At 38.6% G+C, this 69,486-nt stretch overlaps 7 protein-coding genes and 2 long non-coding RNA genes across 17 annotated transcripts in view; 5 read left to right on the top strand and 4 right to left on the bottom strand.

Annotated features, from left to right (window-relative positions):
• LOC120107537 overlaps positions 1-13,918 on the bottom strand; it is a 16,175-nt gene extending 2,257 nt beyond the window's left edge. The window contains exons 1-2 of the long non-coding RNA XR_005509282.1: positions 13,860-13,918; positions 2,875-2,880 (exon numbers count right to left, since the gene is read on the bottom strand). This is a non-coding gene — a long non-coding RNA (uncharacterized LOC120107537). The remainder of the gene's footprint in view (positions 1-2,874; positions 2,881-13,859) is intronic.
• Positions 918-3,844, top strand: LOC120107536 (probable amidase At4g34880). Its single transcript, XM_039120848.1, has 5 exons — positions 918-1,479; positions 1,573-1,787; positions 2,192-2,434; positions 3,023-3,218; positions 3,305-3,844. The coding sequence occupies exons 1-5, from the start codon at positions 961-963 to the stop codon at positions 3,671-3,673; spliced, it is 1,542 nt and encodes a 513-aa protein (XP_038976776.1). The 5' UTR covers positions 918-960; the 3' UTR covers positions 3,674-3,844.
• LOC103703864 (stAR-related lipid transfer protein 7, mitochondrial-like) lies at positions 7,299-11,632 on the top strand. Its single transcript, XM_008786884.4, has 6 exons — positions 7,299-8,113; positions 8,213-8,372; positions 8,525-8,707; positions 8,807-8,890; positions 10,758-10,839; positions 10,952-11,632. Exons 1-6 carry the CDS (start codon positions 7,803-7,805, stop codon positions 11,389-11,391), a joined length of 1,260 nt encoding a protein of 419 aa, XP_008785106.2. The 5' UTR covers positions 7,299-7,802; the 3' UTR covers positions 11,392-11,632.
• A 1,736-nt stretch (positions 13,919-15,654) lies between the features above and the next one.
• On the top strand, positions 15,655-19,939 carry LOC120107540 (60S ribosomal protein L8). The gene is made up of 2 exons (XM_039120852.1): positions 15,655-16,182; positions 19,354-19,939. Exons 1-2 carry the CDS (start codon positions 15,743-15,745, stop codon positions 19,697-19,699), a joined length of 786 nt encoding a protein of 261 aa, XP_038976780.1. The 5' UTR covers positions 15,655-15,742; the 3' UTR covers positions 19,700-19,939.
• A 3,465-nt stretch (positions 19,940-23,404) lies between these two features.
• Positions 23,405-29,282, bottom strand: LOC120103805 (MAR-binding filament-like protein 1). Of its 7 annotated transcripts, XR_005509280.1 has the most exons (7): positions 28,909-29,282; positions 28,710-28,812; positions 28,296-28,369; positions 27,438-28,178; positions 25,999-26,058; positions 25,578-25,625; positions 23,582-23,673 (listed from the first exon to the last, which is right to left on the bottom strand). XR_005509280.1 is itself a non-coding variant. In XM_039120837.1 (6 exons), exons 1-5 carry the CDS (start codon positions 29,113-29,115, stop codon positions 25,596-25,598), a joined length of 1,155 nt encoding a protein of 384 aa, XP_038976765.1. In that variant the 5' UTR covers positions 29,116-29,282; the 3' UTR covers positions 23,537-23,673; positions 25,578-25,595. The 7 variants fall into 7 exon arrangements, 5 of the variants coding, with proteins under 5 accessions (XP_038976762.1, XP_038976763.1, XP_038976765.1 ...); XR_005509281.1 differs by lacking the exon at positions 25,578-25,625 and having other exon boundaries at positions 23,405-23,673; positions 25,999-26,124; XM_039120837.1 differs by lacking the exon at positions 25,999-26,058 and having other exon boundaries at positions 23,537-23,673.
• A 5,611-nt stretch (positions 29,283-34,893) lies between these two features.
• On the top strand, positions 34,894-42,004 carry LOC103703868 (protein IQ-DOMAIN 32-like). Its single transcript, XM_008786888.4, has 6 exons — positions 34,894-35,320; positions 37,553-37,960; positions 38,049-38,249; positions 38,815-38,889; positions 38,994-40,881; positions 41,634-42,004. The coding sequence occupies exons 1-6, from the start codon at positions 35,234-35,236 to the stop codon at positions 41,651-41,653; spliced, it is 2,679 nt and encodes an 892-aa protein (XP_008785110.2). The 5' UTR covers positions 34,894-35,233; the 3' UTR covers positions 41,654-42,004.
• Positions 42,005-43,844: 1,840 nt separating this feature from the next.
• LOC103703870 (peptidyl-prolyl cis-trans isomerase Pin1-like) lies at positions 43,845-47,275 on the bottom strand. Its single transcript, XM_008786892.3, has 2 exons — positions 46,929-47,275; positions 43,845-44,451 (listed from the first exon to the last, which is right to left on the bottom strand). Exons 1-2 carry the CDS (start codon positions 47,161-47,163, stop codon positions 44,327-44,329), a joined length of 360 nt encoding a protein of 119 aa, XP_008785114.2. The 5' UTR covers positions 47,164-47,275; the 3' UTR covers positions 43,845-44,326.
• A 6,873-nt stretch (positions 47,276-54,148) lies between these two features.
• Positions 54,149-56,290, top strand: LOC120107529. 3 transcript variants are annotated; one of them, XR_005509277.1, is made up of 4 exons: positions 54,451-55,580; positions 55,692-55,791; positions 55,891-55,995; positions 56,143-56,290. It is a non-coding gene; the product is annotated as an uncharacterized LOC120107529 (long non-coding RNA). The 3 variants fall into 3 exon arrangements; XR_005509275.1 differs by lacking the exon at positions 56,143-56,290 and adding an exon at positions 54,149-54,444 and having other exon boundaries at positions 55,297-55,580; positions 55,692-55,995; XR_005509276.1 differs by having other exon boundaries at positions 55,692-55,995.
• Positions 56,291-66,543: 10,253 nt separating this feature from the next.
• LOC120107533 lies at positions 66,544-67,260 on the bottom strand. The gene has a single exon (XM_039120833.1). The coding sequence runs from the start codon at positions 67,228-67,230 to the stop codon at positions 66,817-66,819; it is 414 nt and encodes a 137-aa protein (XP_038976761.1). The 5' UTR covers positions 67,231-67,260; the 3' UTR covers positions 66,544-66,816.
• Between the last annotated feature and the right edge of the window lie 2,226 nt (positions 67,261-69,486).

Below are 69,486 nucleotides of genomic sequence, written 5' to 3'. Positions count from 1 at the left end.
ATTTCATTACAATATATTATTTATTTATTTATTCGTTCATTCATATATATATATATATATATATATATATATATATATATATATATATATATATATATATATATATATATATATATATATATATATATATACACATACACACATATTTATTTACCTATTTATTTTTCTTTTCTTTCTTTTTTTCTTTTCTTTTCTTTTTTTTTCTTCCCTTCTACTTTCTTCCCCTCCCGCGAGCTGGCGGCGCCGGGAGGGGGCCGGGCCGTGGCGGCCGAAGGAGATGGCCGCAAGAGGGGGGCCAGGCTGCTGCCATCGCGGCCGCAGCTGGCCAGCGGAAAACTCTTCTCCTCCTTCGAGGCCGGCAGCGACGGAAAAAGGTCGGGCTGCGGTGGGCGTAGGAGGAGGGCGGGCCTTGACCGGCGACGGCCGCAGAATGCGGGAAGGTGCCTTTCTTCCTTTTCTTCAGCACCTCCCCACTGTGGGGGCATGTGGCATTTCCGACGGCGCGGCCGCAGGAGGGGATGGTCAGGGTCGGTGGCTACCGCAGCTGGTCGTTAGCTTTTTTTCTTCTTCTTCGAGGAATGAGAAATTAGGATGGGCAGAAGTATTTTCGGTATTTTTATTTAAAATAAAAAAAGGCTCAAGGATCGGAAATTAAACTTGGTGAAATTATTGGGCCGAAGGTTTTAGGACGGATCAATGGAGACTTTTTATTGTACCAAGATCTTTGGAAGGGATGGGAAATTAATTATTCTTTTTTTTTTTGTTTGGAATCAGATTATAAATGTATACCATATCCGATTTGAAAGGTCCATTGGAATAGAAATTTTAGCTGTGGTTAAGATCATGTATGATCGAGAAATACTAATATCTAAGACATAAAAAAACAAAAAATACTACTACCAAAGATAAAAGCACTCGACATCCCGACGTCGGTCACCGAGAAGCGAGCAGCAGCCGCAGATGGTGAGGCCCCTTGCTTTTCCCTTTCTCTCCACGCTCTTCGTGGTGCTCATGGTCGGTACCGACTGCCGTGGCTTCGAGATCAAAGAGGCCACCATCGATGGCATTCAGCAGGCTTTCAAGGAGGGCAGTCTCACCTCCAGACAGCTGGTGGAGTACTACCTGGACCGGATCCGGGCCCTCAACCCGCTGCTCCACGCCGTGATCGAGGTGAACCCCGACGCGGTCCGGCAGGCGGACCGTGCCGACCAGGAGCGGCGGAGCGGGTGTCACCCGGGCGGGGGCCTCCACGGGATCCCCGTCCTCCTCAAGGACAACATCGCCACGCGGGACCGGCTCAACACCACCGCCGGCTCGTTCGCCCTCCTCGGGTCCGTGGTGCCGCGCGACGCCGGGGTGGTCCGGCGGCTGAGGCGGGCAGGAGCGGTGATATTGGGGAAGGCCAGCCTCAGCGAGTGGGCCCACTTCCGGTCCTTCGACGCCCGCAGCGGGTGGTGCGCGCGCGGCGGCCAGGGCCGGGTGAGTCCGTAGACTCCACCTCCCGCTTCTTTTTTTTTTTGTTTTTTTTTTAAATTTGGTTCGGGGCTTGAGGAAAAATATTGTTGGGTGCAGAATCCATACGTGCTATCGGCGGATCCGTGCGGGTCGAGCAGCGGATCGGCAATAGCGGCGGCGGCGAACATGGCGGCGGTGACGCTGGGGACGGAGACGGACGGGTCCATCATCTGCCCCGCGGCGTCGAATTCGGTGGCGGGGATCAAGCCCACGGTGGGGCTCACCAGCCGGGCCGGGGTCATCCCCATCTCCCCTAGACAGGACACCATCGGGTAAGCACGGATGACGATAAAATATCGCAATTAGCCCGGAACAAGTCAAGAAAATTGCTAGGGTTTAACAAATGCAAGACTTGCTTCCTGATTAAACTTGTGCATGGAAACATAGCCGGTATGTACTTTGGGTCAAGTTGGGAATTTGGTTAAGAAGGTTGGGTTGGAAAAAGCTAATGCGGCATTTAATCTAACCTAATCCAAGTGCTTATGAAGCAAAACAATAGCATAGATTTAATTCAAGTTTTGCAGGGGCCACGGACTATTTCATCAAATCAAGAAAACCGTTCATTTTAAGTAATCTTCCTTCTCTAAGAAACTAAATGGTAAATGTATGGTTAATTATATTTTCTTTTTCTTTTTATCCTGGTTAATTATTATTCATGTCACCCATTTGAATGCAGACCTCTTTGTCGGTCGGTCTCAGATGCTGTCCATGTGTTGGAGGCAATTGCGGGTTATGACCCGAGAGATGAGGAAGCAACCCTTGCGGCATCAAAGTATATACCTCAGGGTGGTTACAAACAGTTCTTAAAGGCGGAGGGGTTGAAGGGCAAAAGATTGGGAATTCTAAGAGCCAGCTTCTTTGAATTTTCTAAAGGATCTGTCCGTCGGAAGACTTTTGAGGAGCATTTCAACACAATGAGGTGACTTCATCACAGAAACACCTAGAACTACTGCATCAACCTAGGCTGCTAACTAAATTGATCTGGAAATAGTCAATTAACTAAGTCTACATTTTTTTGTTCTTTTTCTTTTCGGTAAGAATGATGAGAGCTCCATCGATCATTTCAAAAATATCATACATAGCTACTTGTGCCAAACACTTGGAGAAATATTCTCATGAGATACAATAAGAATACCAATTTTCACAACTTTCGTTAGCACGGGCTTCATTAAAAGGAGAGGAGATTCACAAGGTTATTTCGATATTATGCATGATCCAAACATTTTTGGATTTTTTTAAATACAAAAAGCTAGGTCCGATCAAATTTAGTCAAGAACTATTTGATATAGAGGCAATTTACTATGTATTCGGTTTAGATCCAAACTAGAGGTGGTGTTGTGAACCGGAGCTAATCCGAACTTTGACCTGGTTTACTTGGTCTCCAAACTATACAAAAACCTATGACGTTGCCTTTTCTTTCATTGTTTTTGAAGAATGATTTTCTTTATTACTATCATATATATGGATATATATATGCTTTTCTAACATCTTACAAAACATTTGGTAGAGAAAAGGGAGCTATATTGATTGACAACCTTGAAATAACAAATTCGAGCATCATCCTTGACCAGCAAAGTGGCGAGGAGGTCGCACTATTGGCTGAGTTTAAGTTATCCTTGAACGCTTACTTGTCAGAGTTGTCCTATTCGCCTGTTAGGTCTCTTGCAGATGTAATAACCTTCAACAATGAACATAGTGCTGAGGTAATGCAAACTATATATATTTATATATATATTTTATTTCCTATTTCAGATAACAAAACTTAGGTTTTACTACTTTTTAAATGTAGGAAAAGATGGAAGAATTTGGCCAACTTGTTTTCTTGGCGGCTCAAAACACAAGTGGGATTGGTCCTGCTGAGAGAAGTGCAATTGCTAAAATGACTCAACTCTCCAGGGAAGGTTTGGAAAGATTGATGATAGAGAAGCAATTAGATGCAATTGTGACACCTGATGCAAGAATATCCTCCGTACTTGCCATTGGTGGCTACCCAGGCATTAGTGTTCCTGCAGGATATGAATTAGATGGAACTCCTTTTGGTATCTGTTTTGGTGGTTTAAAGGGTTCCGAACCAAATTTAATCGAGATTGCTTATGCTTTTGAACAAACAACAAAGGTCCGCAAACCTCCATCATATAAGCCAGGAAAAGGACATTAATTGTTTGGGCTGTGTTTGATTCATGAATAAGAAAAGTGGAAGTAGACACTATGCTTATCGGCTCCACAAATTATGTTTATTTATGTATGGCAATAATTTCTTATTTCTGTGTGGCATAATTGAAGTGCTGTCTGGTTGATATTTTTACAGTAAGATTGCTATTTGAAGTAAGATGGATAAATGATGTGTTTACTTTTATCATCTATGACTCTACTTGGTATCTTTTCTTATGTATTTTATTTAAATAAAAATCGAAGCAGCCAATTACTATGCTAATAATGTACATATGGCTGTATGAAAAATTATTATTGCTCGTAGTCCAACTGGAAATCATATTATTCCTAAATATATCTAGTAACTTGTTCTTCAAAAATAAAATGGATTATGATATATTTGCCTTTGTCACTTGTCTTTTTTTTATTGAAGAAAATATTCGGAGGCTTCAATCATATTCACGTTTGTCGTAAGGATGGGTATTCGTTGCTTATAGTCTAAGTAGAAATAACAGAATTATCTTTTACATTCTCAGTAGAGCTTCCAGGTTGCAGTACTGCTGGCTAGTGACTGTAGATTCGGAAACATTCTACTAAGAGGATCATCGCAGTCCCATACATCCATCAATATTCCAGGAGGTCCATTGTCCATTACTCGGCAAGAACCAAACTTTCTGGGGCGGGCGGCATATGAGCACCTGAAAATGACTTCCCATACATTGATCTTGGCCCCTCCATAAGAAAGCTCTTTGGAGCATGCCAATTTTGCAAATGACCCATTTGCCAAGAACAGGGTCTAAAATCCACCAACTTCGAATGGAGCTCAAGACTGCATTAACAAGGGTTAAATAGCCTTCAATAGATAGAATTATCCTTTTTCTACATATCAATTTGTTAATTTGCTCTTCTTAAAGTTAATTTGGAATCCGGTCATTAGGTCAAAGGAATATAGAATGAACTTCAACTTAGAGACGAAGATCCTCAACTTTTCGGGAAAAAAAAAATGTGTCAGAAGATGCTAATATCCAGTGATGTGGCTGGGGCCACTGCCAGAGATTCAGAAGCATCCTGTTGGAGTCTAATACATCAGCAATGATGATGAATAACAAGAACAACATTTAACCCCAAAACCTGTAGCTTCAAGCCGATTGTTGAGGAAACTCCGGTTAACTTTATTGAATGATTTTGGGGTTATACTCTTCAAGCCGATAATTACATTTTTTTTTTTTTTTATCTAGTACGCTGAGATTGCACCGAGCTATAATCATTTGTACTATTCACTGGAGGTTTTTTTTTTTTGTTGAATTTTGACCCATATAACTAAACGTGGGTGGTTATTAGTTGGTTATAGTAATCACTTACGAAAAAGTTTTCGCTGCGTTATTCTTGATGCTTATAAGGATAACACAAAATCAGTCGCCATCGCCGTGTATTTTAACAGGAAGAAAAAAATAAGATTTGATTGTTTAGATTATCCATGGATCCAGATGCGCTACTCTTTTCATTATTGTTCATAATCTTATTTACAGCTTTTACACGTTCTACTGTTGATTCGGTGCGCCATATGTCCCCCATCCATTGATCGGCCGAGCTGGCACGCATGATTTTAGTGGGGCGTCGAATCCGGGCAGATAAGGTGATGAGGAATGTGGTTGTATTATTGGATGCGGAGGCATATCTCACCAGAGATTGAGAAAATTTAGTGGAAGTGTAAATCAATCATTGACACTTTCAGAGACAATGTACAACAAGTTCAGTGTGATTGGCATCAATCACGTGTGTATGTGTCAAGGTTTTAGATACGTGCCAATATGTAAGACTAGAGTGAGAGCGATTTGCAAATGCCCATCCTTCTTTCAGTATACAATATTTTGGGAAAACCAGAAAAGCGCTGCTTCAACATGAAGAGATATGCTGAAAGTAAAATTTATGTAATATAAAATTTTGGCACGATTATTCCTTGACAAATAATTTGAGCTAAGTGTCTAAATAACTTTACAGTATCACTACAAGCTCTTATGCCTGAGATTTTAAATACTAGCAGGGCCATGAGGCATCCCCCCATACATCGTCCAAAGTACTGATTGGTATACGAGAAGCACTGCTCCAAGAAGAAACCAATACGACCGTATTCGGCAGTATTTAAATTTAATGCTTCTAACAGTCATCCATCCTGTATGGTGTTTTTCATCCGGGAGCATCCACCTCCGAACTTCCTCAAGGTCAACTTCGATGGTTGTCAGCTATTCGACATCTCGGTTCTCGGTGCGAAGCTGAGGGTTGCTTAAGCGGGCCTTCGTCATGCCCAACGCGAGTTACGAGCTAGCTCTATCATCCTGGAAGGTGACTCGGCCACAGCTATCAATTAAATCCGGGAGGTCCAAGGGGCAACAGATGCGAGCACCCTTTGCTCCGAGATATTTGGACAATGTTGAAGGAGGGAGGGGCCTTACAAGTCAAGCATGTCTTCCGAAAAGCCAACGGAGCTGCAGATTGGATGGCTATTTATGTAGCCAGTCATTCCGGTGGTACCTTATGGGTTGGAGATGAAGAGTTGCTCTGGGCACTCCGAGGCATTTTGTTTTCTGACTTTATTGGGTGCATCCGTACTCGCTAGGTATAACCTATCCGCTTTAGCAAAAAAAAAAAGAAAAGAAAAGAAAAGAAAAGAACAGTCATCCATCCAAAATTGAATCATATGCACTCTAATTCAAGTTAAATCATAAGTGGTTCCAATTGAAGATTGGCACTTTTGACTTCATCTTTCTAGTATTCAATTTATCTATGAACTGAAGACAATTATTTAGAAGATGCGATACAAGTAGGTATATATGTTGGCATAATTAGAAAGTTATGTTGCTATACGCTATCTAGAAGCATGCAAATTAACTAAAATTTCATCTCCACATGTTTTAAGATGCAAATACATGATTGTGATTAAGATATTCTAAGGAAGCAATGTTTGAGAAAGAGTGCATCTCAAGTCTCAACCCTCTGACAAACATTTTAAGCCTCTTATTGGATGAATTCTCTATTAACATGTGACCCTCGTTTCCATCGAAGGACTCTTTTTAGGTGTCCATATCATTAACCCCGTTCTCCATTTCAAGATACTTTATTTATTTCCTGGTAACCTCTTTTATACTAACACATTAGGCTTCTTTTGTCATTAAAATATCCCATGATTCCCTGCGAAAGAAACCCATGTCCAAATCTCCCAATAATAATAAAAAAAAGCAAGGAGTATGTTTCAGTGCCAACAAGAGATCCACTTTGCAAGATGACATTGGAACCCCCAATATAAATAAAAATTAAATCTAAAAAAAAATCTAATCAAATGATTCTAAATTCTATTAAGATCACGCTTCCCAAATCACAATATCCACATCCACATCTCCCTTCCGGAGACCATCACCCGCGGTCCAATTTGGACTTCCTCGCTCCCACCGTCAAACAACGCGTGAATGCAGTACACACCAAACGCGGCCACGTTCAACCGATCCCCACCGTCTATTTTGGAGTCGGGGTTCCGGGTCCGCGCCCACTGTCTCCCGAGTCCGCGCGCGTGACAAACGAGGATCCAAAAACCAACTCCCTCCCATATAAAAGTTAAAACTCTCCTCTCCTCTTTACTTCCCCTCCTCCAGGCCACGAACCGAAAGGGTCGTTACCGTTCCCCTCCTTCGGATTGAGAGATTTCATCCGCTAACGTCCCAACTAGAAGTTGAGGCTCCGTTCCTTATCTATCTTCGAACAAATTATTTCTATCTGCTCTCTCTAGGGCTTCTCTTCCGCTTACTTATCCTCTCGGACCCTGCGGAAATCCAATCAGAGGCCTCCCGGCGCATCTCTTCAAAATCCTTATCCGAACTCTCGACCTCTCTTAGAGAGAGCCACCCCCCTTCGTCTTCTATCTTCCTCTCTCTTTCTCCATTCCTCCGCCTCTCTCCTCCACAAGCTGCTCTTTTTCTTATAATTCCAAAAGTGGCCCATTGAACCCTTGAATCGCTCGGAAGCGCTGCTGCCGTGCGATTCCAGCCCGACCGAGGATTTCATTTGGGTTCTTGCAGCTGTTTGTTGTCTTGGAATTATCAATCCCTGATAGGTGGATAGGTAGATATATTATAGATAGATAGATGACGTTGACTCTGGACGCGCTGATTGGGATCTTGGGGAAGCCCGCCGTCGGAGACGGCGTCGCCGAGCTCGCCTTGGTCGCCGCCCCTCTCTGGATCGCGGTTCTTGTAGGGCTTTTTGTCGGTTGGGCGTGGAGGCCGAGATGGGCCGCGAGTCTGGTTGGCGGGGAGAAGGCCAGCCTGGGTGGTCGCCGTCTGCCCCCCTCGAAGACATCGAGCGTCGATTCTTTGAAGGCTCAGCTACCAAGTAGCATCAGTTCTCCGGTTTCCGGCAAGAGTTTTGGAAAGGAGGAGAACATGGCTGTGGTGAGGTAAGTTGGTTAATCAAGGGTTTTGATCTGTCTCGAGCTTATGAGATTGCTGGAATTATGGTTTGCGATTGGGGCGTTTGATGGTCGTGCATTACGCAGTCCTGCAGATGGAGAAAGTGAGAAATTGGCGGTCACGGAGGAGGATTTAGAGCACCTCTGCCAGCTCGTCGAGGTGACTGATGGGGGGCCGGTGTGGCACAAAATGATGGACCGGTCCTTGCCGAGCATGAGCTATCAAGCATGGCGGAGAGATCCTAAGGTATGCCCCCTCACCTAAGCAGGTTTCTCATTAAGAGCAGTTTCAATTGCAAAAGTGGAACTGTCTACTTCTGCTTTAAAGATTTTATATGCTATGTCTCTCGTCTTAGTATGATGACTCTGGTATTGAAGCATTTGTTCAATTCATGCTAGGTGGGTCCTTCGCAATATCGCAGTAGAACTGTCTTTGAGGATGCAACGCCAGAGATTGTGAGGGACTTCTTTTGGGATGATGAGTTCCGGATCAAGAATGGATGGGATGACATGCTTCTCTACCATGAAATACTAAAGGAATGTCCGAAAACAGGGACGGCGGTAGTTCACTGGATTCGAAAGGTGCGACCTCTTTCATGAGACTTCTTTGGATGCTATGAATCAGGGCTGCTCATTGTGTTTGCTTACGTTTTTTTCTCTTTTCGCTCTCCTGTTATGCAGTTCCCCTTCTTCTGCAGTGATAGAGAGTACACTATTGGCCGCCGAATATGGGACTTGGGAAGAACATATTACTGTGTGACAAAGGTAAGGAGGGTAATGGATAGTAAAGTGCATCTGCTTTAGTTGTTTTCTACAGATTCATCATGTTCAGATGCTTTTATCTTTTTCTGATGGAAATGTTCAGATGCCTTTGTCTTTCTTATGGAATTCATTTCTTAAAACATGAGATGAACCGTAGGGTAGTTTATCAATGGAAATGAAGAAAACTTGGTTATCTGATGAGAGTATGTAATGGTGCTTGAACATAAAAGTTCGATTAAATAGAGTATGTATAGTTTGTGGTGCTTACAGTAGGATGCAAAAGATGAATATGATCTAAACTCTGAAGGAAATTGCTTAATTGCATATTCTATACTCAGCAATTCTAGAATTACTGCTATATAATTTTGTTGTTCCAAATGGTTTTGTGTTCATATCGTCTTTAGATGGATAACATGCAAAAAATTTTCTCGAGGCACATTTAGGAGTTGTTGAGTTTCCTAATTTTGGTACAGCTGTTTAACATGTAGCTAAAATTGAGTTAGTTTCAATGAAAGTATTGCTTAACTGCTCTAAAAGTCCTTTTTAAAAAATGGTTCCACTTCATCATACCTGGGAATTTAGGTTAAGATTAAAAGAAGGAATACAAGGAAGTGTTGTGAAAATTTCCTGCATGTATATCTGAGAACGAAAATCTCTTTCATTTTTTTCTTTGGAAAAAGAAGATCTTATGTAGTTTAAAGTACAGCCATTGAATTATTTGCTTGCTCCCTAAAAATTGTTCTGTTGAAACTTGCATCTCCATTCTAAACTGAGTGCACTAAAGCAACTGCTTTCACTTTGGCAAGTCCTTGCCAAGTTACTGCAAGTGCAAATCTGCAAACTTCCACAGTTTATTTTATTGTTTCACTCACAGTCGGTTAATCAAACCTTGAACATCTAAGAAATTCAGTCACCATATTCTGTTTGGCTTCCCCGTGCTTACTGCAATATTAATATAGATCATAGAGAGAATTAACCTTGTTAGAGGAAATTTTTAATCTTTGCATCCGTTAGATCATTGTTATTATGATTCAAAACATTATCCTATCCTTAAGTATGCCACCAACCGTGCCTTCTCAATCTGCTGTGTCAGTCTCTCTTTTATCAGCATGATCCTTTTTTTGGCTTTGAGAATTTAAAAGCTTGCTTCAATGGACTAAAATTCCTATGCCTTCTGGACATCTTCTTTTCATGAATGCTATATAATTCTCTCTTGATCCTCCATAGGCATGTTTAGATTTTCCTCCCCTTCTCCTTATCCATTCTAAACCAATAATACTTGATATGAAAGTTGCTTCCTGCTCAATGAGTTGCACTGCTTTAATTTTGCTGTGCTTTTGACTCGCTGACAATATTATAGATTTGAGACAGGCATTGCCATATATTCTGCTGCTTAAAACTTCTATAATTTTGGTCAAATATGTTTCTAGGGCCCGCTTCTTGTCTGACCAACAAAGTTTACGGAATCATTTTATTTCAAAGTTCTAGCGTCATCTGGCTGGTATATCTTTGATGCTTGTCCAACCATATGCTCTCTTCCCTCTAACATTTTGTTGTGTAGAGGTGCTATCAGAGATTGAATCTTCATTTGCACTGGACTTTGTTTGCATTGTCCTGCTAGAGACGATCACCATCATTTTGTCGTCTAATTTACTAGAAGGTATAAAAACCAAAGAACTTATGTGTAAATGAAAATAACAAAATGAAGCAATGTGTTATCTATTGCAAACATGAATTGGGCATGTCTGGCATTTGAATTTGCTACTAGCAACAACAGATCTCACTTTATCTTCACAAGTTTTATATACTTTTTGACCATTCTATTGTTTATTATCTTTAGAAATGTCTAATATCTGGTCTCATGTTTCAGGGAGTGCCATGCCACTCTATACCTAGACGCAACAAACCCAGGCGTGTTGACTTATACTATTCCAGCTGGTGCATTCGTGCAGGTTTGAAGTCCATTCTTGTACTGTTGTTTTTCTTCTTCCATAAATATATGAACCGACAAATGCCTCATAAACTTCTCTAGAGCCTTCTGAACAACTAGTGTATTGTTAACAGTTGAGTCAAGGAGAGGGGATGGCCAGTTGACTGCCTGTGAGGTGTTACTGTTCCATCACGAGGACATGGGCATCCCAAGGGAGATAGCAAAACTGGGTGTCCGGCAGGGGATGTGGGGTTGTGTTAAAAGGATTGAACCTGGCCTGCGCGCCTACCAGATCGCCAGGAGGTCTGACGAGCCACTATCGCAGAGTGCTGTTATGGCACAAATCAACACCAAGCTCAATGCTGATGATCTAAGGTCATCAGAAGTGGGCACCTGTTCATCCCTGGAAATAGTAGAAGCAGAGAAACAGAAGCATTGGGCAGGGAACATACCCAAGTTCCTTGTAATTGGGGGTGCTGTGGCCCTCGCATGTACTCTCGACCATGGCCTGTTGACCAAGGCAGTCATTTTTGGAGTGGCCAGGAGGTTTGCGAAGCAAGGAAGGAGATTGTGAGATGGAAATAAAGTAATGAGGGATCCATCCAGGCATCTGTGTCAGCCAGGTGCTTGGTGTTTCCAGCTTCACCAAGCTACCCATGTCATCCAACGGGGATCACAACAACTAGATTTGATAAGTTCTTTCAAATTGTTCCCGGCAAAGTTGACATGATTGTATTATTTATCTAATTGAAAAAGGAATCTCAAATATACGCCTTCCTTTCTATAATCCAATCATTTTCTTATTTCCTATTTACTATGTCACATTTGCAGTCACTTGTGTATGAAACGGAACCAGGTCAGGGTTGTTTAGGTCATTATGGGTCGCCTTCTTTCTGACCAGTGCTGCAAGAACAGGCTTTGACATGCATGGTTTGTAAATAAAGATATCTAGGCCTGCATCAAGTATCTGCTATTTGGAGGCCAGTATTCTATTTGTTATAGTATGTTGCTTTTCCTGATTCTCGGGACAACCTTCTCCTTGCAAGTTGGTTCAAAGCCTTGGCGCCGCATCCTACAGGGTATCCAACTCCTAGTAAATAAGCATTCTTCTTTGTTTATATATGTTAAATTGCAACAGGCTCTGATGTCGAAAACAATTTCTTCCTTTCTTTTATACAGCCTGGTTTGCCTTGTGCAATTATATTGATACCAATAAATAAGCTGGATGAAAAGATAAAAAAAAGCATGCATAATTCAGTAATTTTTGTTTGTTCCTCTAATAGATTGCAATTGAACTCAGCTGGATCTTTTTCTAAAGAAAATGGAACAAAAATTGCAGCTTGTGCAGTCCAGAGAACCTGATATCGTATGAATTGGTACAGGCATAAAGTAGCGGCTTGGAAGCTTTCTGGTTTTTGTTATAAGCTGGAGAGTTCAACTTGATAATTCATCATGGATGCATCAACAGTTTGTACCTGTCCTATTTATTCAGATAATTCAGGAATGATAGCGTGCATTTCAACTGCACCTCGCATGCTGGAGGGGATCCAATCACCATAAAATAGTAATGCCAATGAATTTATGATATAAATTAAAATGTTTGGCAGGTCATGTTCCATCTTTTTTTCTAGACCAAGCAAGTTGTCTTTCCTGAGACTTTGAGATATGCATCTGTCATTCCAAAGCTAATTTTTAGTTTTGCAGGTTTTCGTTGGAGATTGAAGTTGTTCTTTTTTGTCTATAATGCTTAAAAATTTGACTTAAAAGACTCATTTGGTCCACCAAATTTTTTAAATCAAAATATTTTTTTAAAAAAATATTATGTATAAAAAAATAATTTTAGTATATTTGATTATGGTAGCACGTTCTATAATAACTTATATTTGCTTGAACATTTACATTTCTTGAAAAATTATATAAAATATCTAAAAACTCATTTTTTTAGAGGAAATCCACGCTTCAAAAAGGGAGTGCTTTCCAAGCACGACTGGTATAAGGCTTCGCCGTACCTCTCGTACTAATCCAATATAAAGGATTAGTAAATCAAATAATAGATAGTAAATGGATCGGTTTGAAAATAAATGAGTTGTTAGTCGTAGAATATTATTCCCGCCAGACTTGAACCTAACGAAAATAACAAAGAAAGATTCAGAGAATTTTGCCCTCTTTTCGACGAAGTAAATAGATCTAAGGGCCTTGATCCGCATTTTTCTCATTCGACTCGGATTCCTAGACCATTCTGGTAGTTCGACCGTGAGATTTATTTGTTTCGGTATTTCCGGAATATGAGTGTGTGACTTGTTATAATTGATCCTATTGATAATACAGAAAATGGGTCTGTCATCTCTATCAAGATGACATTACTTCTTCGGTCCGAACCAAGGAATCAGTTAGATATGATGCAAAATGGATCTTGTTCTATCGTTGATCAGAGATTTCTATATGAAAAATACGAATCGGAGTTTGAAGAAGGGGAAGGAGCCGTCGACCCGCAACAGATAGAGGCGTAGGTGCGATGATTTACTTCACGGGCGAGGTCTCTGGTTCAAGTCCAGGATGGCCCAGCTGCGCCAGGGAAAAGAATAGAAGAAGCATCTGACTCTTTCATGCATACTCCACTTGGCTCGGGGGATATAGCTCGCTTTGCAGGTATTCATATTACAAATCTCACTAGAACTGCTCGTTTTTTATCAGAAACCTGTGATTTAGTTTTTGATGCAGCAAGTAGGGGAAAAAACTTCTTAATCGTAGGTACAAAAAATAAAGCAGCGGATTCAGTAGCATCAGCTGCAATAAGGGCTCGGTGTCATTATGTTAATAAAAAATGGCTTGGTGGTATGTTAACGAATTGGTCCACTACGGAAACGAGACTTCACAAGTTCAGGGACTTAAGAGCAGAACAAAAGATGGGGAAACTCAACTGTCTCTCCAAAAGAGATGCTGCAATGTTGAAGAGAAAATTATCTACCTTGCAAACATATCTCGGTGGGATCAAATATATGGCGGGGTTGCCTGATATTGTGATCATCGTTGATCTCTGACCGCGTGCCTGTTGAAGAATGAGCCGGCGACTCATAGGCAGTGGCTTGGTTAAGGAACCCTAGATGCTGTCGGAGTAAAGGATCGTCAACAAGGGCGTTCTAGTGCGTTGTAGATTCTTATCCAAGACTTGTATCATTTGATGATGCCATGTGAATCGCTAGAAACATGTGAAGTGTATGGCTAACCCAATAACGAAAGTTTCGTAAGGGGACTGGAGCAGGCTACCATGAGACAAAAGATCCTCTTTAGAAAGTAGCACATGAATAATAGTAAATCAAATAATAGATAGTAAATGGATCTATCATATCTATATTTAGATCTCATATCTAGCATAGATTAGATCTCATGAGACCCGCCCACTATTACTACGAAAAAAGCCCTGCCCTGGCACCTTCGCTAGACGGAGAGTAAGCGACTTCTATTAGCGTATATCTATCATATCTGAAAGATAATTTTAGAAAACAATTGCAATTTTCAACCAGGAGAAAAGTAGCTTTTTCATATCTTTCATAATTTTTTATAAAATATGAAAATTTTATTTTTCATAAAAAATATTATTTTTTATTTTTGAAAAAATTAATTATATATATATTATATTTTTTTTGTTGGCCATTTTCTTTTAATGCGCACAAACGAGTCTAAAGTTGGAGCGTGGCGGCAGAGCCTGTGGTGGGTCGGGTCATCTTTGGATGTCGAATTGTTCGAGAAGTAATCAATTTCTTCCACGTATGCCGCGAATGGACAGCCAGAGCCAATAAAAATGTGATGGTTTTTTCATCTCGCAATACACATTTATGGGAGAAGTAGTAGTTTTTATTCTAGTACCATGGTGCTTATGGCCACTCACTTGGCTGCCAGCTGGAAGCACTCTTAGATGTTAGAAGCTAATTATTCCAATAACTTGATTAACTTCTTACAACAATGACGACCCAAGCGGCTGGGACTCGGGCAGGCATGGACAAATAAAAGCCATTATCGCATTCTGACCGCTAATAACAGCCTTTCCAGGGGCCATGATAACATAAATGATTACATTATTGAAACAATGCTATTTGATTACCATCATTTCCCAAACCCATGCATCTTCCTCTCTTATTCTCTAAATCTCTAAATTTTTACGATATACTTAGTTGAAGAGAGTTGGGTGGTGAGAAAAAAAATGAAAATGAGCTGTTCTCGCTCTGATTGTAAATCACATTTTTATAGTGATTCTAGAGAAATAAGAATGCTTCCATCCTCATAAAATCTAATCCGAACTTTTTTCTATTATTCAAATTTCATCCCTAGTTTGATTCCAATTTCAGCCATGAATGAAACACATCAGAGGCTACTTCGATTTTATATTCGATCCATTTTGATTCCGATTCCGATTCCGATTGCAAATCAAATACATTCTTATTGCCAAGGTGTGGGCAATAATATTTATTTTGAAGAGAAGAACAAATTTAGAGATATTGAAACACTTTCTTATGATCCATAATTAGATTGATAAAGCAGGATTTAAGCATCAGATATCAAATAAATCAGGATTTACTTTCAAAAAAAAAAAAATCAGGATTTAAGGATCGGATATCAAATTAGATGCGCCCCTAATTTGCGTGCCTCATGAGCCCAGTCGGGCGACCGAATCCGAATCTAGGTCAACTCCCCTGGATCCGAGCCGATCACGAGTCCAGGTCTCGATCTGACATCGACCGAACTGGATGTGAATCACGGGCACAGATGTCATCTGACGGTGGAGATAGCAGCTAGGGCAACCCGTGCATCCTTTCTGGTTCCCATTTCTTCCTCGCCCGCCGCTATATATTCCTTCGTGAAAACCCTAGTCCTGTCTCCTTTCGCTCACCCGCCTCCCCTCGCAGCTGCCGCTCGTCACAGCCGCCATGGGTAGAGTGATCAGGGCTCAGAGGAAGGGTGCGGGTTCGGTCTTCCGCTCCCACACACACCACCGGAAAGGCCCGGCCCGCTTCCGGAGCCTCGACTACGGGGAGCGCAATGGCTATCTTAAGGGCGTTGTTACGGACATCATCCACGACCCCGGGCGCGGCGCCCCGCTGGCCCGCGTCACCTTCCGCCACCCCTTCCGCTACAAGCATCAGAAGGAGCTATTCATCGCCGCCGAGGGCATATACACGGGCCAGTTCATCTACTGCGGCCGCAAGGCCTCCCTCATGGTCGGCAACGTCCTACCCCTCCGCTCCATCCCCGAGGGTGCCGTCGTCTGCAACGTCGAGCACCACGTCGGCGACCGCGGCGTCCTCGCCCGCGCCTCCGGCGATTACGCCATCGTTATAAGCCACAATCCCGACAACGGCACCACCAGGTATCCACACCCGCCAACCATCCCTTTTCTTCCTTACTTAATTGCTTCTGTTTTGGTACAGGGTTTCTTGATCTAGGCTTAAGGTTTTGAGATTTGGTTCCAGAGGTTGGCGATCTGGTCCCTTCTTTGGGTCCAAGAGGATAGATCCTTGATTAGGAAAAACAAAAAAGACCCGGGGGGGGGGGAGTTTCCGGATTTTTGTTACCGATCTGTGCTGAAGAGTTATTTTAGGTAGTTTAGCGTGCATCTTGTTCCTGACTAATGATTTGCATCGAATGTGAATCTTTTGCTGTTTTTGTAACGGCGATAAGTAGTGATTTACATATGAATTTCTATATGAATTTTGGAAGAATGTTTCGGTAGTTGAAATCACGTCTGTAAGCTGGTTTATGTAAATTGCTGCTATTCCGGTGTCAGATATGCTTTATAATTTATATGTTTGCCATATTAGATTCTAGGGTGATATTATTTACTGAGTCCAGTTATTCTTGAATAACCAATAGTAGGATGGTTTGTTATGATGGAAGTGCAAATTAGAAATTTCAGATTAGAAATATATGATTACATTTGATATCAAGAACTATTCAGTCATTCATATAGATTCATAAGCTTGGCGAGCTGGAAGGCCGAAGATGACATTACAGCAGTTGCACATGTTGACTTGAATAGCTCTAAGGGCTGGTGCCGGAAATGCATGTTTGTCTTGTTAATTTTCCTGTGAAGATTTCCAATCTTTCCTGTCATACTTCATACAATACAAGCATGTTTGAGGGACTTGTATGGATTTCATTTCTTCATTTGATAAGTTCTGAATGCTTCTCTATTTTTTTTATACAAAGTTTCTTGCTGTTAATTGATTTCTGTAGATCATTATTCTGACGAATTGTTACTTATGCCACCATGTATTTCTAGCCTGCTAGGGAACTTGGATTCATCCATTTACTGGTGTATTTCAAATATTTGTGTAGCTAGATATCCATGTATTGATTGTGAGGCAAATACATGGACTTGATGAAACAATTTTAAAGCTTCCATTGAGTCTTAAGCTCCAGTTGATTGTTATTGCTCAGTTTCTTGAGCTTGGTCCTGCCTTACTAGGAAACAGAACCTACAAGTATCTTCTATAATATTCAAGTTAGGAGTCACATGATCATGATTTGGGTTTAGTGCAGCGTCGGTAAAAATACATTACTAGGGAATGTCATAGAGAACATCTGGATGTAGTTAGAGAGTAATTAATTAACAAAGGAACATTGGGTTGAAAAAGATTGGGCAGACAGAATTGTTAATGAAACGTTTCACAAAAAGGGTGTACATGCATAACTATTCATGATTCATTCATGGAATGGAGGAATACAGTGAGATGTTAAGACTTCTAAAAAAAGAAAGAATCTTATTGCATCATATCATGATCAAGAGAGGCTCAGTCATACGGGTGATGTGATAGTTGGAGTGGGGAACCCTGTTGTGTCTTTGGGGTTGGTGGTGGTGGGGGGGATGTCGAATAATGTGATTTCACTTTTTCCCTAATTCTTTGTGGAATGGTATTGAAACTTTAAATTTTTTGGTAGTGTATCTATTTGGATGAAGGTTACTTTGTCAGGCTGTTGAAAGTGAATCATTATCATGGTAGCTGTTTCCTTGGTAAAAGAAAGCTTTAAGAATAATTAAGACAACTATTTAGAACCAGACCCCTTTTTTCCTGGTAACTTTCCACTTTCATTTGGTATCTCCAGTCAGAGAAGATGGTGAAAAACCCTACCAAGTGGCTCAAAAGAAATTCTGTTTTTACAGTTGATTTGTTTTTTAGGACATATAATATTTATGTATGTGACTTGTTGGGCCTCAACATGTTTTTTTTAACTTTATGATGGATGGCATGGAGTAAATAAAGAGGATGTTCATACATAGTAGCTTTCATTCTGCAAACTGCATGTAATTGTCATTTAGGATAGTCTGCGTTATGGAGTCATGATGCTGCATCCATTTTAGTGCATGCATATTTTAGTTTTATGTATTGTCGATCATTGTTCCTGTCATAGTGTCTTTATGCCCTTCTTTCTGTTTTCCAATTATCTTTGTCAGAGTGTTAAAATATGGTAATTTTTGTCAAATTGAAGTTTGACCTAGTTTCATCACAATCTGGTCAGAATAAACCCATGCACAATCGATATGATCCATTGATGCACATGGTTATACATTGGTAGCTCCTAACAATTGGCATCTGTGAAACATGGAAATTGTCAAATTTTATGCTTTGGTGGCTTCTTGTTATAAAGTTCCGCATCATGAAGTTTTGTGAAAATGATTCTTTAATGGGGCTATACAAGAACTGGAGGGTGTTGTGGTTGTCAGAATAACGAAATGAAATGGGACTGAATTTGATTTTGGTACTCATCACATTCACTGCAGTTTGGAGAAACATTATGAGTTGCCATTTGAGAGGATGTATGTAATTTGCTTTTTGATGATTCTATCATTCTGCTGGTATTAGTCATCGTTCTATTGGTATTAGTGATCACCGCAGTTCCGGCGACAATGAAACCCATTAGAGCAAAGTAGGCTGTTTTTCTGTCAGATGTGTCTGTGTATGTTAATTTATATTTTTATACCAAGTTGTTGGTTGACTCTTAACATTTCAGATTCTGTATGTTACATTTTATCTTTTTATCATTTGCTGTCATATTGAAGAAGTAAGTTTCGCTTGCTATGCAGCATGATGTACGCAATCTGCTAGCTAATGTAGCTTCATGATGTTTGGCTAATATCAGTGCTTATTCTGCAAGTGTTAGATTTTTACGTGTATGAAATCCTGCTCAGATAAAGACACTCACTTTGGCGATATATTGTGAGTTGCTAGCACATAGTGCTGCCAGATGTTTTGCTGAATCATGGTTGGGCCCCTCTAATTGGGATGCTGCTGCTAAATGTGAGAGAGTGCAAATTTTTCTTTTCCTTTAGTCATGTAACTAAGTCCTGCTGGCGTACGTTAGGAATTTCGTTGTAATATTCTGGGTGTTATACTTCTTTTATGGTAAAGAAACTTTGGAATTCTTACAGCAGCTCTGTTATCCAACCTGCTAGCATGAACCTATGTGTAATTTTTCTTTAGTCCCACATACTTTACAAGTATTAAATGACTGATTTTATTGCTTGCCGTTGTCCTTGCAGGATCAAGCTTCCCTCTGGTTCTAAGAAGATTGTTCCCAGTGGCTGTCGAGCAATGATTGGGCAGGTCGCTGGTGGTGGCAGAACTGAGAAGCCCATGCTCAAGGCTGGCAATGCCTACCATAAATTCCGTGTGAAGAGAAACTGCTGGCCAAAGGTTCGTGGTGTGGCTATGAACCCCGTGGAGCACCCCCACGGAGGAGGAAACCACCAGCACATTGGGCATGCATCCACCGTTCGTCGCGATGCCCCACCTGGACAGAAGGTGGGTCTCATTGCAGCAAGGAGGACAGGTCGGCTCCGGGGGCAGGCTGCAGCAACTGCTGCCAAAGCAGAGAAGACCTCTTAGGTTGCAAATCCTCTTTCCAATTGCTTGTTATATTTTTGGTTTTCTCAAGGAGTATTTAGTTAGACTACAGACTTAATCCGGCAGTTTTTTCAGTAGTTTATTGTGTCATTTGATGCAATTATGAAGACCTTATCTTATTTTGGTCTGTATTTGGATTTGGATTATTTTTGGGTGAAACTCAAGAATTTGTGCTGGCTTTTCTTTGATTTCAATATATTTATCATCAGTTTTTTCTCTCTATTGTAAGTCTGATCGCTGGGTCAGTTTCATGCTTCGTTTAGTAAATACGCTTGTCTTGCCCAGCCTTGGGCTGGAGACGAAACAGGGAAAAGAAAATGGGACTTAATATCTATAATACACGTAAGAAATTGATAACAATATGCAAAACCTTTACCGTGTGGTTTGTAGCATAACACCAAATTGAGTAGCAAACAGGGAAAATTTGATAATTCTATTCTATACTGAAGTGCATCACACTTGCAGTTTCACGACTCTGGGTTCTGTTAATTTTCCCTTTTATTTTATTTTTTTATTAGCAGCTGTGTTTTTACTGCATTTATGACAGAGGAGCCATTTCTTCTCTACTTGGTGATATACCATTTTATTCCCTTTAGCAAATACCGTGATATTCCTTATCTCCCTAATACTTTATGTAGTTCCTGTGCAAATTAGTCGTGAAAATTGTAGATGAAAGTACGTGTTACATTCCTCAAAGGTTTTATGAATTCATGTTTGCAGTCATATCAGCGTCTGAGGTTTTCTTTTTTCTTTTTTTTGGGAGATAAGGGAAGAAAAAGGGACCTTCCCACAATGGAGTGTGGTTGATGCAAGCCCATACTTAAATAGGCAGTCTAATCTATAAATTCTAAAGAATTAAGTCTAATCCTATAGAAATAGCCGAACAGGTATGTTTATATCTAGGTGTGGGACACGTTTCTGCAGACAAACTGAATAAGTGCCAAGGGAGGTTTGGTTTCAGTGGGTTCAGTCACCTGGCTTTCCCCTCCCATGGGTTTCATAAATTTTGATGGGGCAGATAGAAGAACTAAGAGCGATGGTGCTGGATTTGTTGTTGGAGTTGTTTTTTTTTTTTTTTTTATAATATTGTTTGCTGTCTTTTTTACCGGGCATGCTGCTTGTGAAGGATTGCTGTTTGCATGGTCTTGGACTACGGGTTCCCTCAGAGTGCGAGATCTACAGTATTGATGAGACGATACCATGCGGTGTTTCAGTGTGCATGGACGAGAGTGACTTGGCGACTGGCATGGATTTCGAGGGAGGCTTAGAGCCAGAGAAACCTGTTCTTGCAGGCCATTTGTCAATGGGCGGGTACGCCACCGTTACGACTAAAGGCGATTAGAGTGATTTGTGCAGCTTACTAGATTTGGCTGGCAAGAAATGTTCGAACTTTCGGTGAGTATTGCATGTTGCCGAAGCTCGTGGTGGAGAGCGCTTGGGCACAGGTGGCGGAGATCAGTCATATTATATCAGCAGAAGGGCCTTCGATAGCTCGGGATATCTGAAGTTCCCATCTTCCTCCGGCAGTATCCCGTACGGTGTTTTTCACCTGGGAGTTCCTACCCCTGAGCTTCCTCAAGGTCAATTTTGATTGGTCTGTCTTGGATGGAGATACGCGGGGTGGTGCGGGGTTTGTTATCAGGAATCCGAACGTCAGGGTGATGGCAGCAGATGGCTGTCAACTATTTGATGTTTTAGTTCCTGGTGCAAAGTTGAGGGCCGCATGGGCAGGCCTTCGACATGCCCGGCTAGGTTTGCGAGCTCAGTCGGTCATCCTAGAGGGCAACTCGGCCACAGTTATCCGATGGATCCAGGGGGTCCGAGGGGTGCGGGTGACGACCACCCTCTATTTCGTGACATCTGAGCCATGACGAGAGATGGAGTGGCCTTTCAAGCTAAGCATGTCTTCTATGAAGCTAATGGGGCTGCGGATTGGGTGTCCACCTATGTGGCCGGCCATACGGATAGTACCGTGGGGACTGGAGATGGGGAGTTGCCTAGGGCATTCCGAAATATTCTGTTTTTTAACTTTATTGGGTGTATTCATACTCGTTAAATGTGAATCGTCCGTCCTATAAAAAAAATAAAAATAAAAATTTAAAAAAAAAGGATTGCTGTTTGCATGAAAAGGTCAGGAGCTGGCCGTGTTTATTTAAAAGAGGATCCTAAGATTTGTGATTAGCCGGATTTAGAAGCGATAGCTTTGCTTTGTTTGCTCTACGGTATGGTAATGACATGGCATTGGTATGGTAACCTATATATACTGCAACTCATAGCATCAAAGAGAAAAAACAAAAATTATCAGTATTGATCGATATAGGTCGGTATAGTATTGCTATGGCCATTACATTCCAGTATCAATGATTTCTGTATTGATGCTGATTTCATGTCAGAACGTTATAATACGTACTAACCTGTGTGGTTTTAAAACCTTGTTCTCTGGTACTATATTCTGGATTTTCTACGCTAGAACACCAAAAGAGAAGATTTCATGTCCGAGCTCTGAAATAATCTCTTGTTCACTTATATATAATGACCAGGAGACAAGGACCACATCCACATCTAGGTATTGTTTGGGTGCAAAATGGAAAAACAGCTTCTAGTCTATGTAGTCTTTAGAATTGAACTGCAAATTTGCAATCAAAACAACGCCAAACAATCTATCATTTATAAGATGAATGGAAATACCATCAAACTTTTTATAATTCAAAGGAAAAAGAACATAAACTCATTAAGTCATAACTCATAGAGGAAAACATGTGTGGGATGAATTTAGAAACAACATCTAGCTGTAGAAGACCCATCCATCCAAAGATTTTTCAAAACGATTGTTCTTTTGCATCCACAGCTTTGACGTTTTTGTTGTTAAGGGGGTCCGGAATTTCTTCCTCTCCCATTTTAGAAAAGTATTATTGGCTTTCCAGGCTCTTCAAAGCACTTGAATGTTTGTTGTTCTGCTTATGGATCTCCACTATGCTCATTGAACTGGGGCTTGCCTTGATCGTCATATCATTTTCTTTAACAATCAAAGGTTCTGGATTCTAGTTTTGTATGGTGCATCTCTAAAAATTTGGTTCTGAATAATTATTATACAGGGTGGATCACACTTTCTTTCTTTTAAAAGAATACGACATTTTTGAGGAGAGGGACAGAGAGAAAGGTGCGTATAGATCCCTTGTCCAAGCTGCTTCTTTGGACTAATGTGTTCTAAGCAATTAAGGTTTTGTCCTTAAATTAAATAGATAGAACAGTAATAAGATTTTTTTCCCCATTGATTATTTGCAGTAAGATTTTTTTACATGTTCTTGAGCAAAATGCTTTTCACAAAATGTATGAAGAAAGAGAACTTCTTAAAAATACCAAAAAGTATAGAAGAAATTCAAAGTTGAAAAGGCCTCCATGCCCTAAATCAACATACGAAAAGACCAAGATAAATCATAATTCTTGATCACAATCCAGAGGAAGAAAAGGCTGAATTCAGAGCTAAGATGAAAAAAGTGACTGCCCACAATTAAATCATCTATAAAAGGGAAAGGGTCTAAAGTGATAGAATCACTGGCAGTGAGAAAGGAGGAAATGTGGAGAAGAAAAATATATAATTCTGTGTATTGTATAAAGGTGAAGTATATACAAACAAGACAGAACATCAACGTCAAAAAGAAAAGAAAAGAAAAGAAAAGCTATAACTAGCTACCGGACACAAGGCTTCAAATATATTTAAGACACTAAATATATGTAGTTTACAAAAAAATGTCATAAAACATCAAACTATGCAATGAATTGATAAAATACAGATAAAAAACAAGAAAAATACATAAAGTATTGTTATTAAATTACAGAACTGCAGTAGAGAAGCTCTTCAATTTTGGAACCTTGAAATTAGCAGAGAACAGCCTTGGGCTGTCTACTGGTGAAAATGTCCTTGTTTGTCGCCCTATTGAACATTGCCGAACTCCCTGGTGATAATTGTAATCTTGTTAGGTCAGCCTCTAACATAAATAACATTGTCATCTCCATCTAAAATTGGATAAAGAAATTTGAATAAATAACATAATTCGCAGAGTCCATCTCCATAATCTAACACTATAACGATTTAAATAATGTGCCAGTATTCACAATCCATATTAAATTAGATGAGAGATCGTATGTGGTACATAAATGCAAGCATCTATGCCCTAGTTGGAGGGGCATACTGTCAAACAGAATAATTGCAAGTCAATTAAATTAAAAGTGATAAATTTAAATGCCGAATGAGGCATACATGATGACAAAGAACAAGCATAGCGTTAAGGTTTTTCTGGTAATATAGTAATATAAAAAGGAAGCTGATAAAAAACTAACCTAATAATGATAATCTATGGAGCTCAGTCACCATGAGAGAAGCAGTGAATTACAACAAATTGGAATAATTAATGTTTTGCGTCACGTGTGAGGTTCAGCTGATTGATTGGCTGATATATGTAGAGCGCCTGAAAATGTCTGTAGATCTATAATAAGAAACGGTATGAGTCACCTTGGCATCTACCGAGGAAGCTTCATTATGAGAATTTATTCCTCACAGACTAAAAAACCATAATTAACCTAGGACAATGTGACCCTATTGTACCCTCTATACAAAGACAATGCTCTCAAACTAGAAACAAAAAAAATGCAGACTCTCTAAGCAGATTTAGAGAAATAACTCGGAAAGAGTTGCTTCCATGAATTTCATACATGATCTAGTTAGACAGGCTTCATTAAACCCAAATTTAAGTTCTGAATACTTTCCATAATCTGAATTGTTAGGTGCAGCAAATGCAAATACTGATTATTGCAACCTCAAAGGATCTTTCCCATAGATTCAGGTTTGATAAGGCCAACATCTGTAATGGTCTGGCAGTTTAGGTGGCCAATTTTGCAGGGGACCATGATTGCTTGGGGGCATGGATCATTACTCTGCTAGATAAGCTTAAAGACTTGGTATCTGCTGATAGATGTGAGTGAACCGAGGAAAGAATGGAATACATTTGACACTTAATTACAGTAAAAGAAGGTCAACATTTTGCAAAAGTGAGAGGGAGCAATTTCAACCCAATCGGAGAAAATGAAAAAGAATGAGTCAAACCACGGAAAGCTGTGTATATGCCAATCAACTGAATGCTCTGGAAAAGGATAAATAAACCAGAAGACTGAAATTCCAAATGATGAAATCTTTGCAGAGTTTCCATATAATCTAATTGGAAGATATATAATTTTTTCCTCAACAGCAATCGACATGAGAAATTCATCTAGGTCATAGAAACAATGATCTTGTGGCAGTTTACAGAAGATGGATGAGAGAAAATTCTGATATGTGTAATGATACAGAAGATGGACGAGATAAAGTTTTCATATGCATTTTGTTGTTCCAATAAATATTAATTGTTAATGTTTCATATCTTGCTGTCTGGAAATTTTGTAGTCTAAACTATAAATTATAAAGTATTTAAATGTGCAATAAATCATACCATTTTAACTCGGAGCATCTCCTGGTCACTTAGGCTATGTGTAACACCTAGGCCATCCTAGTGCTTAAAATCACTTAGGCAGATTGAAAATATAAAAGCATGTTTTGTATCTTGTATTAAGTAATATGTAGAAAATATTCATACTAAAATAAAAAAGGTGGCAAGGCAAGTATATAGAAAGATAAAAGAATATATCAACTATAAATTTCTAAACGGTACTTTATGTATCAAATCCCTCCACAAACTATTCTTCATGGACAAAAATAAGAAATAGCTCTCATGACAAGGAAGCCAAAATGCATAATATGATGTATTGAAAGTTACATGCTTCTAATCATTAACAGACTATCAGATTAACTTATTATGCGACATACCAAATCCTTGACACAAAATCATGAAGTCCTAGGAATCATTTGATGGCTCTGCAGCAGTTTAGAGAGAATAAATTCATAATTTTGATAAAAATGATGCTGTAAGAATAAACAAGTCTTAGTCCATTAATTCCGGGTCAGCTATAAATATAGATTAAAAGTATATGAAAGACAGGGAAGAGGATCCATAAAATGCAAGGACATATGATAGGCATTGTTTAAAGGTAGGTTAATCTCACTATGATGCATCAAGATATCAAAAAACACTTAATACCAATTTCTTTCACTGAATAATCATAAATTAATAAGTAAAAAAAACTAGTCTCTGCGAAATTAGATGCTAAGCTCCATGTCCCAGTAGCACAAAAGACAAGTCAGCTTGTGACTAGGTATCCCATTAATGGTGTTCAAGGACATGGCGTACCTTTTATACAAATTGTGCTCCTGGTGAATATGGTGAAACCCAAAGCCAACTTTGAGATTCCTGACCACCATATTATATCAAATTAATCTCCAAGCTACAAAAGGACCGCAAGCTTCCAAATTTAGACTGTTGAATACCATTAGACTCTTATCAGCATGTCTTTTATACACTAACTTCTCTATTTAAGGATTGTATAATGCATCTCAAAGGCCCTGCATGATATTGGTAATATTGGCATGTCTGCCAGAGTAGCAATACTTTGCATCAACAAACTAGATCATCTAAGAGGATCGCCATATGACACAGCTACAACAGGTGGCAAGATAAATAGAGCCAAGTTAATGGACAATAGGACAAATATTATATGCAACATATGACAACATACGAATTTAAGATTAAGGCTCACAAGTGACCAACATACAGAAGATGACATGACAAAAAGGAGTCAAGTTCATAGGTAAAAGTGGTGAGTGATAGCAGGGCAAAATATATCAATTATAGAAGCAAGGGCAAAGCATGGAGACAATGTGCCATGGGATGAAAAATCACACAATCTCTTCGCTTTGCTAATTCTCTATCTGGTTATTGTTGTGGGTGTTCATTGTCATCAAAAAAAAAAAAAATTGAATGTCGTCATGATACAAAATTTGCAATCAGATGATGTATGAAAAGAAGTTCACTGTACAAAGACAAATTGATGTAGATTTAAGCTTGACTAGATAGAGAACATGACCAGTGCACAGCCATAAAAGAAAACAGTCTACTGCACTAACAGCTCTTTCTTAAGCATCAAACGTTCGTCTACAGTAACTGTTTTAACTTCATGCCAAAAGCAATCAACCATGCCTAGATACTATTATAAAGTTGTTAGCCGCATGGTACACTATACCGGCCCAAACCGGACGGTACAGTATGTACCGTACTGGTTTGATACTAGTATCCAATACGGGAGGCGGTATGCTAAAAAAATTCCATACCGACACTGTGCTAGTGTGGCGCTGGTATGGAGTCCGGTACCAAGACGACGAACCTCGGTTGGCCGGTTCCCATAATTCCATAGATAGAAGACCAGACAAATGAGCCAGCGTCTTCTACAATGATTATGTAAATTTATTATGTCATCTTTTCTTTGTGAAGTGGGAAAGTAGCTTCTGCTGCTTATACAGGACAACTGATTGGGTGGATTGAAATGCCATTGATACCTAATGGCTTCAGAAAAAAACCAGGGATGATTACACAAACATTAAATTCTGTGACATGGCTTGCAATTACGGTCTAACTTACAATGAATTTCATATTTGATGAGAAGCATAACATGTATAATCAGATAACTGATCGGATATTCAGGTAGGAATGTCAGCTTACATGCACATGTAAAAGTGTAGAAAAGGAAAAAGGGGGAGAATCCAAAGTAACTAGCTAGTTTGTGTTGCGCTTACGTTAACTGTACTGGAGATCCGTGATCCAGCAGAATCTTCAGTAGCACGTTTATGCTTTTGACTTACAACACCTCTTGCACTTTCCAATTTACGTTTCCGAGAACTCCTTACACAACTCTCTACGGGTGTGATTGATGCATTTCTTGAGTTCCTCCAAGAATCCAAATCCTTAAAGAATACAGATTTTGTGTTAGTGCCTTTTGTGGCATCCATCTCAATCTTTGCAAGGTCGCTTCTTAACTTTGCAATTGTTTCATCCCTCTCCTTGGCCAAAGTTCTCAGCTGCTCCATATCAAGCTGAATCTGTTCTAGCTTTGCAATAGCTTCTTTGGCTTCTTGTGTTTGCCGTCTCAGATCCAATTCTAGCCTAGCCCGCTCAGCCTCTAATCCAGATATGGTCTCATCCTTCTCACTGGCTGATGACTGCAACTTCTCTAGATTACGGACAAGCTTCTCCATGGCTTCCTCAGCCTGTTCAACTTCTATTCTTTTGCTCTTAAGGAGATCAGTGTAGTCCTTTTCCATATCCTTGAACTTGTTCCACACAAATTCCTTCTCTGCCAACAAGGCAGAGACCTCAGACTCCTTTTCTGAGCTAAGCCTTTTGTAAGCATGTTTTAGCTTCCGAATTTCATCTTCCAAGGCAGTGTTGCAACGATCATCTTTCTTGGGATTTCCTACAGGGTCTGCCTCGCTAAACCCAGCCCTTCCATTATGAACTTCTCTGCCTTTCATTTTTTCCTATGGAAGAGATGACCCAATGGTCGAAGAAAAAATTACTACGATTTGAACTGCAAGGACCTAAAAGCACTTTGACACCCTAAATTGAGGAAAGAGCATGTGAAATCGTAATAATACCTTCAGCTCTGAGATTTCGGCACTCAGAGTCTCAGCACAAGCGTGGAAGTCCTCTGAATCGCTCTCGGCAAGTTCTGTTACATTTAACATAAATTAGAACAAAAAAGAATAAAAAAAACAGAACAATTACAAAGAGATTTGACAATTATATTAGCAATTCAAGAAAATTAAAACAAATAAATTTTTGTTACGTTCTGAAGAACACACTGGGAGTTTCTTCTCTACTTTCTCAAAAAAGAAAAGGAAAAAAAAAAAAAAACAAAGCACTCATTCATCCACAAATAGGCTCAACAGGTGGGAGAAAATCTTTAAAAAAGAAAATTTATGCCAACAAGAAGGGAAAAAATACGTCAATGCTGAAAAGAAGGAAAAGGGGGGAAAAGAAAACAAGAAAAAGAAAGAAGGCTATCCAACCGTGTTGAATTTTGTAGCACAAAGCTTCTCTCTCCTTGATCCCGACCATGAGATCCAACTTGGCCGCCTGGACCCGACGACCCTTCCTCTCCTCCTCCTTCATCTGTGAACCCCAAAAAAAGAACAAGTTTTTAAGGAAACCTTGGAAAGATCGCAGTCAGGACTGGCTCTAGGGTTTCGATCCGGGGTTATTTTGTACCTGGGCGATGTGGGATTCGAGGAAGCGGGCCTTGGAGGCCCAGCGGTCGTTCTGTATGCGGATGTAGCGCTCCAGGAACTTGCGGTCGTCAGCTAGGGTTTCGATCTGCGACTGCCGGGACTGCAGCATCTCCACCAGGGTCCCAAATATCCGCTGCCATTGGCGGCGGTCGGAGGATGAAGACCGCGAATTCTCGTGGCCGCCCATCGATTCCCACGGCCAGGGAGAGGGAGAGATTTCGAGCAAGCGAGCGAGCGAGCGAAGAGAGAACAGAGAGGGGAGGAGGGAAAGATTACCGTTGCCCTTAAACGCTCGGGTCTCCTTTTCCAATTTTGGAGGAGGGGCTACAGTTGTACAACCGAATTACAAAAGCTCTGTAAGGTTAGAACTAGTCTCGGCAACTCAATCGCCGACTCTGTTTAAAAACCACAACGTTCTTGTGGCTTGCTCTGTCCAACATGCTCTGTCCAACAAGTTTAACACTCGGTTTGCCTTGCCAAAAAAAACTTTTCAAGAACTGTGCAATTGCATCCTTGTGGTATCTTTATCTCAGCCCTATATCATCTATGATTCTAGAAATTCTAAATTTTAATTTTCTAATTTCAAAATTTTAAATTTTGAATTTTGAATTTTGAATTTCAAATAATATAAATTTAGGATTGGTTCTAGAGATCTATTTATTATTTTTTTCTATTTTTGTATCATCTTAATTATAATCTCTTGTACATTCTCAACTAAACTATTTGATGAGATAGGCACAAAAAGTTTTCTATAATATTTTTTTTCCATATATTCTTCTTTCCTACTGCTATAATGGCGTGATAGGTTGTTGCATCTATGGCTAAGGGAATCTTTCTCTTCTTTCTTGCAACCAGCTATTTTGATGTTGCTTGTGGCTTTTAATTAGAGCTGTTGGACTGAGAGGAATGCCCGCATTTTTCTCCACAAGAACTCTTCTCTGTTGGCCATTGTGAAAAAAGCTATCAAGCTTTTCTATGACCGGTCTATCTTCTGCTCTGATAGAGAACTCTTGGGCTGCTCCTTGTGGGATAATTAAGCTCCTTTCTGTTCATTTTGGTTTTTTGATGCTTCTGTTCTAGGCTTTTTTCCGTTTTAAAATGCCAGTTCTTCTCAGGTTGTTTTGGTTGGAACTGTAACTCCTCTATATCTCTGTAACCTATTCCCTTCCCTTCTGTAATTCTTTCTTCCCCAATTTAATAAAGTCTGGTGGTCTTTTGACCTCCATTTTCCCTCAAAAAAACCATATCAATAGATCAAACGCATGTGTGGCTACAAGAAAATGATAGTGCTTTGTGCAACCAATATAAAATTGAGGGAAAAGAAAACAACTGCTCGCCACCAGTGACATTGGAACCTTTTGCCCATCAACAGTAATATACTGGACTTCGTTTCAAAAGTAGTTGTTCTGAATCCTAACCTATTCATTCAGGCACAATTAGAAACGAAGAATATAGGGCTCGTTTGGTTCGCGGGAAGCATTTTCCCTCCTAAAGATATGATTCTTGGAAAGCAGATTCCTAGGAAGAGGATGCCTAGAAAAGTATTTTTGGCATGTTTGGTTGATCATGAGAAGTGACAGATTTTCAAAATGCTTATGTTTGGTTGACCATCCACTTTCCTGAAAAATTATGTGCAATTCCTATTATACCCTTAATAAAAATTAGGTTTTTAATGCCTCTTTAATGCTGAAGAGACTTTTTGGAAAAAAAAAAAAATGGAATGATTTCCGGCTCATGGAAAAGTAACTTTCTTATATTTCTCATGGAAATGTGGGAGTCATATTCCCATGGGAATACAACTTTTCCATCTCTCTCATTTGAAAACTCTAACCAAATAAGAAGCATCTCATTACTTTTCTGTTGACCACACTTTCCTCCCTACTTTTCCCTCGAACCAAACAAGCCCATAGAAAGGGAAAAAAATCAACATAGAAAGAAAAATAATCTTTTTAAGCAGTCAAAATGTCTCCATGTTTGAAGGTCTTGGGTCCGAATTATGCGAGGATGCTCTAAGATTTCTAACGTGGTGTCTGAGCGGCTCAACTTCTATATATGATGGAAACTCCATGCAATATGCTCGGGGGATGTTTAATGAATCTCACATATGATTATATAAGAGAGAAACTAGATGGCATGAAAATAAATTAAAATGATTTGAGTATTTTTTTTTTTTTTGATTGGGAGTAAAGAAAAAAAAATCTCTTGAAAATGGACAAAAAACATCAGAGGGGGAAAAAATAGTTGGGATTAAAGTCGCCGTCCCAATTCTGATAATAGTTCAACTAGCACATTAACAGGAGAAAGATTATTTAAAACAGATCGTCCAACTAATAGTATAATGTTTTGTTCTCTTAATTGACTTTCCCTATCCAAATTTTCAATTCGATATTTTTGATGGTCTCAATTGAACGTAGGATGGCCAGATGAGATGAGTGATCTCGCAAGCTAGCTTGCACTCTGATCAAAATCCAGCTCGAGTTCAGCTTGCTCAGTTAATTAGCGCATCAAGATAGAGCGGGATCTACTTTGCTTGAATTTGACTCAATTTAGTTCAAAATATAAAAAATAAATATTTTATATATTATATTTTATTGTATTTATTATTCATAATGTAAAAATTAAAATATAATAAAAATACTCCAAAAACGATAAATGAAAGCTTTGAAGGACCTTCAGCTCTAATTAGATCTCTTAATTAAATAAGCTATTTTTCAATAGCTTAAGTTTAGCCTGGAAATAAATGGGTTATCTCAATCTTAATTCAACTATAAAAACAAGCCAAGTTTGATATAAGCCTAATTCACTTGTTTTCCACTCGTTCACAACTCTGGTTCAACTAGTAGCCCTTTTGTGAAGGCAATACCAAGTTACAAAGAACTTCTACCCTATTTCTATAATATTTTCTGCAGAAAAAAAAGAAGCCATGATGCTATCTTGCAGCTATGGTTTGTTAGGTTGTGAGTTCCAGTTGACGATTCTGCTAGCTCAACCTCCTCCAAAAGCAGCACTGCCAAGAAGTAAACCCGGGTGTGAGCTCTACCTTAACCTTTGAGTGACTTCAGTCATCCATGATCATTGCTTTTTCCTACAAATGCCATCTTGCCAAAGGTTGGTTGAAGGGTACAATTCATGGCAAACCAATCAGCAGCCTACTTTTTCCATGTGGTATGTGGGTTCTACAAGCTCAAATATGCCGGAGAACGATGACAAGTCGTCATCATACTCTCTGGATTATTTTTTAGAATCTCTCTTCTGTACTCCGACCTCATTAGAAAAGAGGTAGCAGTTGCCTACAGCCAAAAGGTATAATTGAACAAGAGAGTGTTTATCTTTGTTTCAGGGTCATCCAAAAGTAGGTTATGGATTGTTTTCAGGTTGACACAGGAAAAAAATTTTCAGACAGGTTAACTAATAAAAACTGCTGGAAGATGCTGACAGATCAACTGATAAGAAATGCGGCAATAGTTTGACATGCGCGCATAAGCAAGCATCTAATCATGAAGAAATAAGTATGTCAATTGGCCTACAGTTAGTTTAAAAAAAGGGGCGGAGTTAGAGACAGATTGTAACAAGTAAACCGTTAGAAGGTCCGATCTCTCCTTCCTTATGGTTGGCAGGATGGATTCAAGTGGCAATCTCCAAAATTTGGGCACTGGATAAGTTTCGAGAATTCGATAGAAGAAATGTTCTTTCCTTGTTCTTAGCATCAAAGATAACAAATAATACACATTGTTTTTTGAATCTCAAACACCTGATTTTCTCAGTAGGGTAATTTACTCTAGTTTTATTCTGCGCCATGCTCCTGCCTTAAGGTTACAGACATTGGTATGTACATGATTGAGTCCACCAGAAGCCAAATATAAGTTTCAATCCAAGGCATACGATGCAGGTAGATTAGGTTTAGAATTTTTCCTATTTCTTGCTCTAAAGAGAATCTGGGTGCTGCTTTCAAGGTTTGAATTCTCCAAGGTGTTCGGTGGAGGTTGGTAGCCTGATAACCTGTCACACAATTCAGCTATTGGGTTAGATTTGGATGAGATGCATGCATCAGCTAACATCTACACTCATGAAGAACATAAAGATGTTAATTGGCCTGCTTGGGAAACTAGTACTAATAATAAAGGAAAGCAGTGAAACAATTAACCTTTTGAAAGTCCATCTCCCTTTGTTATGTTATGTTGGGCATATGCCTTGCATACATTTGTCCAAAGGAAGTGCTCGAAAAGTTTAAGTTTATCTTGACTCTCTAGTCCATGATTTATTTTTTAGATTCTTTTAGATCAACATAACAAATTATAAATCCAGTTGACCTTCTTTTCATAATTAACAGACCTCCTTTTCTCTACCTCTCTCTAGACAGCTCTTGTAGCTTGTTTATCCAAAGAACATGAAGCATGTTTAGCATAATATCTTTAAGCAAATTATGGTTCTCTCTCTTCATAATGCATTAGAAAGGAGGACAGCAAGAGCTTCTGTATTAAACAAAGAAAACGAAGCACATATTTCAGTTTTTCACTAAATTAGTATGACGAAGTTAAGTGTCGCATTATGCTTCCATGAACATAGCATAAGTTGTTCATATTATGCAAAACAATTGATGACAGGTTGAAAACATCCATGCTACAACCAACATCATGGCTTTAAATTGTGATTGATCGTTCTTACGGTTTTCAGAAAGAAGGAAAAAAAAGGATTTTCAGAAAGAAAACAAAAGGAAAAAAAAAAATCCTTGTACACCCTCAGCTAACATCATAAATCTACGTGGAAACACGGGGGCTTGGAGGATAACCTTGGTGCGCCGCATGTCACTATTAATTAGTCAAATGACAAGAACACCACACACGATGAGAGAGAACTGTTCTAGAGAGGGTATGCAACCAAAAGGACCATCTTCATGATCCCTTTTCTTTATTCTTCTTGCTTATCTTGTGACCAGCTACCTTTGGCTGGCAAATTAGGACCCTCCACCTTGAAAGATTTTTTCTTTTTTCTTTCTTTTTTTCTTTGACTAGCCCCTTTAGTGACTTTACAGTTGTCCTCATGGTGAGCAAATGAGGAGAAGGTTGAGATGCTAAAAGACAAAGCGACGTCTGCTAAAAAGATTAACCAATGGAAAACTGTGTTCTGGAGTCTGGGTTGGAAGAACAAAACAGACTTAAGAGCCTACTAGATGTCTATCTGGAGAACTATGTGAGTGGTATTGAGAATGAAGTATAAACTATAGATAGACATATATATATATATATATATATATATATATATATATATATATATATATATATATATATATATATATATAGGTAAAATGAATAACTAGCCTGTTCACAAAGATAATCTTGAAGATACCACAACTATATTTTTCATTAACTAATATATAAATTCATTAGCTGAGTAGAAGTGGTGCTGTTGGCGGGATGTCTTTTTCTTTCCTATTGCTCACAGTATCTTAACTAACATAAGTAACGAAGGACTCGGTCGCAGCCAATTCAGCAATTTTTTTGCTTTTTTTTGTTCGGAGATCAGCATCTTTCTAGCAGCAGCAGCAGATTAATCAGCACTCTTCTCGTCTCCATTGCTTCTCGAGGCCTCTGTTATTATTATCGAGATATATACAGATTTTTTTTTGCTAAAATGGATAATTCATACAGTATGGATATATCTAATAAAACCAAAAAATAATAAGTTCCGAGGTACTATATAATTTTCTTTTTTCAATCTATAGAGTATCACCAGAGTAACTAAACGCATATAAAACTACCTAATCTATGATTTTATTAGCCTCTCTAAATACGTGTTTGGTCTAAAAGGCTACAATCAGTATGTCTCGGTATATATGGAGTTTTAATGGGAGCCTCCTCCAAGTAATTTTTTTTTAGTGCCATACATCCGACGCACATTGTACCAGCACAATGAGACAACAAGAAAGGAAACTTTAAGGCAAATGCATACGGACGGCACCGTTGGTGGGTGCCGCGCGCATGCAGGCGATACGGCCACCGCGCGCGTATCCCCATGGTCCAGGGGGGAAACCGCCCAGATGTATGACTGCCGGGCGGTTGACGAAATTGTGAATCCGATTATTACGGCGGAGGAGCTTTAAGATCCCGACATCCGACATCGACGCATGCAACGCCAATAAACAATAAATACACAGAGGGAGCGGAGCCGTTTGCGTTTCTTAAGGAAGATACCCCTTAATTATTTAACGTGCGATCATCATACAAAAAAAAGATCCATCAGACGAGGGGAAGAAAAAGATCTCACAGAGAGGGAGAGAGGGAGAGAGAGAACGGAAGATAGCAAAGATGGGGAGATCTTCGACGATCTCGTGCTTCAAGTTTATGACGTGCAGCGGCGATGTAGCTGGCGGCGACAATCCCGCATCGGTGGAGGTAGCGCTTGCTTTCCTTTTCTTCTTTATTTTCCTTTTTTTTTAAATTCTTTTAGTTTCGGTTCGTTCTCAAGTGTTCCTTAGGAAACTAGGCTATGTTTCGTTTCCTCCAGTGTAGCTGAGAGCAGAGTCATGTAATTTAAGGTGATATCTAATTCTTGAGCCGGATTAATTTGGATTTGAACTAGATTCTTTCCTCCATTAGCAGGTCCGGGCCGTGCAAGTGTTTGATGAACTCCATTTTTGCTGGATAGTCCGCATGTTTGGGGGTGAAAAGGGCGATTTGTTTGGATCTAAGTATTTCTAGGTAAAGTAATAGAAATAAAAAAAAGGTTTTACTTGCAACAATATATGGATAAAAGATCGAAATGAGAAACGTCGTTAAAGCAATGTCTCCTTGCAGATGATTGGTATAGCTTGTTCGCTTTGTTTGAACAGAATAACACGAGGTAGAATCTGGTGGGTAGGTGTGTGTGAGTGGTATATAGACACTGTTGATGACGTTCTGCTGAAGAAAAGATATTGTTGACAACATTCATAGGGATTTCGAATAGGAGATAGCCTTAAATAGGAATTACTGGCAAACAAGAATCCATGAAGCCAATCCATATAATTGTGAGAAGACTTGAAATCTATGGTTATGCCTTTTTGCTTAATTATTCTTAAAGTGAATAAGAACTGTTTGAGATATTCCATATTGCTTTTGCCCCAAGTTTATGGTTTCATTAACGGTAAGTAACGACTCATATGCTTACACAAACATGCCTTCTTCTAGATTTTTCATGAAATGATAAAATCTACTTTTACTAATATACTTCTACTAATATGTTAAATTTGGGGATTCATGCAAGCCAGAGAAGGCTGAATGCTCGGTCTTTGTAAGGAAAAAGCTTTCATGTACTGGTGCCGGTGAAGTGCTGGTCACCGGTTGGCACAGGTCATGCAGTGTTATGCCATAGTGACACCAAAAAAAAAAAGGGCCTAAAAAATTATTTTGCAGTTCAAAATACAAAAATGATTCTGTAAGTGTCATCCTGAACTTAGTGCTAGTATTCGCATGTCGGCTGGCATGGAGAGGCAAGAGCCAGCATTTAAGACTTTGATGGAGATATTGCAATTTTATGAAAAATAGAGGTGCCGGATCCAAGTCTGCTTTTAAGGACCAAAATCTTGTAGAATTTGAATTCAATCATGCAAGATCTCAAGATCGGTAACCAGATCTGGGTTTTCTTACTTCAAGTGGAAAAACAAGAGCATTTGAAGGATATGTACCAAAACAATGGAACCCCTTTTTATATGTGGTTTTGGCTGGTTGGTTAGCTGTTGTCAAAACCCGAACCTTTGATAAGTTGTATCTGAGATATATCTTTGTCAGCCAAAAGTCATAAATATGGCATAGAAATATGTGTTCAAAGATGCGACTATAAGATTATCATAACATGGCAGATAGAAGACCACAAGTGAAAATACATAATGCAGATATATTCATCTAAGAGTGCCAGGCTACCATGTACAACATAGCAAGCCTGCCAAATTGAACTAGAAACTTCAGATCAGAATGTAAGATGTGTCATGCTCCTTCACCATCACCACCATAGAGTTATGATCCTGAAAATAGTTCTTTTCTTTGGAGATGATCATGTTTTAAGACCTTACAAAAAAAAAGGATCGGTTCCAATTTCGTTTTTGATCACAACTATTGAGTTTTGACTCGAACAGTTTAAATGAATTTGGAAATTTAATGTGAAATAATAACGTAATCCAAATGATTAGATACCATTCAGGTAAATTGTATAGTTTGGTACCCTTGGGTGACTTAGGTACAGGATGCCCACCTTTAAGGGGAGCTACGAGAAATCTCCTATAATTTTTCCACCCTCTTCTGACTATAAATATGCCAAACAAAACATTCCTTCCCTTTCAAAATCCTATAAAATATGATAAGGAAACAATTTCATTTATTTTCCTTCTCTCAAAAAATCATTTTTTCTTCCTTTCATGCCTTTGTTTTGTTAAGTTTATTCCTTCACTAATCCTCTTTTTATGGCTTTAGTAGGATTTGTTTGTGTAAAACATGTTTCGAGGGCTCTTCTAAAATCTACTGAATGTCATATATACTTTTAACTCTTTTACTAAGTTAAGTTAATCTTAATATGTTTTTTTTTCCTAGGCATTTTGTCCTCATTTTTAGCTGCTGAATGTAATTTTTTGATCTTGTGTTCAATCTTTTTAGAGCAAAGCATCGCTGGATAAAGGGAGGTGGAGTTTCCGAAAGAGATCCTCTAGGCACTCTGTGATCTCAGAACCTGGTTTGAACACGAATATACCAGAAACCATGACTAATAACTTCGACTCTGGAAAGGATTCACCTCTTCCGGAAAGCCCGCCCATACTAGAAGAGATAAATGAAAAACCCCTATTATCAGCTGCAGTTAATTCAGAAGTAGCTGACACAGTATATTTGTCTGTGCCACAAAGCCCCCCTGGGCTAGAACAGACAAATGAAACACCTCCAATACCAGCTGTAATTGTTCCAGAAGTATCTGATGTGCTGCTTGCTGCTGAAGTTACAACCACCATTGATAACAATTTCCAGGAAGATGTTGTTACCGTCATCCAGGCTGCTATCAGGAGATACTTGGTACTATGCTTATTTAGATTTTAATTTTCCATGCTGCCCAATGGTGGGTTGAAATCATATTTTTTCTTGACTTTTAAACTACTTACAGGCTCAAAAAGAACTTGAAAGACGTAAGAATCTTGTCAAGTTGCAAGCTGCTGTACGTGGTCATCTTGTCAGGAGACAAGCTGTGGGAACTTTGCGATGTGTACAAGCCATTATCAAAATGCAAGCACTTGTGCGGGCTCGCCATGCACATCGGCTAGAGGAGAAGTTTGCTGCAGGAGAGAAGCTTGATGAGAAAATCCAGGTAGATTCCTTGATGTAGAATCTCTTGATGATGCTTTTGCCTTGTTCAATACTTCTTACCTATAACAACTACAGTTGCCTTATACATATTGACTGGCTAATGTTCAGAACTTGTATCAGTTGGGTTTTGGACTAATTCTAGCACAAGATTAAAAAATTTAGTAGAATGGTCTCTTCCAATCCTGTATTGGCTATTTTCAAATGCTAAATGAACCAACTAAGTTCTGCTAGCAAGGTGTGAAATTTTGGTGGCTGACATTCTTTCTTTTTAAACCTCAGAGCCAAATACTGCTGCGGTTAACCAATGTTGAGACTTAGACATCCTTCTGAATCCACATGTTTTGTTATTTCCTTCATTGTGTCCTTTTCTACTTTTCCAACTAGGCCATCAAATCTGTCCTAATGGTAACTGCTAGTCGGAGATTTATTTTCCTTTAAAGTTTAACTTTTTGTTGTTGTCGTTGTTTTGTTATAAATTGTCATTGGAAGCTAGATTTTCCTTCTTTGGAACCAGATATCTTGTTGTTTCATATGAAAATTAAGTTTGACCTTGTTTCTCATTTCAGATTAATAGTGGCATGAAATCAGATACAGCATATACTTCAACTGAGAAATTACTTTCCAATGCATTTGCTCGTCTGGTATGACTTACTGATCCCTTTTTGACTTTCAAATTTTAGTAAAAGGTTTCTGTTTGTATTTAATCTTCCAAATAGAAACTTATAGTTTTATACTTCGCTGCAAGCTTTTGGAGTTGATGCCCAAGACAAAACCTATTCATGTCAGTTGTGATCCTTTGAGATCTGATTCATCATGGAAATGGTTGGAGAGGTGGATGGTTGTGATGTCTTCAGAAATAGGGCAGCAGCAGGAGTTTAATTTAGATAAAGATAATCAGGGGGAGAAAGAAAAGACCAACTTTGCTGCTTCCAGAGCAGTAAACATTGTTCCTCACACTGTCGCCTCTATATCATCAGATTCAAAGTCATCTCCTAGTAAATCAGCAATAGCAATTGAAGGTAAAGGAGATTTAATAAAGGAAGATTCTGCTGAATACAAAGTTCATATTTCTGTATCCATTTCAAATCAAAGCAACAGTTTCGTAGCAAAAGATGACCAAGAACAGTCGCAGCACGAGAGTAAGACTTCAAGCATGATTGAAGAGAATAATGAATCTGCAGCATCAATTGAAGGTGAAGTAGATATAATATATGAAAATTCTGCTGAATATCAAATTGATGTTCCTGTATCTATTGCAAATCAAGAAATCAGCTCTGTAGCAAAAAAAGACCAAGAGCAGTCCCAGTGTGAGAGTGAGACTTCAGGCATGATAGAAGAGAATATGAAAAGTGGGGGGGTCGAGGAGACTTTTGATTCTACCGCAAGTCAAGTACCAGCACAATCAGATGCAGCTTCACAGTCCTTACTTGATAACAATTCCACCAAGCCTGGAGTTGACATGGAAAACCAGAAGTGTGTCATTGAAGGGGCAACCTTTGAACCACTGGAGACTCAAGGGAAAAAGTGTGCATTGAAGTCAAGAAAGGAACTTAGTCCAGCATTTGCTGCTGTACAATCAAAATTTGAGGAACTGAGCTCAGCTTCTAGTGCAAGCAGGTCTGTCGCTTATGTTAATCGAGGTGCTGGAGTTCAATCTAAACTAATTCATCCTCGAGTTGATTCTCTGACAAAGACTGAGGAGCATAGCATGATAGAAAACTCAATATCTCATGGTCCGGTTGAGAATTCTGCTTCGGAATGTGGCACTGAGATATCTGCCTCTTCTACATCTGACTTGCCAGAAGGATCTGGAGTTGATGACAGGGGTATTGCACTTAAAGTTGGAGTTTTACAGAAAGGAAATTGTAATTTGACTGATGGTGCTGATAGTGCGTTAAATAATGAAATTATGAATTCTGACGCAAAATTTAGTCGCACTGAGTCAGATGTGTTATGGCCACAAATACTTAAGGAAAGTGATAAAAATTTGTCAAGTACTGATGCTACTGTTGATTCAAAACAGGAGGATCAACTGCCAGCAGAGTCAACAACATCAAGCATTCAGATTCAAGTTGACAATCTGAAAGATACACAAATTTGTAGTTTATCACCAGAGGGTTCTCCCAGAAGCCATGTAACTGCTCCAGAGTCGCATATAACACCATCAAGCCAGATCTCAGCAAAAATTAAAACAAGAAAGGCAGAAAACAATATCCATGCTCAAAAGCAGAGATCTCAGTGGGCACGCAAGAACTCGTCATCAGTTCCAAAGAATGACTCAGGTGCAAGAAAAAGCGCGGAACATTTGCCAAGGGATGCAAAGAATGCTAAAATACATAACTCATTCGGGATGGCTAAACCTGATCACAATGATCATGAGCCCAGGGACAGTGGCAGCAACACCCTCCCAAGATATATGCAAGCCACTGAATCTGCAAGGGCGAAGGTTCATGATATAATCTCACTGAAATCAAGCCCAAATGTCCATGACAAAGATGACCACATGAAGAAGAGACACTCCCTACCTATTGGAGATGTGAAGCAGGATTCATCCCCACACATGCAGAGGTCAACACCACAAGCACAGCAGAATTTAAAGACGAACAGCACCCATTCTCCTCAGAACTCTGCTGGTAACATCTTGATCTCATATGCATATATGTTTCATTAGCAAAGGCAAAGGCTAGCTGCAAATACTAAGGCTATTATTTAGCTGCACTAAAAGGCTAGTATAGTCATTTCTGAATTGTGTAACGATATGCATTCATATGTTTTGATAGTCATTGACCATATTGGGAGCAATATTCCTGGATTTCTCAACACAAATAAACCAATCTTAATTTGTCTGAGGAGGAAAGTTAGATCGACAGATTCCATCAATTAAACTATCTTTGCCTAGAATCAACACATTCCCAATTTGTCTTAGGTTCACACCAAATGCCAGCATGTCATACAACCTGTAAGGTGGGGCCAACCTGCACAGATGTTTAAGTGGTTGTTTCAAACTTCACTGTCCTTAGCCAATAGAACGTCTACAGGGCCAGTGGTTGGAGAAATAGGTTCAGCTAAGTCATTGAAGTTACTTACCTGCTTAAGTTCTTCTCGAATGATGAAGTCTTTCGGGAGAATGAGTTCTGCCTGGCTTTTTTTGTTATACAATATGCAAACAAATGGATCGTACATTTAATCTCTTAATAGAAAATCTGATAAAAGGCCATTTAGCAAGTAAATATTTGTTTATTAGAGAACAACTTTCCTGGAAATTTATGACTTGATGGTGTTCCTTTCTAATGTGATGAATTTCTTGAGTGTATTTTTTTGAATTTTTCCCTCGGCACGGTATCTTGATTGAAGTGAGTCACATATTGAAATCTTCCCGTTTCAGAGAGGAGATGGCAAAGATGATCAGGCCTTGTTAGTAATTTACGATCTAGAAGACTTATAACAAGTTTGTTGACGTCTGTGTCGGAGTATTGTTATTTTTTCCTATTGCAGTGTGGCTTCTGATGATGATGAAAGTGTGGCTTATGGCTGTAATTTGTGGCATGATACATGATTAGGGAAAAGAGTTATGATTGTACACATACATTAACATTGTGTGAGAGATTTATATATTTAAATTTGGCCTTGTTTCTCATTTGTGTGAGATGGTAGGTGTTGATAGCACTCAGTTGTATACTTGTCTTATTTATGTATGAACCTAAGATGTAATTTTTTTTCAACAGATTATGAAATTTCTGGGTTTTGATTGTAACAGATTAGAAAAGTCTTTCTTCATTTGCTTTTGCTATCACCCGGGCAGCTACTCAGAGTACCCTGAGGACCCACCTTGGGTCTAGCCTCATCAAGAACTTCTTTTTTTTTTTTTTTTTTGTTGATGAAACGGGTATTTCATACAACACGGGTACGAATACACCCAATAGAGTCAGAAAACAAAAGGCTCCGAAGAGCTCCGGGCAACTCACACTCGCCCCATCAAGAACTTCTTCAAACCAAGAACGTACAGAAGGTAGAAACAGAAGCCCCTATGCAATCAATACTCCTTAAGTCTCTTTGCTCAGTTCAGCAGTCCTAAGAAGCAATAAAAGGGTCAAAGGATTGAATAGGATATCCCTCTCTCTCTCTCTCTGTGGAGAAGTTTAGCTAACCTCAACATGGGAATAAGGAAAACTTACTCTGATGATATAGATGTTGCTGGTTATTTCGTTTGAAGTTTAAAATACAATTGCATGTTGTATAATTTGCATTGTCCATAGATAATTAAAACAAAACTACAACATAAATGACTTCATTATGTGTCTGAATCATGTGAGTAGTGTTGCAGTAAGCGAGGCAACGGCTAAGGCTTTTGCACCTCTTATCCAATAAAACATTTCATTATAATAGAGAATATATTTTAACACCACGCCGGGTCTCAATCTGGATCGGGCATGCCTGCTCAAATGCATAGCTTGAATAAGAATTTGGTCCGGGTTCCCTGGATAAGTGGACCCACTAATATATGGTCGTCGCCTTCATAGATTCTGATCCTTCGCTGTCTTGCCTTGGTAGAAGCCTGCTGTTCTTGTAGGGCATTTTGGTTTTTTAATTTCCTTTTTGTAATAAAAAATTTATGAAGGTTGAGCATAAATGCAGTCAAAGTGATCATCTCGAGCAAAGATGACTATATTGCAGGAGAGGAAAAAAAAAAGGATTCGGAGAATCATACAAGGAAGAAATAGGTTTAATACATTTATGACTTTTACAAGACAATAAATCTATATAAAGTTTTAGAAATTTTATCTGTGGTCATTGCATGATTTTGCATCAATAAGTACCCTATTGATGCTGGGAGAAGGCGCAAAAACAACATCTTGCTTGAAGACCAAAATTAGCATATACATATTCATAACAATGAAGCGCATAAATCATCTTGGAAAACAAATAGAATAGCCCTTGAATAATACCTCGCTAACATAGCTGAATATCCGGATCAAAAAACATGAGCTGAATATTACCTTAGGTCACATCCCCTTGCTTGTTAGGAATTCAGGCCTTGAGGGATGTTATGCCTCAAGATTTCAACCTTAATGATTTATTTCTGAAAATTCGGGATGCAAATCTTATGTTCATATTTATGAGAAATTATATCCTAAACAGTTTGCATCATATGGTCGTGCACACCATCAATCACAACTTCTCATTCCTGTAGTGATATATCAAAGATGAGCGCTTAATAAATAACGCCCGCATGAACAAGTGTTATAATTCATGGCTGTATAGGATATAATTTCTCGCATCTCAGGCCAACCCAAATATTTCCTCTTCTCCTATTGTTGGGACTTTTCTCCTAATCTTAGAAACAAACCACATGCAATGCCCAATCTATAAGGAGGCTAAAGCTCATAGGCAGATACTGTCTTGATTCATTGAAAAGGGTAATTTGGAAATGAAGAAAAGTGAAACCGTGCCTGCACCCCAAGAATAAACAGAAGTTTACAATGATGCACTGACATTTGTGACACTGCACATGACATAGAAGCTCATGGGACGCATTCGAGTAACTGAGCTCGACATTGGCATCTGAAAATTAAGACATCAATAGAATAGAAGTCCATTAAAGGAGAAGGCATGAGATCAACCGATCCGATGCCGTCCATCCCATTCAGAAGTCCATATGTTCTATATAATCAAGCTAAGTCCATGTATGCATCTGTAATCTGCCCAAGTCTATAATAGGCGCCAACCTCTCCCCAAGTCCATATCACCTCTATCAAGCATCACATGTGCCACGATCCTACAGGAGGAGATGCTATGGGAGGATATAATAACAACATCAAGAAATTGACAATTTCCAGATACTCTACAAAGGTTTACAGTTGATGGCTTACAGAGGAAGCAATTCAGTGTCAAATCTTGTTATTGACCGCTCAGCACACAAAGTCTGCATCGACCACGTTTATATGAAAAAAGTTTCAAGGATTTTGCAGCGCTAAAATGATATCAAAGCCCCTAACTCTGAAAGAAGAAATCAGAAGGCATCAGCTTGCAAATAGCGAGGAAAGGCCAAGCCCAAGCTTAAGGCCGGCTGCCTGGTCATCAACCAGTTCGCAGGATGATATGAATGCCACTGTCTGTGTCCACAATGTCGCTCATCTCACCCACTTTGAGGGCAAAGGTAGCTTCTTCAAAGGGTTTCTGCATCTGTCCCCTCCCAAAACAACCTGCAGCAGTGTAAAATATTATGGTCAGAAGATCAGCTCAAAGAAACTAAAGCACACCAGGGTCAATGCCTCACTACTCAACAAGGCCTAGAAAAAAAGAGAGAGATGAATAGGTATGTTTATCGAGTTATTGTACGCATGAAAGATGGATTCCTTAAAACTTGACAAGCAAACAAAATTGAGGATATAATGAATCAGATTATACTTATAAGAAGCTGCTTAGTTTCATTCCCATCTCCCGTTCTTAGCTCTATCACACGTTAGAATTCTTCCTGACATTAGCTCTTCAGTACATAAACCAAGAAGCTGATGGTTATCTGATACAAATAGCAGCACTGCTTCAGAGTGTCAACCATAGAGACTTCACATTTATTATGGAGCCTGCAGCTCTTACAGAACCAGCTTATAGTGAGGAAGATTCCTTTAATCTCTTGAACTTCTGTCATAAATCTGCGCCCTAAGGGGGCCATTAATTACAATTTGGCTTCTTTTTTTTTTGAAAAACAAAGAGGGGTTCAGGCAACTAAAGGTTCTCTCTTAAATCTCACTAGTATACGGCAATCATACAACACTCAAAGAAAAACATCCATTATATATCTGTCTCTGCAATTGTTGACAAAATATACTTGAGATGTAATGAGGACCACTTACCATTCAGACAACAGCAATATATATACAGTTAAACAACAACAATGCATGTGAATTACACTGTTAAAAGCAACTAAAGGAAAATAAGTCCCAACTGGAGCTGACGGCCAACAGATATGCAGACCATATATTTTAATTGTTTCTCAGAATGTGTACAAGGAGGTAAGACAAGAAGTTAACAAAAGAAGGACAAGGAATAATTTTATCCATCCATGGGATACACTACACAGGATAATGGAAAGACAATGAAAGGATTTGATAAATTTGGACATAGTGGATGAAAAAAGAGATGATTGTGGGGTTCTGCAGGGTTCCAGAGACCGACCTATGAAGGGGAGAGATGCTTCTAGAGATGTGTCCGATTCGTCCATACGCTAATGATATTGGAAAAGCTTCAAAATATGATAAAGACAGGCAATACTGCATGGATCAGAAGGCCCATGCTATAGTGGAATTTGATTGGTAAACCAAACTAGCATGTTTGCAATATTGACCTTACGCACAATCAACTATGAACAGGATTTGTTGTCTTAATAAATTTCACAGAGATGGTCAGAAGAATAGCATGCTTCACACATCAATTTTTCTGTATTACAGCAAAAAATGTTATATGTATTAATAATGGAAAAAGAATAGTTATACATTCACCATGGTCCAACCCATGATCATCTCCATTATGGATTCCATGCTATGTACAGCATCTGTATAAACTATTCATAGATGAAGCATCAACTTCCAACAACATGGGTAACACTTTGGAGTAATTATATCTTCAAAAAATCTTGATCAAGTCAGTTCTATTATTTGAATGCTTAATATAGTATTATGAGGCTTCAAAGAAGAAGATGTATCTCATCCAACCACATAAAAGTCATTTTAATTTGTATATAGACTATAGGAAAAAGTTACACGTACTAGAATCACTAAAAAACAATGATTAACAATCATTTTTTTAAAAAAAGAATTATTAAAAAGATGTGTCATGGCTAATGGCACTATATTAATTTGTCCTTCACGTTTATGATATAGTAAAATATTCATGCTTTTGAACCCTTTGTTGGCTTTCCAAATATCCATTCTAGAAGGACAAGCATCACACTATCTAAGGTAATAATTTTGCTGCCTGCAGAAACAATCAGATGGTAAATTATTTTGAACATGAAAACATTTTAAACAATTTACGACTATGGTGCAAATCTAAAACAATCGCATATATCATCTCTGCAAAAGCAACATTTTAATCCCAAGTTCTCTTCTCTTCCTTATCCTCCTCCCCAAATTATGACTATGGTGTAGGAAGCCCCCGTGGTAACAAATCAAGAAATTAACTCTCGCGCAGCATTAATAGTTTATTGTTGATCTACATGATCCTTGACCATCAAAACCTTAGTTAATTCACTGTTAACAGCCCCCCGTTAAGGAATTAGAATTTTCTACATAAAACTTCTAACGCAAGAAAGTATTTCTATTCTAAAAGCAGCGGCAGAAAGAATCCACATTACAGTCTTGCATCAAAGTCTAACTCTTATCATGTCTTTGAAATTGACAAGCATCCTCCATGCATCCAAAACAATTAACAAACAGCAAGCGGAGTACAGAAGAAGCGCTTACATGAAATCAAGAAAATCAAGAAAATCAAGAAGACGCCTAATCTTATCAAGCGGGCAAAAAAAAAGAAAAAAAAGGAAAAAGAAAACAGGATCAGTTCTAAACCAGCAACAAACGCATCAAAGAAAAACAAATCATAAGATGGAGCAACCGATTCCCGAGGATCAAGAAAACCCTAACCCTAGCATCGGACCATCAGATCGGATGGGGGAGGGGCTGACCAAGATCGCCGCCGCGCTTGGCGGAGCTGCAGTCGGAGTGGCGGGCAGCGACGTCCTCGAAGCGGACCTTGCCGGCGAGGATGTCGTCGCGGAGGGCGTGGAGCTGGCGGACGGCCGCGTCCCTGGTGGTGGCGGAGATGATGCGGCCGTCGGGATCCTTCCAGGAGGCCTTCCGCCGCGACCCCTCGTGCTTTATCAGGATGTGAGACGCCCTCACCTGCTCCTCTGATGCCATCTTCTTCTCCTCCTTTTTCCTTTGCTTCAAGTGTGCTCAGAGAGAGGGTGTGGGGAAAGGGAGGGAGAACAGCGGAGGTTCCTACGATATTTTTTTTCTCTTTTTGCCCTTTTCATATAAGCCAGCCCGTTTAAATTGGGCTTGGCCTGGCTTGGGCTCGTATCGATTGACCACAATAGCTCAACAAAACAAACGAAGAGCTTCCACGATACTCCCCTTAGGGTTTCGGACAAGCGGCATTCGCGAGTACCTCGCCAGAGTCGTGAGCCCCTTCTTGCCTGTCCTCAGATCTCTATCCACGGCGGCTTCCGCTGCTGCTCTGTTTGCACTCTTTCCATGGCGGTTCCAGGCCCTTACTCCGGCGTCAGCACCCTTGCTTTCGTACGGCTCTCATTCTCTCTCGTCCTCCCTCTTCTTTGTCAATTTCTTCTTCACGCTCACTTAATCTTTCCCTTTCTCGCCCCAACAGGTAGCTCGTGCCTCTGCCTTTACCTTTGGCGTTGTTTATGGGAGTATGAAGCTCTCCTATCTCAAGGTATGCTCACTTCCATTCCTTTTATCCCATCCGTTTCAGTCTTTTTATAATTTGTCGCATGAATCTGCGATGTCATTCTTTTGTGATGATTATTGTCCATTTTCGTCTTTTTTTTAACTGCTTTTATTGTTTTTATCCCTTATCTTTTTTTTTTCCTCTCATTTTGCAAAAGTTGCCCCTTCATTTGTTTAGGAAAAAGGTATTCAGGTTGGAGCTTGACCATTTATCACATTTGAGGTTGTGCTTAGACGTGTTAAAGCTTAATTCTAGGTTTCTTGGAGCAACTATGGCATGTCTTCTTGGGATATGTTTCATGAAAGGAGTATTGGGTGTTTTCTCCTTTTCTTCCTTCAAAGATCTGTGATTTTCCTCCTGTCTGCCTGCTGAATGCCAATTTAAATGATCGTTTTTTCTCTCGTGGGATTACATGATGGATAGATTTGAAGCATAGAGAATAGATAGATACATACAACTAACAAAATCTTTTTGAGCAAGTTCTTTCTCAAGAATGTCGGAGCTGTGTGTAACATGGGAAGCAAAACTCAGAGCTTAAGGTGGAGATCTTTGTTTTCTGGTGCATTTGATGGGGTTGATGGGGTTGGTTTGTTTTTTGTTGCAGGGGAAACATGGTGAAACTTGTTATCACCTATTCCGGCCTCATGCTTAAGGTCAGATTCCCTAAATTCAAAACGTTTCATCCTAAATGTATTATATCAGGTGACACCATGATATTTTTGGACTAGATTGGAAAATTTAAGTCTACATTCTTTTATGGGATAATTATGAGTTATGAGAATATAGTACAATGGTATACCCGCTCCATAACTGAAATGGTTCCTATGGTTCCACGCTTTGAGGGAAAAAAACCTTTGAATTATTTAAATACTTTAGACTGTTTAGTTGTGGCCAAAACTGCTCTTCTTTATAAAGTCTAAGCAACTGGTGCTGCAGATGTATGAAATGGAAATTGACTTGAGCATGTTACTGGGTTTACTGTTAAGCATAAATAAAGCTGATGTTAATCTATTTTCTCATTGTTTTTAACCTGAATTCCTATTTCTTGGAACAGCAGTAAGGATTGGATGTTTAAGAGTTGTTTTAGTAGTAAAATTTATCCCATCTGGGCCTAGAGGACCAAACGTGGGCTTGCTTTGGGTTAGGTGGGAGAATCTTGAGGCCTATCAAATGAGATGGCAGCTTCAAAATTTTATCTCGTGAATGCTATTTGGAATAGTTAAGTGGTGGATATTTTTGAATAAATTTTGTCAATGGAAATGCAATTTCAGAACCTACTGGGCAAAAAAAAGAAGGAAAGAAAGAATAGAAGTCTTCATTTGGGCTATTTCTTTGGGAAGTTTGCTGGAGTAAAAAGAGATTGTTTATGCCTAACTGAGAGCCCTATGTGTTATTTGCTTATGATGGATATTTCAAATCTTTTTGAGTTTTACAAGAATAACTGGAATTGGTTTTAAAGGTATATGTGTGTTATATTTAGTCATATATGTAAGAGAAAGCTAATTATAGAGAATGAAGCTTAAATACTAAATTTTTCATACTCTTTAATGATATTACTCCTGAAATATAGATTGTGGAGTTGCCTTTATAAACCGCTCCACTTCTTTGAATGTTAGTAGCAAATTTCGGACTTAAAGGAGCATTTGCATAGATCTTAAATTAGTTAGTGTCAGTTTCTTGTGAAAGGCAAAAACAAACCATTTTAGGCTCTAGTTTATGAGCCTTGTGTGTGTGTGTGTGTGTGTGTGTGTGTGTGTTTTGTTTTGCTTGATGGGAGTTCAAAGTAGAATTTTGATCAGTTATGCTATATGATATGGCGGTTTCTTTTTTTCAGGGGTATTATGAGCATGGTAAAGTCAACAAATCTAATGTTCAAGTTTAGGATATGCTAGTTAGGGTCAAAGTCAGCAGAATTATATTAACGTGTAAGATCCTTTTAAAGAGCTTTCCTGACACTACAACATGGTTGAGTGTAGGGCTGAAAATGGATCGAATACGGATCAGATACCAGTATGTGTGTGTGTGTGTGTGTATATATATATATATCCATGTCCCTATTTTTTCAGCAGATACACGGATACATATATTAAATGGATACCAAAATCTGTATCTATATTTGTTTTAAGTAGATAACAATACAAATTGGATATAATTTTGTGTATAAGTCGGATTTTGAGCAGAATTCATTAATAAGACTAGCATCAATGATATAATCTTAACAAATGGGAGCAAGATATTTTTACAGATCGCACACAGTGCAAAGATAAGTAGGTAAGATAACTCAAACCAGATACCAATGCAGCCAAGAGTCTAGGTCATTGAGTCATTGGTCCAACCATCAATTGGTTTTGTATTAAAAAATATATTTAAAAATAAAGAATTTTTTAAAATAAAATGTAATATAAAACACTAATAAATTTTTTACATTAAATACGACCATTCAAATTTCATGGATTTATATTCCATACTACCCTTTAATTACTGTGTAACTAGAAAATTTCATAAAGCACGGTAGAAAATTTTATCTCATTCCTCTTGTGGCAATCCTTTCTTCCTGAAGTTCAATAAAGCTCGCTTCTATCCAATAAATGTCCATCTTCATGTTCTAGAATGAATGGAGCTCGATTTCTACAAAATATAATAGTCATTGAAAGAGATTGTGGATGCATTATTAAGTGACAGTGGGAAGCAAGATGCAGCACCCAAGATCAAAAATTTCTGCCACTAGTTTTTTCTCACCAATAAGGATGATATGTTTTGGACATGAAGGATCATAATCCAGTTAGCTTATTAGATGAGAATTGTCTGAGTTGGTCATGATAGAAAGGATGGATATGAACTTTAAGCACCTACTTTCTGTTAGTCAATGTGTATCATTAGAAACTCAATACATGAAGTTGAAAGCTAGTCTCTGCTATGAGGGTGACCACAAAGAAGCTTATGGCAGTTTGAATTGGAAATGATTTTGATGTCATGAGCAAATTGAATTTGGTTCTAGTGGAAGATTGTCCATAATGGAGAAACAAATAGACTATGATGGTAAGAAGATTTGGATTGTGATGGTTAAGTTTTTTGTCTTCTTGTTAATGGCAGTGAAAACCTTTTATATATGTATGTATCTTATATATAGAGAGAGAAATAGGGGAGGGAGGGGGGGGGGGAGTTTCCTCATGTTAACACAAGAATACTAGTATTCAAGCACGCAGATATAGGCCAGGCATGGTTAGAGTAGAAACAAGGCAGATGTGAGAGGTGTATTTGCATTTCCCAAACTACTTAATACCCTTGCTTTTATTCCCAATAGTTCAAAGGGAAATGTTTTTCTCGTGATTCAAGTGGAGCATTTGATGCAATGCAGAAAAGTTGATCATATGGCTGATGACGAGACATTTAATGCTTGGTCAAATTATAACAAGATGCTTATCCTTTGCATGTGCATGGGAATTTAGGATGACCAGTCCGGTAATTTGGGTGGTTTGTATTGAGCTCTCATATTGCAATGCTTGTGCTACAACCTTCTGCACACAGAAACACTAGCATCATCAGTAGATGGCTTAAAGTATAGATTGAGATACACTATCATGTTGATCCATACTGTACCATATGTGCCATGCTAGCAAGGTACCAAAATGGTTCCAATACATGGTTTTACCCTTACTATTGTGCGTGCGGGTTCATGCCAACTTGTATCGATCCTTGCTAGTTTGTGCTGGTCAAGCTGGCCAATATGGAACTATTTGGTTGCCACGAGCCCCATCACATAGTTGGACACCTGTATAGCACAGTTCAACATGATATGTTCTGTGAGAACCTGTGACCGGCATGGGCATGGGTCACGGTACTTAAATCCTCGATTTATAATGTGGTGACAGTATTCTGGTACAATAGAAATGATATGAAGGGATTGACAATTTTAAAGTGACTATGTATTCGATGGGAGGATCATAATGGGTTGTTTTATTTATTTGTTGTGAAGTTGAGAAAGTTTTGATCACCTGGGCATCTTTGTAGGGTTAGAAGATCTAATATTGCTTAATTGGGATTCAACCGTGAGGGGATCTTATAGGAGATCAGCAACTAAATAATTAGGTTGCTTTGTTTTGTAGTAGGATCACCTTTTTGCACACAGTTTTGCTAGGCATCCAATGTAGTCTGTCTATTTCCAAAGCTCCTATATTACTGATTGAGTTGAAATTCTTCAGAGTGATTTCTTTTTGAGGAAGGGGGTTCAGAGTGACTTCTTACTTCAGGGAATGATTTCCTACTGCAGGGAGTGATTTCTTACTGCAGGGGACCTAGGGGTTTGGACAATTGGCTTGGTCTTTGTATGATGGAAGTTGAGAATATGAGTCTGCTGCTGCTAGGTTAATATGCAAGATTTTTTTTTCGGTTGGAGAGAGGGTAGTGGGGGTAGAATTGGAGGCTAACCACCTTTTCATTTTTTTTCATCACAATCTGATTATTCTGCATAGAGGCAATAGTGTCGTAAGTTGCCATATTCTTCTTTTGACAATTCATTTTATGCTTTCATGTGCGAGGACGCTTGAATGTTGGAAGACATGAATCCCATGGCATCACACAAGATACAATTTTCCAATTGGACTAGTTTTCCAGTGAGAATGAGGATGAGGAGATACATAGAAAGCTATTGGTTTGTGAGTGACGCTTTTATCCACAGTTTATGTTGTAGATTTACAATTTAAAAGTAATGTGGATCCAACGCTTCCTGACATGGCAGATTACTGTAAACAAGTGGAACCCCATGAAGTTCATGGGATGATGAGTATATCAGGGAAAGAAAAAGCAGGCATTATTGGGTGCGGGTTTTGTTAAGCTAGTATTGCAAGCTAACATCTGAAATCTCATAACAACTACTGCAGTTTTCAAGAACATTAAATGTGCCAGGAAAGGGAATGGCTTCCGGGTGATTTATAATACTGTTTGAATAACCGAGGCAAGGCTTGCTGAATATAATTACACTAATATGCTTCTTTCCTTTTGCCCTTTTTCTTTCCGAAAGGGCAAAATTAGTCAGTCAATCCCTATCCGGTCGTGAGGTGGTAATACAACATGCCATAATGCTTGCAATTGGCGACCCTGGGTAGTAGAAGGCATTTATTTTTTCACCTGTTAGTAGCTAATATCGTATTTTCCTTTTGATTCCTCCAGGCGAAGGCAAAGTCTCACAGCAAGGCGGAGGCAAAGGGTCATCACTGAATGAAGGGATGCAGCCTGTCGATGATCTCTGATAAGAATCCAGCGACAGAATTTTTGTTATCACTATTGTTTTTTTTTTTTTTTTTTGCAGCATACTTCACTGCGTGCAGGTTCATGCTTTGTTTAAGGTTTGCTCAAAAACTCCCATATCGAACCAAGGGGAGGATGTTTTGACATGCTACGTCCTGTCCTGAAATAATGGTTATTCTTGATGACAGAAGTTGAAAGTAGATTTTCTGTAATTTGACGTCGAATTAGGTTTCAGTCGGGTATTGTTTTCGGTTGTATGTTTTAATTGAGAATCACCAGCTGAGAATTGATAAGCTTAATCAAAGAGTTGGGAGCCTCATTGGGTTCCATTGCTCAGCCATCAGATTTAACTCCAAAACTACAACCGAAGCCATACCACCTTTCCAAGCTGTTAGAACTTGAAAAAGTTCCACTTCTCTGCATGTTTGCCTGACCACTTGGGTGTGGTATTGGCTGCAATTTTTATTTGTTCGCCATCCAGGGAGAGATGATAACCTTTTTTTCCTGTTTTTCAGAGAAAATGGAAGTAACCATTTTGTTACTGCTGTTTTTCCGTAAGCAAATATCGGCAAAACGCTTGGAGCTGGTACTAATTTCAATAGAGTTTTGACAGAAAGCATGTGGTTCTAGAGATGAACACACTTTATTGAGTGTTGGCGTGTTGCCATAAAATTAATGTTCAACAATGAAGGCCTTCGTCATGGTTTAATGTGGGAAAATGGTTGGATGTGCATGTATATCTGAAGCTATATCATAACTAGGTGATCCTTAAACAGGTTATAGCCTAAGGAATGTTCATTGCGTTTAAGTAAAAAAAAAAAAAAAAACGCCGACTACCATTGGTATGTTCATCTAGCTATCTAGAGTGCAAAAAAGAGATGATCGCAGGGAGACATGTCACGCAAACTTGGACATAAACTCCCAGAGATCAAGGCATCACGAACGTCCTTTATATATACATATATAAAATAAACTTGGATTTTTTTTTTCCGGTTTGAGAGATCAGCGGTGGAAGAACTTTCTAGAAAATTTTTTATGTACGTGGTTCAAAGATGCAGTTATTTATTATATTGATTTAAGGAGATGGCTTCGTCCATACGGTTATCCCGTTCCGGTTGAGCCCCGAATAAAATAAAAAAAAAAAATCTTCGCAGTTGCTGGGACGGTGAGCAAAGATATTTTGAAAGGCGATTTCACGTCCGCTAGAAAAAGGCTGGAGCAAACCGAAGTGAAAGAGGATTTCACGTCCGCCAGAAAAAGGCTTTTGGGACCGCACTGCCGCGTCAACCCCATTACAGCGTGGGTGCGCGTCCGTTATTGGAAAACGACGAAGGCGCAAGGAAATTTCCACCGATTCCTTTGTAGATAAGACGGGCTTGCTTTGATGCTGCAGGGGAGGTAGGAACTCATTTAGGTTATGGCCGCCGAGATACTTGAAAGAGCTGCTTCCACCGATGGAGTCTTGGAATGACATGAGAAATAAGGTGCGCGTCATCTATTTTTTTTTTGGTCCAAGGTGTTTATAGATGAAGTATGTCGGGAAGTGATTTCATTTTTAAGGGCTTGCTGTAGAGGATTGAAGTGCAATCTTGAGTGCTAGCTGTTTTCTCAAAAATCTTGTGCGGTAGCTCTCTTTATTTCTCAAGGAAAAAGTGTGAGAGGAGTGGTAGGTCTGCTGAACAGCGTTCGGCCCCATGGAGATCGGGGTATGGATGACCTGCTTCACTGTAGATCTATGCAGAAGAAGATTTGATTGTAAAGAGAGTGCTACGATTTGGAGGATTCGAAGGGATGACAAAAACATTGAATCTCGCTTCCTCATCAAAACTAAATTGGGCATGGGAGGTTTCGGCAAAAATATGATTATGCAGCTGGTCCACTGGAGAAAAAAATAGTTATTCGTTCCTAGATATGAATAGAAGTGCACTAGTCCTCGACGACATTTGGAATGAGAATTAAAAATATTTGATAAGTCGTTTAGAAATCAGTAACGGATTTAAGCATACTAATTTTGGATGATGTTTGGGATGTACATGCAAAATATTTAATGATAAATGAAAGATCCGTATTTTTTATTATGAATCTTGGTGCACGATTGCTGGACGATGTTTGGAATGAACATGCGAAATGTTTTAAAAGATCAGCTGATTACGTAAAAGATGCACAATATTTTTATGTATGAAAGATCACTTTTTCGCCAAACAAAGAGTCTTTGGTCAATTTTTCGCTCACATGATGCACTTATATCAGCTACCAGTTGGAAAATTTGCAGACTTTTGAAACATTCTGATGCAGAATTTGCTATTGATCTTTGATGCAAAGTTTCTATGTAGCAGTTGGTTCTTTCTTTTATGGCGTCCCCTAGCTCTTGCCATGCTTGTATGTAGTTTCAATATTCTTAAGCATTCTATGCCAAAGAGTACTTCCGAAAAAACTTCAGAATAACCTTCTTGGCTATGAAGATGATGCTAGCGACAAGCATTATGTGCTTTCTCGCCATCTGCCTAGGCCCCTCTGTCATGATGGAAGTGATTGAAACTATAGGCTTTTTGGTGTATCACGCATCCATTCAAATCGTTAGCTGATTCCAATTTCATTCTAGAACTTCAAAAGTGAGAAGGTAATGTCCAAGAAAAGTTTTACCCAATTCATCATAGTGTTGTACAATCATGTTAGAGTTACATAGTTGTTCGATTATTAACTTTTGTTTTTTATTTCGCATGGAAAATAGGAACATTGTTTATATATATTTGAGCTTAAGTGCTTCAGATAGAGCCTCTTGCATAAAGCGTATGAGTAGCCACATTGAATGCATGGAGAGATTTGAGGAGGTAACTTTATGTACTATTAAAAAACTATGGGTCCATCTCTGCTTTATATTTTGTCTTTCACATTATACTGCATTAATTTGTTGTTGTTCTTTACAAAAGAGTATCCGGTAAGTAAACTCGAAAAAAGGAGCCAATCAAGACGAAGTAATCCATGTTCACTCATGCATGCAACAGTGGAGGCCTATGAAAGATGCATCATGAAAAGTAATTATATGTTTCAGTATCTAACCTGCAAATCATGTTTTTCCTTTCAAAATTTTTTCTCCCACATACACACATTTAACTACTTTTCAACTGCATAATCTGAATACTTAGGTCTCTGTTGTAGTCACAGTTTTGTTAATTTGCCAGACAATAGACTAAAATTTCGTAGAGAAGCGCTATCCAAGACGGTCTCCCACGACATGGGACAAGATAGATATAAGCATATGTGCACTTGCATGGAGGAGCCCCTTTCTGCTCTTTGTGGTCAAACTCCTAGCTATGCTGGGGCCATGAGTTGAAGGGTTTTAGCATGTTATAATGCGCAGCGGAAGTTAGGAATTTTAAAAATTTCTTGATAAAGTTCCTTAACATAAAACCCTTATAAGCCAAGATCACCTTAATGGAAGCAATCAAATAATATAATATAAATGCAGAAATAGAAGAATACCTCTAACGCTAATCCAATATGCAGAATTTTCACTAGGTGCCCAAGTGTTCACCCTCCAACGTTGATCCACACGAAAACTTGATTTAAGTCTTAAGCTCCAAAGACTTTGATCCTTAATACAGAATTCTTAAAGAACTCTAATGGCTTGCTTTTCTTTCTTTCTATTTTTCTTTAACCTTCTAAAATCACTTCTAATCCTTTTGTCCTAAAGAAGACCACCTTGTCTTGGCTTAGGACACACTAGAAGCAATGCTAGAAAGAAAGAAACTAATGTAAGAAAGAAAGAAGAGAGGAGTGGGGTGGAGTTGGAATGATGAAACCCATGGAGTGCTAGCCTATTTATAATAGGTGTAGGGATGCATCTCCAAGGGATGCATCCCATCCACACATCCTTTCATGAAAGGACATCATCTAAGGGCCATATCAAATAAGAGGAGGTGCAGATCAAGTGAAGAGGTGTATCAAATGATATGTCCTTTCATGTGGTGCCATATTTTGACCAAGTCAACATCACATGCTAATCACATGTCCATCACGCCTCACCTCTTGATCTTTCATGATGATGATCCAAGGGCTCCAATGCAAGGCGCCATTTACTTGACCCATTATGTCTTCATCCAATGGTGGGATTAAGATCCAATGGTCAATTATGATAGCCATCCTCTAACCCAATCCAATTGGGTTAAACCAACTCTCCATTATGTCTTCATCCAACGGTAGATCAAGATCTAACGGTCTAGATTGAATGATTTATTAAATCTAATCCAATTAGACTCAAACCAAGCCAATTAGGTGCCAACTCTTGGCTAACCCATATTAGAAGATGATCTAATCAAATTAGATCAATTAAGAATCAGATTCGAATCCAATTCGAATCAAGAGCTAAGGGTTTGCAACACCTGCTAGGATGTCTATCTTGCAAACATGATCTAATCCAATTAGACCCTTAATAAGTTTTCTTGTGTGTGATCCATTGGGTTCCATACTTAGCCAGCAATAGGTGTGAGTGCAAGTTGACCCAACTTGATTAGAACTCTTCTAATCGATTTAAGTCGAAACTGCGCGAACCCAAACTTAACAATTAGAATCTTTCTAATTGGTGATCGAATTAAACTCTTTAATTCGATCAAACCTATAAGACAAGATTGACGTCTAGCAACGTGTCATGTCTACCCGGAAAATATGAAATTTGGTGGAAATACCAAAAATACCCTTCAGTGGCAAGTTACCGTGCAATTCAATCCTTTAATCAAACTGCATCCCGAATATGTATATGAGTATGAATATATGTCAAACTCAATTTTATATTCATATATTTCTCAATCTTCTAATGATAATTCGAATAATGAAATATTAGAAACTCTTTCTAATTTTCATTGTGCTTTGATCAAAGACTTTCTGAATTATCATATGATTAGAATAAATAGGATGCGATCTTCTCTTACTAGAAGTGATTAATTCCTTGTTGACCTACTCATAACCTTCGTACACATTCCACCATATCCAGAAGACCTCGTACATAACTTATTATCATGAATGAGTGGAAACCAAAATATGGATTTATGTGCACAAGATACTATGGTGATCTCAGGTCAAAGGATCAGTTGCACAACTCCCACTAAGAGAATCATCTTTTGACATGTAAGTAAGACTTCATAAGATTTCTCTTTGTAGGTCAATTCAGTGAACTCATTTCTCTAATGAGCACCCACATCTTTGTATTAGTGTCTCCACACAAGTGATTGTGAGATCAATCACCCTCTGCATCGAGCATACATAAGATGTGCCAGTCTTTCCGGTAAACATTGATCCTCGACTCAATGTACCAATGACTGGGAATATTTAAGATTAGGATTTTAAGATTTTAGGTCTCACTAGTATGATCTCATCATAGCCTCAAAATCATTGTCTTAATCTAAGAGGTTCATCACAAATATAATCAACAGCATATGATGAAACACAATGCCTTTATTTATATTAAATGTCATGTACATGATTTGGAAAATCAAAAGAAAATCCTTCACAATACATATTGCGATTGGCTTGTAGGGCATCTACTCTTTCAATCTCCCACTTGCACTAAAACCAATCGCCCTTATATTTCATCCCCATACAATCGAGGTGGCGATCGAACTGCTGTTGTGGTAGAGCTTTAGTGAACGGGTCTGCTAAGTTGTTCTTTGTGTCTACTCGTTCAATGACTATGTCTTGTCTCTCGACGATCTCTCGAACGAGGTGGAAGCGTCTTAGAATGTGCTTGGATTTGTGATGAGATCTTGGTTCCTTTGCTTGAGCAACAGCTCCAGTGTTGTCACAATAAACTGGAACTGGTCCAGCAATCTCAGGAACTACTCCCAACTCAGCGATGAACTTCTTCATCCAGACAGCTTCCTTAGCGGCTTCACTTACAGCGATGTATTCTGCCTCAGTAGTTGAGTCAGCTACAGTTTGCTGCTTGGAACTCTTCCAGCTCACTGCACCACTATTTAGGGTAAAGACATACCCTGAAGTGGACTTGCTATCATCTGGGTCTGATTGAAAACTAGAATCAGAAAATCCTTCTAGTTTCAACTCAGATCCTCCATAAACTAGAAAAATATCTTTAGTCCTTCTTAAGTACTTAAGAATATTTTTCACAGCTATCCAATGATTTTCTCCTGGATCAGCCTGGAATCTGCTTATTATGCCTAAGGCATAAGCAATATCAGGCCTAGTACATAGCATAGCATACATAATTGATCCTACTGCCGAAGCATAGGGAATAGAATTCATTCTATTCCTCTCTTCAGATGTCTTAGGAGACATCTTCTTAGAGAGACGTATGCCATGACTCATAGGTAAGTAACCTCTTTTACTTCCTTCCATGCTGAATCTTTTCAGCACACGATCTATGTACTTAGATTGGGACAAGCCTAGCATCCTTTTAGATCTATCCCTATAGATCTTTATACCAAGTATATAGGATGCTTCTCCCAAGTCTTTCATGGAAAAGCTTTTTGATAGCCAAGTCTTGACCGATTGTAACATTGGAATATCATTTCCAATGATTAGTATGTCATCTACATACAATATTAAGAAGACAACGGCACTCCCACTAGTCTTCTTGTACACACATGGTTCATCTACATTTTTGATAAAACCAAACTCTTTGACTGTTGTATCAAAACGGATGTTCCAACTCCTCGATGCTTGCTTTAATCCATAAATGGATCTCTTAAGCTTGCATACTTGATTTGCTCTCCCACTTGAGACAAATCCTTCTGGCTGTGTCATGTAAACCTCTTCCTCAAGATAACCATTAAGGAAGGCGGTTCTGACATCCATCTGCTAAATTTCATAATCATAGTATGTAGCTATTGCAAGCAAAATCCGAATAGATTTAAGCATGGCAACTGGTGAAAAAGTTTCATCGTAGTCAATTCCTTGCTTTTGCCTGAAACCTTTTGCCACCAATCTAGCCTTGTAGGTTTCTACTTGGCCATCTGCTCCAATCTTCTTCTTATAGACCCATTTGCAACCTATAGGGTTTACACCTTCTGGTGCATCAACCAAAGTCCATACTTGGTTGGTATACATAGAGTCTATTTCGGATTTCATAGCTTCTAACCATTTGTTAGAGTCATTACTCATGATAGCTTCCGAATAGGTCAGAGGATCATCATTTTCGACGATGTGGACTTCATCATTCTCAATGATAAACCCATATCTCTTAGGTGCATTTCGCACTCTATCTGACCTTTGGAGAGGAGATGTGTGTTATGGTTGTACTTCATCAATGGGTACATCTGGTTGAAGAATTTCTTGTGTTTCTATTTGTAGGTCTCGAACTTCATTAAGTTCAATTCTTCTTTCACTGCCCTTTTCTAAGATAAACTCTTTTTATAAGAAAGTGGCATGCCTACTAACAAATACCTTTTGTTCAGTAGGGTGATAGAAGAGATATCCAATACTTTCTTTGGAATAACCTATAAATATACATTTATCTGATCTAGCATTTAGCTTATGTCCAAAATTTCTTTTGACATATGCTTGGCAGCCCCATATTTTAAAATATTTAAGATTGGGCTTTCTACCTCTCCATATCTCATATGGAGTACTAGATACAGATTTTGAAGGTATCCTGTTTAGCACATATGTAGCAGTTTCTAAAGCATAACCCCAGAAGGAAATAGGAAGATCTGTAAAGCACATCATGGACCTTACCATATCTAATAGAGTACGATTCCTCCGTTCAGCTACACCATTTAGTTGTGGCGTATACGGAAGTGTCCATTCAGAGAGAATGCCCTTTTCTTTAAGATGATTTAAAAATTCACTAGAAATGTATTCACCTCCTCGATCAGATCGAAGGATTTTAATACACTTTCCGGTTTGTTTTTCAACCATTCTTTGATACTCTTTAAACTTATCAAAGGCTTCGTATTTATGTTTCATAAGATACACAAATCCGAACCTTGATAAATCATCAGTGAATGTGATGAAATAAGAGTATCCACCTCTAGCTGGAGTTGTCATAGGACCACATACATCTGTATGTATAAGTCCTAATAACTCACTTGCCCTTTCTCCATGTCCAGTGAATGGAGACTTGGTCATTTTTCCCATAAGACAAGATTCACAAGTTCCTAATGATTCATAATCATAAGGATCAAATAACTCTTCTTTGTATAACTTGTTGATTCTTGATTCACTTATATGACCAAGTCGGCAATGCCAAAGGAGGGTATTATTCACTTCCTCTCTCTTTCTTTTATTGCTTTTATTAATATGAAAGACATTATCATTAAGTAATAAAACTAGAAGACCATTTTCCATAATGCCATTGCAAAGATGCTTATTAGAAAAATAAATAGAGCAACCATTGCCCTTTCCATTAATTTCAAAACCTTTCTTTAACAACAAAGGAATGGAAATTACATTTCTAATAATTTTGGGCATATAATAACAATCTTCTAATTGTAGGAGCTTTCCCGAAGGCAATTCCAAGTTGTAGGTTCCAACAGCTTCAGCCTGGATGGATTCTCCTCCAGTGCCATATAGCTCGAAGTCACCTTTCTTCAAAATTTTAATTTTCTGTAGTCCATGCAAAGATTTGCAAATGTGAAAACCACAGCCGGTATCCAATACCCATGAATTTGAATTTGAAGAACTTAATGACAAGTTGGCATGTAACATAAACATACCTTTTGATGCAACTCTTGCATCGGTCTTCATACTTGCAAGAAAACTCTTGCAATTCCTTTTCCAGTGGCCAGCTTTGCCGCAATGAAAACAGGTACTTGATCCGGAGTTTTTCTTTCCTTTTTTCTTTTTGATGCTACTCTTGGGGTTCAATCGTTTCTTAGAACCCTTATTTCCCGATTTCCTCATAGAGGTGCTATTTATAAGAAGGAGTCGACCTTTATCCTTCTTAATATGCCCTTCAGCTGTTTTGAGCATATTTAACAGCTCAGGCAGGGAGGTGTTCAGCTTGTTCATGTGAAAGTTCACAACAAACTGAGAGAATGAATCAGGCAGTGATTGCAGGATCAAATCCTGACTGAGCTCACTATCCATAGCAAAACCTAATTGACTTAATCTGGTGATCAAGTCTATAACCATAAGAACATGGTTTTGCACTGGAGTTCCTTCATTCATTCTAGTACGGAACAACTGCTTAGATATCTCATACCTAGCAGTCCTGCTTTGTTCTCCATACAACTCTTTTAAATTGAGAAGTATGGATTGAGTGTCCATGCCTTCATGTTGCCTCTGTAATTCATTGTTCATAGAGGCAAGTATGATACATTTGACAGTCACACTGTCATTTTTCCACATCTTATGTGTGGCAACCTCCTCTTCGTACACATTCCACCATATCCAGAAGACCTCGTACATAACTTATTATCATGAATGAGTGGAAACCAAAATATGGATTTATGTGCACAAGATACTATGGTGATCTCAGGTCAAAGGATCAGTTGCACAACTCCCACTAAGAGAATCATCTTTTGACATGTAAGTAAGACTTCATAAGATTTCTCTTTGTAGGTCAATTCAGTGAACTCATTTCTCTAATGAGCACCCACATCTTTGTATTAGTGTCTCCACACAAGTGATTGTGAGATCAATCACCCTCTGCATCGAGCATACATAAGATGTGCCAGTCTTTTCGGTAAACATTGATCCTCGACTCAATGTACCAATGACTGGGAATATTTAAGATTAGGATTTTAAGATTTTAGGTCTCACTAGTATGATCTCATCATAGCCTCAAAATCATTGTCTTAATCTAAGAGGTTCATCACAAATATAATCAACAGCATATGATGAAACACAATGCCTTTATTTATATTAAATGTCATGTACATGATTTGGAAAATCAAAAGAAAATCCTTCACAATACATATTGCGATTGGCTTGTAGGGCATCTACTCTTTCATGAGTGGCCTCGGAGACCAAACGGCAGCTGCTTAGAAGGTACAAATGATGAAGGAAAAAGTGGAATCCATGGATCAGAAATACAGTATGCTGCCCAGTCCAAATAGTTATCACGATTACAAACATGAGCTAATGTTTCATCTTTGGCTAGGAGTACCTGATGGGTAACATTTAATTCTTGTGTTGGATTTAGTGTCCGTTACTTATCTAGATGTGATATTGAACTACTTATTTCTTTCTTGTACCAAAAAAACTTGTTTCTTTCTTGGGGATTTGATGCAAACTAGTAATTCAATGATATAGTGTATTATTTACATGTTGGCAATGTTGACTTGTAGAAGCATTTGTTGTCAGTTTACTTCAATCTGAACAAGTTTCAGCTCTTAATTCCAACTAGACAAAAATTGATCATATGTTATTGGCTTCCAGTACTGTGAAATAGTACCTCTTGCATGTTATAGTTACAGGATCATATATTAGCTATGAGCTAATAAAGCCAGGATCAGTTTATAGAAGCATTTTTTTCAGTTTATTAGAGATGAGCGACGTTGCAGTTCTAATTCTACATAGTTATGCATATTTTCTTTGTTCTGGATGCATAGAGTGTTATCGCACAGTAATTAGCTTCTGCTAGTACTTAATTCTTTTTTCGAGGGGAAATAAGCTTCTGCTAGTACTTAATCGAATTTGACTTTTTGCTCATGTAGGTTTAGGTGGTGGCTTCTTAGTTTCAGTGGTCGTGCCTCTTTTGTGGCATTGTACCGTACTATATATAGATCTTGGCACTGGGTGTTTTATCTTACTGAGTAATAGGGCTGAATATTGCATGGACTTTATTATCAATTTATTCATAATCACAACTGTAGTATGTGTCAACTGGACTTGACTGCTAACTATGTTCTGGGTTTTAACTATTATAAGTATCCCCAACAATTGTTGGTGCAGCTGATTGGCATCTTACCATGAGCCCTACTGGAGGTCTAGGGTCAAAATTCTGGGTATTTGCTGACTGTTAGGACTCATTTGGTTTGTGAGAAATAAAAGGGCAAGGGCAAGTGGGGTCAATGGGAAGGTATGGAGAGGCTTTATGTATGGTTGGTTGGAGTTTTCAAAAGAGAAAGATGAAAATATAGTTTTTTCATGAAAATAAAATTGTTATATTATATAAAAAAATTTATGTTGGATATGGGAAACTCTAATTTTTTACGTAATTTTTTTTCCAAAAGTGCAAATAGTATAAGAAAAGATTTTTTTTATTAGAGGTATAATAAGTATTTTATATAATTTTTTTTAGAAAAAAAGTTATTTGGCCAAATATTAGTCATTATGATGTGTATTACTTTTTCATGGTCAATATGCAAAAACTACTATTTTGGACATTATATAGTATCAGCTTTTTAGAAGAAAAAAAATTTGCGTACCAAATGAATCTTTAAAATATCAGATCAGTATTCTATGGAGGTGAAGGTGAGTGCCCGTTCAATTTAACACCCCAAAAAAAGAGAGTGATCTAATGAAGTTTGAAGTCTAAGAGTTAGTAGTATCGAAAAATATTTTGCTATAAATTGTTTTGGTTGCTGGGAGTTCAGGTGCGGGTCTCTCTAGCATTAGGAGTCTGCTGAGGCCTAGGACGAGTTCCTCTGCTCTGGAAGCTAACGTACATTTCAGGGAGCCACATTTAACGTTTTCCTCTGAACAAGAACGAGGATGCGTCAGTTGAGAATGAATATATTAATCTAACGTTACAATATGTGCGTGTGTGACCACAACAAAGAAGCTAACTAAATATCAATTAGAGTCAGCTGGATGAATTAGCTTGTGAGCATAATGAGCTCTGTCAATGTGCTTCTCTACAACCCTCACCACCATTTCTACATTTCAATTATACCCATGCCAAACTCTATTATACCATCTGCTATGTTACAGCACTGCTCTCTTTTTTTTCTTCTTCTTCTTTTTTTTTTTTTTTGGGTACATCGGTGGGTCATTTGACCCAGAAAAGAGAAAGAAAAGAAAGAGTAAAACTAAGGTCTCAGAAAACAAACCTTCTTAGCATCAGCCATCACTAAATCTTGTATTTGCTGTTGCAGAACTGGTATAGACTCAAAATCTATGTTCCTACAGCTACAATGCCCCACTAGACTCTTATACATTTCAGGGATCTTAGTAATTATAGTTTAGTATTATTATATATCTCATCTTGTATTATATATTATATAACAATTTGCTATGATAACCTAATATAATAATATTATATAATTGTGTTGGTGGAAGTTTATAATGTCAGTTGCAAGGTGATTATATTCTTTCCACATTAAACAATTAGATACGGAATTGCAGCTGCAGTTTTCAAATGCAAGCAAGTCACAAACATCTATAAATACTGATGCAGCATTTTTATTCACAGCAATGTAAAAGCAATTAAATAGCCCATGAACAAAAATGAGATTGTTATTCTCAATATTACTTTTCAAGAAAAAAGCTAAATACTTAGGTTTTGTCATGTAATAATTTAAACAATGGATATCATATAGAGGACAGGACAATCCAGGGCATCCAACTCTAGTCTTATAATATATAACTCAGCCAAGGGAAAAGAGATGGAGAAGGAATCAATCACTTTTGACTTTTAAAGACACCATGCTAACTCTTTAATTTAGCTCCGTTAAGTGTTAACTAAAACGCAAATGCCTTTCTTCTTGATTAAGGAAAGTACATCGAGTTCTAGAAGGGTAAATCTAAAGTTTGTAGCAGCTTTATCAATTCAACCTTCTAGACAATCAAGCCCGCATCATACAAATAATTTATTAAATATATATTTTCTAAAAAATTATATATATATTAAAGCCAATAGTATAGCTGTTTGGATGATATTTTATGTAGCCAATCATATAAGATCAACATTATGAAATTCTAAGATGTATCTTTATATTTTATTGTTAAATATTTTGTTTGCTGATTTTGATTGATAATACTTATATTCATTTGGTTTAATTTATCAGATTTATCAAAAAAACAAATATACATATTTTCATATTCATTTAAGGTTTTCAGATATCGCCTTTCAGTCTCGATGAATGGCTTTACCTGTGTAGATGTTAATGTTATATTCTATGTGCGCCTCGAGTCCATTTAACGAAGAAGTTCATTTGTTTGAAGAAGCTCATAGAATTTAAGGATGAAGTAAATATCTTTTTATTGGAATCCATTATTTAAAAAATGATTGATAATATGAGTTGTATACACTCTCTATCTAGCATATTTTCTTCTCTTTTCATTTTATCTGTCAATTATCTTCCATTGGGTAGCGAGGTTACTGACTGATTTCCAAGGCCGATGTCCTTCATGAATCCCAAAATGAAAAAAATGAAACTATTTATTTATCTTGGTCAAGGAGAGGAAAAAAAATAAAAATTAGCAGGTTCTTGATATTTCAAAAGTTATATAAAAATCGTGTTAGTTGATATGGTTAAAATAATATAAATTAGGGTTTCAGTCGTTTTGTAAGTAAATTACTAATAAAGACAACTCAATATTATTGAAGAAAAAAAATATTTTAAAATATTAAAAATATTTCAATTGATACAATGATAATGATATTGTACCGAATTATTGGCCAATATTATTGGCATCTACCAGATCATAGCGGTCAATATATTACCAACCTGGCCGACGATTATAACACCAAGATTATAAGTTCCAGCTGATTTATAAACTTGAAATTGGGCCAATATGAAAGCATAACATCTGTGGTCATTCGCACACCCAAGTGGCAAATACAAACTCCATCACACCTCCATGTACGGTTTATTTGTAGTTACAAAACCAGGTGGTTTGGATATACATACATACATACATACATATATACGTATATGTATGTAATAAAAGCTAAAATTAGGAGAGACGCATGATGATGATGATGATGATAACTGTACACCCTTGACGCTAAAATGCTAATCCACCCTCCACAACGGGCGGAACCACTGAGAGTGGAAGGAAGACTGATAGGAGATCATCAACAAGAGCACGAGCAGCAGCAGCGCCACCCCCCATGGCGAGCTGCCGGCCCGGTGGATCGACTCCTGCTCAGGCCGCGGCAGCCGGAGCAAGAACCTGCCATCCAAAAGCATGAAACGGGCGACGACAATGAGCGCGACGGGGAGGAGGAAGAGGAGGAGGCGAAAGCCGACCTCGGTGCGGCGCAGCTGAGTCCGGTAGTCTATGTGCCATGAGAGAAAGAGGAAGAGCATCACGATCGCGAAGATGAGGACAAGAGAGGGAGGAGGGAGGGAGCTCGAGGACAGGACCTGCTCCATCCACCCTTGCTTCCATGGGGGTCCTCTCCTCTCACGAAAGAACCACCCCATCTCTGCTTTGGCTCCCAAGAGTGTATCGGCCAAGCCTATAAATGGCCTTCGGGGATGCCTTGGTTGGGGCACGAGAATATAGAAAGTTGGCGAGATTCTTTTGGGATGATCATCGCTCGAACGCGTGCGAGGAATTGATGCTATACTTCGGCGTTGGAAGTGGGTCGATGCTTGTGGAAAGCAAAGGAAGGAATTTGTCTCTTTTTTTTTTCTAAGGTCATGGTTGCGAATTGTGATGAAGGTGCAGTGAGGAAAATGGAGTTGTGGCAGGCCCAGGCGGGCGCCACATTTGCAGTGGGCTGGTAGAGTTGGATTCGGCTTGCGGTGCGCGGCGCCTGATAGGACGGGCGAGCAACCAACTCACCGATTTTCTGGTGAGAGGGAGGCCCACCAGGTGGTGTTTTTTTCGTAAGCACGTATCGGAGGTATTTGAGATGGGCTGTGGGCTGTGCGTCTTCATGTGTTGACTGGACAGACACTGATGAAATGGGCCTTGATGGGACTATGAGGTGGATGCAATGAACTTGTGAATTGCTTCCACTCGTAGCCATCAACTAGATCTCTTCTCGCGTGTTTCTCGAATAGTAAGTAGATGATCAATTGAACCTGTTTCTAATGGGCTGGCATAAACGGCTGAATGGGTTGTAGGATTCTTGAAAAAAGAAATGAGAAAGCAGTGATAGCATTAATTATTATCATTTGATTAAACAATGTCGATGCACCTTTTTAATTTTGAAAGAAAAAAACAAAAAAATTATTTCTTATTTTAAAATTTAAATTTCAAAAAAATATTTCCTTTTTTATTTTAAATATAACTATGTTTGATGTTATTACTCTTTTTAAAATAAAAATGTGGTCTTGGTGGTGGTGCTAAAGGTGGTGGTGGCAGTTTAAGTGTTCACTGGGATATTGGAGGCGGTTGCATGGCTCCTTTTGTGTCGGGCGGGGGGAGGTGGCTTTTTAGAGGATTAGATCTCTTCTTCTTCTAGAATTTAGATCTAATCTCTCATTTCAAATCCTAACTCTCTCAAAACCTTCATCATCTTCCTCAAACCTCAACCCCTTTCTTATTTTTCTCTTTTATTGGTCATTTATAGTTTGCTTAATATATTGCAGTGTTGTCCCTTTGTGAAATAGGAGATCAAGGTTGAAGGTATCCTCAATCTTCAACGTGAGGAGCTATTCTACAAGACTAGGTCTGTTTTCTTATTTTCATTCTTTTTTTATTTTAATTTTGTTATTAAAATATTCTTTTGTTAGATCTGTGTCGGACTGTTGGTTACTTGGTTGTGTAGATGAATAATTTTAGTAGGTTGTCTTTGTTGGATACTTAGATCTGTGTTGATTTCTAGCATTTGATTTCATACATTTGGCCTTTTGTTAGATACTTAGATACTTAGATCCGTGATCTGTGTATCTCTATTTTTATCTCTATGAAAATTCAACTGTTGCTTAATTGTTTCCTCCTCAAAAAATGATGTGGGCCTTGAGTAGTCTTGTAGAGTAGTGGTATTGGTGAGGGATTTAATTTCAGCCTTTCAGGTATGTCCTCATTATTATTTCAGCTAATAATTCCATTCTATCTTCAACCATGCAATATCTTCAAATTCTACTGGTATTGGTGATAGTTCATTGTTTGAGAAAGTAGATGTCAGACTTATGTTTATGAATATCTAATGTAGAAATGAATTGATGCAACTAGTTCTTGAAGTCATTGAACAATTTATAATTGATTAAAGAATCCTTGATGTTTTCTCGATGCATATTCAATATACTGTTGTTTTCAAATAAGCAACTCTTTAGACAGGGATCTTCTTCTATAAAAACTCTGAACAAATTTCACAAAAAATTGAGTCTAGAATACTTACCACTATCCTTCTTAAAGATGTATTTACAAAAAATTGAGTCCCGAAACCTTCTAATATTTATCCCCATTGTGTGATGTTTGAAGGTAACAGTAAATACAGATCGGAGGCTATTCAGGCTAGGTGGATTTGCTCAAGTATATAAAGCTTACATTGACAGCAATCCTGATGATGTGGTTGCACTAAAGGTTATTCCTGCTCTCATCTGCATTTTTTCTTGGAGTTGTCATGATTTTTCAGAATTATATTTTACCTGATTATCCTTTTTTGCATATTCAAAAGCCTGCATTTCCTTGGGAATTCTACATGTATCGCCAACTTGATAAGGGCAACTCTGATGTTGAGGTCTGATTACCTTTTAATTCTATCTATACCATACAACTTATTGTTA

The sequence above is a fragment of the Phoenix dactylifera genome, unplaced genomic scaffold (assembly GCF_009389715.1).
Source record: "Phoenix dactylifera cultivar Barhee BC4 unplaced genomic scaffold, palm_55x_up_171113_PBpolish2nd_filt_p 000893F, whole genome shotgun sequence".
Lineage (NCBI taxonomy): Eukaryota > Viridiplantae > Streptophyta > Magnoliopsida > Arecales > Arecaceae > Phoenix > Phoenix dactylifera.
Note: the sequence above shows the minus strand (reverse complement) of the source record. Positions and strands in the feature narration are given on the sequence as shown.

Excerpts from the sequence above, each read along its gene's own strand:
- LOC103703864 (XM_008786884.4), top strand. The coding sequence starts at position 7,803 with ATGACGTTGACTCTGGACGCGCTGATTGGGATCTTGGGGAAGCCCGCC. Across the intron at positions 8,114-8,212 it reads GAGAACATGGCTGTGGTGAG|TCCTGCAGATGGAGAAAGTG; the intron begins GTAAGTTGGTTA and ends TGCATTACGCAG. Across the intron at positions 8,891-10,757 it reads CATATTACTGTGTGACAAAG|GGAGTGCCATGCCACTCTAT; the intron begins GTAAGGAGGGTA and ends CTCATGTTTCAG.
- LOC103703868 (XM_008786888.4), top strand. The coding sequence starts at position 35,234 with ATGGGGAGATCTTCGACGATCTCGTGCTTCAAGTTTATGACGTGCAGC. Across the intron at positions 38,250-38,814 it reads AGCTTGATGAGAAAATCCAG|ATTAATAGTGGCATGAAATC; the intron begins GTAGATTCCTTG and ends TTCTCATTTCAG. Across the intron at positions 40,882-41,633 it reads TTCTCCTCAGAACTCTGCTG|AGAGGAGATGGCAAAGATGA; the intron begins GTAACATCTTGA and ends TTCCCGTTTCAG.
- LOC120107536 (XM_039120848.1), top strand. The coding sequence starts at position 961 with ATGGTGAGGCCCCTTGCTTTTCCCTTTCTCTCCACGCTCTTCGTGGTG. Across the intron at positions 1,788-2,191 it reads CCTAGACAGGACACCATCGG|ACCTCTTTGTCGGTCGGTCT; the intron begins GTAAGCACGGAT and ends ATTTGAATGCAG. Across the intron at positions 3,219-3,304 it reads ACAATGAACATAGTGCTGAG|GAAAAGATGGAAGAATTTGG; the intron begins GTAATGCAAACT and ends TTTTAAATGTAG.
- LOC103703870 (XM_008786892.3), bottom strand. The coding sequence starts at position 47,163 with ATGGCATCAGAGGAGCAGGTGAGGGCGTCTCACATCCTGATAAAGCAC. Across the intron at positions 44,452-46,928 it reads CAAGCGCGGCGGCGATCTTG|GTTGTTTTGGGAGGGGACAG; the intron begins GTCAGCCCCTCC and ends ACACTGCTGCAG.
- LOC120107533 (XM_039120833.1), bottom strand. The coding sequence starts at position 67,230 with ATGGGGTGGTTCTTTCGTGAGAGGAGAGGACCCCCATGGAAGCAAGGG.
- LOC120107540 (XM_039120852.1), top strand. The coding sequence starts at position 15,743 with ATGGGTAGAGTGATCAGGGCTCAGAGGAAGGGTGCGGGTTCGGTCTTC. Across the intron at positions 16,183-19,353 it reads CCCGACAACGGCACCACCAG|GATCAAGCTTCCCTCTGGTT; the intron begins GTATCCACACCC and ends TTGTCCTTGCAG.
- LOC120103805 (XM_039120834.1), bottom strand. The coding sequence starts at position 29,115 with ATGGGCGGCCACGAGAATTCGCGGTCTTCATCCTCCGACCGCCGCCAA. Across the intron at positions 28,813-28,908 it reads TCGAATCCCACATCGCCCAG|ATGAAGGAGGAGGAGAGGAA; the intron begins GTACAAAATAAC and ends TGGGGTTCACAG. Across the intron at positions 28,370-28,709 it reads GTGCTACAAAATTCAACACG|AACTTGCCGAGAGCGATTCA; the intron begins GTTGGATAGCCT and ends TAAATGTAACAG.